Here is a 72089-nt window from a genome sequence, read left to right as displayed (position 1 = left end):
GTGCCTTAAGCCGATCTTTCTGCATTTCGTATCATTAAACCGTTCCCTCTCTACTTTAAGCCCGGTAGCGCCAGTAGGCCATGAATGAACACCAGTGGAACTGTAAAGATTAAAGCTGCGAAGTTTCGGAAATATTTTGTGCTGGACAAGTTCGGTACGGTGCGTAATTTTTTGAGATTGGTGTTTCTATGCAGGATGTGCAGAGTTTCTCGTTCGCACAAATCTTACTGAGTTTTCTCGACGACAGTCAGTGAATGGAGATGCCACGGAACGCGTAAAACAGCAGGCTAAAAGAAACTGTCGAGGAGCGTACTCTGCGTGACACACTGCTTCCGTAATTAAACACAGAAAGCCGCGAAACAAAATGCGGCAGCGGTGCGTATATTTATCAACGTATCATCGCCACTTAGGAATACCGTGCCTGTGCGGCTGGCTATCTGCACACTTTCTGTGAGCTGCAGGGCACGCCTTTCTCGGTTGCGCAATGGGTTTTACTTCCCCTTTCGGACATTACCTTCTTATTCTCCGTCAAATGCGAAGTGGGCACATATGACGCATTTTTGCACGTATACTTTCCGTTTATCAAATGCTGTAAAACAAACAAAATAGCAAGTATTTAATTTCTTACGGCATTTGTTTTTCCTTTCGAATTATATAAAATTCTGATGACAAACGGATATTGAGCGAATTCTTAAATTTTGCACTTCTATCCGCGAGTGGCCACAACGCTCGTGAGGTGAAAGTTTAAGGGCGGATACATTCTAGAGGGTCGCACGCATGAGATAGTTCATACGGTGAGCAGTCTATGCAGCTGCAGTGCTATTCTCGATAAAGTTGGTCTTGGCAATAATCTGACGATTCTCCGTTTATTACGAGAATGGGCACGAAGCGACGCGGTAAGGCTGCTTACCGGAGGCGTTTCACTGAGGCTATCAAGGCTGCCGCTTTTCGGACTGAAAACGACACTCTATTCATAGAGACGGGAGCAATGGCAGTCACTGCACAAAGGCGGTACGGTATGCTTTCAAGGGTCCGTAGTGACGCAGCACAGTGACAATGTACCAGTTTCTCTGTGTGCGCGAAGCCTCAGCGATCAACTGCGAATAACAGCATGCTGCCCAGAGGCGCAATTCATCGCCTGTTATCGCTTGCCAATTGAATGCGCTTCTGTGCGCATGTACGCAGCATTTGAGTGTGTTGTGCACTCCGAGGCGCTTCCCGATTGCCTCTGCTGGAGCTAACAGCGATCGCCGATGGCTATCGTAACGACACCGCAGCAATCGAGTTTTGGCATGCGAGGGCTCTTGTATGCAGTTATGAAATGAGTCTTCGAACGGAGGATGGTGTTCCAACTGTTGAGTTCGCAGTGCTTGTGATGAACAAATGCGTCGCAGTGGGTGTAGAAAAGCGAGCGATTTCCGACGCTGACCGTGTTTGCTATTGCGACACTGTGGCTCTTATACATCACCGATGAGAAAACAGCCATCCCAAACAACAGCTACGGTATGTTGTCACTAGGTACTCCTCAGCTTCGTCGCCCACCACGGCTCATAGACGCCTTGCAAGCAGCTGAGTTACATGTCTATTATTATTTCGTGGGCGCAATGTCGCCACAATAGAGACAATAAACCATGTTGGGGTGCCATTACAGTACGAGAAGATATGTACATAGGCCAGTGATCGTTGACGCTTTATTTTTGTTAGTGGCGCGCAGTGCATCACCGATGACAGCGCCTTTTGTATGTTTCATTTTGGCGGTCAAGCTATGTCTCCCAGCTCTGCGCCGCGTCGCTGTTGCCGAAAAAGAAGTTCGGCGTGGCCCAACCTTGTTGAGTGCACGCACAAGAGTTACATTTCTCGCGCGGGGGGTGACCCCTGGTTTTGATTTACTGGCAAACTCGTACCAAACTCGTACAATAGCGAAAACCCCCTGAGTTGAACTCGGGAATATGGTGGTGGCCGCAGCAGCCTGTCGCATTGCATCCGGCGGTACCAAACGTCAATATGACTGTCTAGACCCGTCCACCTATACATGACCGACGTAGAGTTAAGCGTCATTTTTGCCGCTCCAAAACGTTAGTGTGATCGCTGTGTGACATGTTAGGTGAAGACTTTCGTCAGCGGAGACAGCGTGGCGGGCAAATTACGCTTTTTGAGCACAGATTGATGTTACTGGGCTGCGGAGGAAGACATCGCGGGATCGCTTCCTCTTGCTCCGGCTACGAGGGCTGGGCGCCCACCGCGCCCCAGCGCTAGGCCAGGTCGGGTGCCATTATCGGTGTAGCTTGGCACCTGCAAAGACCTGCGTTTCAACCCGGACCAACCAACATGCGAGGGCGGAGTGGGCACAATAGCGAGGAAGACTGAACAAGTGCCGAAAGCAGTTGTCGCTGTTATGCGATACAACTGCCCTGCACGAGCATCAAGACGAAGGAAGCTACTTCGCCTACACGGACCACCTCGGCCGTCCGAAGGCCCACCTCTCTAGGCGGCAAGTAATTTGGCTCACGTACTGCGTTAACGAATGCGCAGACGTGTGGCTATTCAAAGAGATTACCGGCGACTTGTTTCTTCTGTCGGAGGATGCCATCGCCGACTAGAGGAACTACGCCCATGCGGTCGTGAGGGATGAGCTGTGGCACGACTTCCACTCGATGACCACGGGAAAATAGCGCAAATTTACGAGTGCCTTCTTCGTGGCAAGTGAAAGTACAATCGAGGCCACCTGATGATGGGCGACAACGTTCTGCCTAGCCGGCAATATTACGGCCATGTTGCAGATTGTGGACCATGGGTCTTCGGCAGGGTCTGCGCGATCCCAGGGCAGCTGCTACTTTTCAAAGTCGAACGAGGAGACGGGGCGATGCTAAGCCCCAATACTGCAGCCACTGTTCCACGGGGTACCAATATTCACCGTTACAAATGACCGCATCAACTGTATTCCAAATTTAGTAGATGCTAACGGGTGAGCCTAAATCTGCTTTGCGAGGCAGTCAACCGCAGCGTTATTTTTGTGGACCCCACCAGGTGCGCTCACACGCAGAAAATAGAAGTTATAGTGAAAAAGTAAAGCGCCACCTCGTGAGCGGCGCTTACAGGGAAACTGCGCTGCTACTGGAGTCCCATGAGACATTGGTGTGGTGGCAGTCAATTAATGGCCACGTGCGTCACAAATACCGTTTCTTGTGTTTCTTAGAAGCCATGGAACGAAGGGACTACCCAGTATGAAGACACTTTCCTGCTGTTAATAGAAGCCATCGCTCGAAGCTACCCGGTATGAAGGGGCAGCACAAAGTAAAAGAAAATAAAGCTTACATTTCTGTCCCTTTGATTGTAGCAGTGTTTTTTTTTTTTGCGTTCCTACGTGCTAACATCGTTAGCGCGCGGAAAACCACTTGTGCGTAAGCCGACGGCCACTTCGTCACGCAGCATTAATTTAGCGCGAGCAACGAGAAATTTGTTGGAAGCCCAGTGCAAAAACCCGGAGCACACCAATTTGTGCTCGGAAATTCGAGCAGAAGTACGTAGCGAGCCGCGCCAATCCAATCCGGAGGGGGGCGGTTCCTCGTGCTATTACTCTGCTATTACAGATTACTCTAAGGCACATTCAGTATATGTGTTGTAAACATCAAAATGCTTATAATCCACATAAAATCGAATAATAATATTGTACTAAATGCATTTGCTTTATAACCTGCTTCTGCATGTAATGCGTTCTGTGGAACGACAAATAACCGAAAAAAGGCACCGACCATGCACTGAACGTATGATCACGTGAGCTCCACTTTGTCTACCGCCCATAAGGCAATGCCCAAGGGATGACAACCACCCAGATTGAATATAGACAAACCAGTGAAACTGGTGCCCTGCCATGATACAAGCTTTATCTAGGCACCATTCACTCTTTCCTCTCGGGGCGTCCCAGATCCCGTGAATATCCTGAGTTTCGCCAAACTCGGCGCGTCCTGCATAGCACCCCGCGACCTCGCATTTGGTCATCCCTATCTGAAGTGTTGAGCTGCGTAGGGTGTACATTGAGCGATACCTGAAGTTGTAAGCAAAACTTTGGAGATCACGGCGTGAGCAAAAAATTGTAATATATTGAAGCGCATCTCCGCAGCCTGGAATTAGTTTAGTACAACGTAGGGGTAACACGCGCGTACGTAGGCGTGCGCTCTCAATTTCAGCGGAAATGCCCGAACACCAAAATCCCGGCACGTTTGGTGCCCAAACATTTGCTCGCAACTCTAAAACTAGGTCATGCGGTTTACTTGGAAATAATGTCTTAGAAGAACAGATTTTTTTCGTCAACAGCAGTGAAAGCTTGGCTTATACCCATTCTCGCGGTGCGCGGAATTTGAATTATTTCTCACCCTTTGGAGGGCTCACAGCTGTTTAGCTTAGAAGAAAACTTTGCAGGACTTCCTTGTATTTTCTTTTCTTATTTCTACGAGGCGTTAACGCACAGAAAAAGAATCAAGAGATTTTAAAAATATGCATGCAATCCGGCACCACACAGGATTTCATTTTGTTTTGTATTTCGCATTCAGCAAGTTGTTTGCTCCCAGGTTTTCTTACATTGGGCGAAAACAGACGTGGAAACCCAAGTGAAACAAAGAAAAGGTGCACAAATAGACAACTAGGGTTGTCTGGAATGGGTCATGTGGCGTTGCGTATTTTAACACACCCGATAAACTTATAGTATAGTTGTGTTTTACTAGAGAAGTGCTGAAACAGACAAGCAGAAGAGACCAAAAGAAACATACCAGAAACAAAAACAAATTGAAAAAGTTGCCTACACAGAAGTGCAGAGGTCGTCAACAAGAGCAACTAAATTTGGAGAAAGACGTTAATGGGGGCGGGGAAAATCGGAGCACAATGTGCATTGTGCGAGGATTGCTCAGATGCAGACAATTGATGAATACAGTCAATAAAACAAGTGGACCGTCGAGAAAGTGGATAAATAAACTAAATAACACCCGAGCGTGTGCTCACTCAGTACATGTGAACTTCTCAGGAGGGGGGGGGGATATGTTACGTGAAGGCAGTTCAGTAAGCAACAAAGTAAGGTGGCTTACCACTCTATGCTACATATGTGTGGTAACCGTCAATTTTCTTCATTGACGCAGCCGAGGCCTCGTAGATTCGTTTCATAGAGATAGCCAGATTCGCATGAGGTACTGATAACACTTGTGCAACTGTCCTGTTCGGAAGCAATATCTAAAGCAAGGAAATCCAAGATTGATGGACTTTTCGGCATTTTACCGTTTGATATGCGGATGTCTTAATAATGTTATGAAGATTTGAAGTAATACATGAGAACTGCTATGCATTAATCAAACTTTATTATGCCTAACTGGAGCACAACAGCCGCCTATGGATAAATAAATGACATTTATTTATTGCGCTTGTTAACGAGTAAAAGCACAACTTCGCCAAAAATTTGCGCTACTTTCTTCGCCTTGGTATATTTTTCCAGGTGCAATTCTTCCGCCAAAAATACTTGACCCCACTAGCAATCTTGCACTTCTCTCGATATACAGCGTCGCACCGCGTGCCATTAGTGTGGATATGACTTTCTGCCACCAAGTACACGCATATTGTGCCACCTGAAAGCACAAAAGAGAGCAGTTCAAACAGTCTCGACAAAAACATCTTTTAACATCATTAACAAGGAGGAGGAGGAAATGAGAAGATAAGGAAGGGATGTTAACCAGCGATGCGTCTGGTTGGCTAAGCTTCTCCGCGGGACCGGAAAGCGGGAATAGAAAGATAAGATAGAGAGAGGGAGGGGAAGGAAAGCCGCGATGAACTCGCGCCCGCACGTGGAGGGCCTGAAAAATTCAAAACCGTTCAAATAGGGCAGTCGCCCTCAAGAAAACCAAAAATGGCTTCATAGCTTTGTGGGCCGACGAGCGATAAGGACGGTCTTCAAGTAGCACCTGCACAGACAACGGCCGATCGTCCGGTCGTCACAATGCGATAGATAATATTTGTCTGTCCGACTGAAATCCATGGCAATGACAGAATAAATGTTCGATGTTCTCTTCCACGACGCAGACATCACATGCAGCACTGTTGGTCATTCTAATCAAAGTAGAGTACGCCTTCGTGAAAGCCACTCCCAACCGCAGCCGGTATAGAAGCGATGCCTCATGTCGGTGAAGCCCGGGTGAAAGGTGAAGTTGTGCCAAATGCTTTACTTCGTAAAACCCGGTGCGTCTTACATTTGGGATGTTCCACTCTGTCAAAGAGTGCTTGCATGCCAGTTGACAAAGCTGCCTTGGGGCGTCTGTCCTGGAAAGAGGAATGGGAACGCTGTGTTGTTCATGATGTGAGTGTCGAGCGGCTTCGTCTACTTGATCATTTCCACTGACGCCGCAATGGTCAGGTAGCCACTGGAAAATAATTTCAATGCCTTTCTGTTTGACGTCGTGATGAAGTTCGGCGATTTTGTATGTTAGCTGTTTGTGAGCTCCACGTCTGAGAATTGACTGCAAGCTGTGTAAAGCCGGTCTCGAGTAGCAAAATACGGCCAACGTACCGTCGCTCTCTGCGTCAATAAAATGAAGGGCACTGCCCAGAGCCGTGAGTTGTACAGCATTGGACGTCGTGACATATAACTTCTTGAATCGTAGTGTTGTTACTCCTATTGTCGGTACCCAGCAGCCCCAGAACTCGTTGAGGTGATCGATCCGTCAGTATATATGTGTACGTGGCTACTGCATTTCTCGTACAACAGGAGTAAGTTCAATTGTTTTAGTGCAAGCCTCCCTTTCGTGACTTCCCTTTCATCACTCGCATCTGTTGAATATTTTGGTTCAACGTAACTAAATAAAGCCAAACACAACACAATTTTCGGCAAAGTAAAAGGCCCACTTTCTCATATATTTCTATACAGCAGCCCAATATTCTGCATCTGGAATACCAATGTAGGCGTCAGAAAACGCTCGAAAAAGTGATATCAGAGGCCCTATAACGTAAAACTATTCCAAGGTGTTTATATTCCAATGTCATGCCGTCAAATTTGCGTAACTGCCGACACAATCATCGGGCGGTGACCCGCAGGGTTGTCGATACATACCAATCAAACGGCCTCCTCGTTCATGGGAAGTTACTTTTGTTTGTTTAAAAACAAATAACATTGCCACATTGAGCGGATTGTCTTATCTGATTGGCTGAAAAGGGACGAGGAGCACGCTCAAGTGGAGAGGGATTCGATGGGGCCGAGCCAGTGCACTGACAATCGATAACCGGATGAAGAGGGTGGTGCAGGCATCTGCTATTTGTCCGCTTTCCTTCACTTAGGTTGCTGTGGCTAGTCGAAAATGGCGGCGGCATGCAACGGAAGATTAAGATTGAGGCTAAAACGCAACCTGAGCAAAGAACAGTTTTGAGAACGAAGTCGTAAACGTGCCGAAAGTGCTCGAAAGCGTTACATGGCCACGCAAAAACCTTTAGTACACGCAAAGTAAACAATGCTCTCAGGCAGGTGCGAATAGCCAGTGCCTGAACGATCAGCGGCAGCCATCTGTTGTTCCTTTCGAAACGCGGCAGCCTGCGGCTATTTAGAAGAAATTTTAGTTTTCGCTCGGCATATTAATGCAACTTTAATGCGCACACGTCACTTTGACGCGGTCTGTTTTTGCGTTATTGTGACGTCGCGTGGCAGGCAGGTGAAGTGGGTGCAGCCCCTAAACTATTGACCAATAACCGAGGGCTAATGGTGAAAAGGCGTCGAATTAGAAATATCTATCTTTCCTTTGTTCGGTTAAATCATGCATAATGAGTGTGTATACGTCATGCCAAATGGGAAGCTCGCTGTTTTCGTGACGTCGCGTGACAGACAAACAAATTGGGGGTGGTCCAAAAAAGTTTTTGACCAATCGCGGTCGGCTGATTGCAGAATTCTAATAGAGTGTGGAATAGCTTTACGTTATAGCGCTCTAGCATTGCTACAACGTTTCAGGTTTACGGCGGATGGCTACGCAGAACGTTTCCCAGCAGGAAGCCTCAAAATGGAGAAAATGGTGATCAGTATGCTGCTAGACCATTTAGCTTACTTCAACGGTGGGTCGGACTCTCCAATGCAGGAAAGACTTTTGATTCGGTCAGCGACTTAGTTTTTGCATCGCAGTTCATGAATACCTGCCACAGCCGATTAAGGCTGTTCTTGTTTGAAATAAATGTCAAACGAGTGACGTCAATCGCAGAAACCGCTGGTCATTTCTTGGAAGCGCGGCGGTAAAACAATTTGCTGAATTTTAAGGAGAAAACGGTAGACCGCACCGTGAAGGACAACCAAACGCGCGTACAAAGAAGTCCAGTTAAGTGCGTCCTCTGTAATAAAAGTGGACACATGCATTCTCTCTGTCAGGTCGATTCGAAAAAGCCTTACTGCGACTATTGCCAATGGCCAGGAGATGACACGCGGAACTGCACGAAGAGGAAAGGCGCCGCAATACTACTTTAGCCTGCGGTATGTAGCCGGAAAACGGGGAAGAAATGAAAAAGGTCTCATGTGTCCTCCACAGTAACGCACAGATACATGGTAAGAACCCGTCCTTACAAGTCAACGGTATGCCGGTACAGAACGGTGAACTCTGTGGACATGTAATGCGCGTATTGCGGAGTACTAGCAGCAACTCCATCGTGGTGCGCCGTGCTCGCATACACGATACTGCTCTCGCAGGTTCCACGACAATAATGTTACTGGCAGATGGCCGGAGCATCGATGTCCCAGAAGCCGAAGTGGAAATTCATTCGCCATATTTTTCAGGTACCGTGGCAACCAAGTGCTTGGAAAATCCCTCGTACGATGTTATCATTGCTAATATTCCCGGTTCTTGTACACCAGCAAATCACCAATATAATGTGATATCAGGTTCCTTGATATCATGAGACCAGAACAAATATGTCGACGAGAAGAATATGCCTTGGGCAATGGCAAGGGGTGCACGGCAGTGCTGTTAAAAGACGGGACAAAAAAAGTCACACAGGGACACACAGCGCTGTGTGTGTCCCTGTGTGACTTTTTTTGTCCGTTTTTTTATCACGCTACTGTAGACCCCTTGAATCCGCATTGGTAACAAGTCCGCATTGAAACCCTCTTGGGCTACGGCTTCTTTTGTCGGGGCCATGGAAGCAAGCGTAAACCTGTGAGTAAGTCTCCATTCGTTACAAGTGTGAAAACTCACTTTCTGTGCCTGAGAGAAAAAGGACAAATCTCAAGATAGGGGTAGGAAAAAAATTGGGAAGACAGTGCCTGGAGGAAAACACACAATCCATACTTCTTTTACGACAAAGGTGTCTTGTATAGTATTTGTCAGTTTTGCCCGCGAAAATCAGTGCAGAAAACCGTGGTACCAAAGAGTCCGAGAACTGAGGTGTTACCTCTCACAGACAAACTCAATGCCACGACACCAAGGCATCAAAAAGACGACGGACCGAATCCTCGCATCGTTTTACTGGGCCGGAGTGCAGGCAGAAGCCCGCCGATATGTACGCTCATGCGATATTTGCGCAAAAACTTCTCCCGAAGGAAGAGGACGCTTGGCGCTTTGAGTCGTGCGGATGTGCTCCGTATGGGCTCCCGAGTTATTGGTCTTTTCCGAGCGACTTTCTGTACCAGCAGGCCCGGACCTGCTCCCACAAGATCACAGAGAGTGCCTGGAACCCTGCCGCTGTTTTTCGAGGCGCAAGACCCCTTTTTACCCCTTTAGGGGCACTTTCGTTCACCGGCCGCAACTAGCCGAGCTGGGCCTACTTCAGGCCTAGCGCGATTAGGGGCGCTATTGGCGTCGCCGCCGGCCCCTCGAGCCGTCACCGACGCCGTCGCTATGGAATACGCCGTAGACGGAGAAGAATTCTCCCCGGAGGAATATGAGGACCGAAGCCTATGGATACAGGCTGCCATCAAAGCCCATGATCGAGCTCGCCCCAAGCATGGGGACGCCAATGCCCAACAGGATGCAGCTATTACACCGATGGACGCCACCGGCAAGGCCGCCCAGACCAGTGGGGTGAACCCATCGATAAGACGCCGCCCATATAAAAAGAAGCCGCTCCCGCGTCTGCCAGAGAGCGACTACAAGATCGTACACCGGCCGAGAGGCGGACTTCGGCTCCGTGACCACACGGCCACTACACTACTGTACGCCCTGTGCCTGGACATCGAAGTGAACTTTGGGGAAATCAAGCAAGACGACCAAGTAAGGATCAATCCTTTTAACAACTCCTTTACCGTGAGCACCCCTTCTATGGAACGCGCAGGGAAATACGCGGAAGTACAGCATATCAAAATCCTAGACCAAGTCTATTCGACGTGTGCATACGTAGCGGCACCGGACAACAGCATCAAGGGGATTGCCTATCACGTTCTAGAAGACCAAAGCCACGCCGATATCATGGACGACATCGTGAAAGTCAACCCACAGCTAGAGAATGTGGACGCAAGAAGGATGGGAAAATCATGAAAAGCCCTGCTCATCACTTTCGCAAACACCAAGAGAGTCCCGGACTCCATTCGATTCGGCGGAGGAATCAACAACTGCTACCTCTTCGGACCCAAAGTGGAAGCATGCTACAACTGTAGAAGACCGGGACATCGCTCGGACGCGTGTCCGGAAGAATGAAGAAATCTCTGCTACAGGTGCGGCGATGAGCATCCGGTCCAAGACGAGCCCACGTGCAAGCCGAGGTGCATCCTGTGCAAGGGAGAACACTTCACGGGATCCAACCAATGCAAGATCAGATATGAGAGACCGCCCGCCAAGGGAAACAAGAAACGAAGTGGCAAGCCTCAAGTGGAATTTCAGCGACCGGAGGGACAGGGAGCGCAACCTGCGCACCCGACACAGCAGCAGCAACAGCGAGGCAGAAGCAGATCGAGAAACCGAGCCCAGGGTAACGACCGAGGAAAACGAGACCGCTCGGAGTCCTACCCGGCGCTACCGAACGCCTGGCGGGAAGGAGCACCACATCAGGTGAGCGGGACACCGCAATCCTCCACGAGAGTAATGAAATTAAGGAACTTAAAGCAATCATACAAAAACAGGAAAGAATAATTCAGGAACTAATGAAGGCAATAACGCAACAGCAGCAAGAAAGTAAAACACATATTGCTCAACAACCCGCGATCTTAACACAGGAACCGCGGAGGGCATCCCTCCCTCCGTCAAACGCATCCTCGAGGGCACCCTCACCTGCAAGAGGGCCACCGGCAAAAAATAGGTTGATGGAAGACTCAGAGAATCACGAAAAACGGAATCACGAGGAGGTAATGAGCCTATTAAGAACAGTGGCAACGATATTAGATAAAATTGAGGAAAGGCAAAACAATATTGAAGCAAACATAGAAGCACGCTTCAGAGATATCAGAAACGAGACCAGGGAACAATATAAAACCTTAGCAGAACAAGTAAGAGTCCTTACAAACGCAGCAAAGGCTACAAACGAGCTAGTACAGAAACATGACAATCAACTGCTTAAGGTGATGGGCAAACTCTTTCCGGCCCCAGGACCCATGGCCTCCACCACAGCGCAATCCATCTCCCTCCCTAAAGCCAATCATGGGGAAGGGCCAGACGGAGATAAGAATATGGCAATGGAACTGTAGGAGCTTCCGCGGAAAGCGGGAGAACCTAGAGCTCCACATTCAAAACCTTGAAACAGAAAAAATTCCCGATGTCATAGCCCCACAAGAAACCAAGAAAAAAGTAAAGGTTCGGGATTATAAAACATATGAAAATGGCAAGGAAGAAAAACCACTCACGGCCTTCTTGGTCCATAGAAATCTAACTGCAATAGAGCACGAAATTCAATCGAACGGTGCAGACTGCCTCCTGATAGAGGTCATACCCCTAAAAAGAAGCGAGGCCCCGCTCTTCATTCTAAACATATATATCACCCCCAAGGCGGAATCCTCCCCCATAATAACAGCCATGAACGAAGCCAGAAAAATCAGTAAAACGAATCCCCTCATAGTAGTCGGAGATATGAACGCACAACACACGGCATGGGGTTACAGAACAAATTTAAAGAAGGGTACTAGCCTCTGGCATTATGTTCAGGACGAAGGATACACGCTCCTGACAGATCCGCTGGTGCCAACTAGGATAGGGAACAGTGTGCAAGCTAACACATGCCCTGACCTGACCCTATGCAAAAACATAGTAGATGCACAATGGCACAACACGAACGAAAACCTACGGAGCGACCATTACATTATAGAGACCACTATACCCAGCAGTACGCTCAAGAAGGAAAGAAGAAGGGTGACACGAGTGGTAGACTGGGATAAATTCAGAGAAAAGAGACAGGGTAACGCAGATGGCAAGAAGATTGAAAACCTAAATGAATGGATTCACAAACTATTGAACGACGCAGAGCACACCACTAAGACGATAGAGACAGCAGCCGAAAACAAAGCCGCTGATAGCAGATTATTACACATGTGGCAGGCACATAATAGCTTACAAAAAAGATGGATCAAACAAAAACACAACAGAAAACTTAGAATTAGAATAGCCAAACTAGAAAGAGAAATCGAAAATCATTCTCAAAACTTAGTGAAACAACAATGGGGACAAACATGTGATCAAATGAGCGGAAAACTGGGGCTCAAAGACACATGGCACCTTCTGAGACATCTTTTAGACCCAGAAAACAGCAGAGCCGCTCACCAGAAGGATGTAGCACGCATAATTCATGCAAGCCCACTTGATGACGAAGAAATGATAACGGAATTACAAAACCGATACCTATGCACAACGAAAAACCTGACGCTTCCCAACTACAACGGCAACCCCAACCCTGAACTTGACGAAAACATAACGGTAGCAGAGGTAAAGGCGGCCATGCAGAAACTTGGAACATCCTCCGCTCCAGGAGCGGATGGGGTGACGAACAAAATACTAAGAAATCTAGACGAGGACTCTATTCAGGAAATCACGGAGTACTTTAACAAGTGCTGGAAGTATGGGTGGCTGCCAGAGACGTGGAAACACGCCAAGGTAACTCTCATACCCAAGCCAGGCAAGAAACTCGAACTAAGCAACCTCAGGCCCATATCCCTAACATCATGCTTAGGGAAGCTATTGGAGCACGTGGCGTTATCTAGATTACAAGACCACATGGACAAGCAAATCTCTTTCCGCACACGATGATAGGCTTCCGGCCCAACCTGTCTACGCAAGATATAATGCTCAGGCTTTCGGGAGAGGTAATAAACACACCGAATAACACCAACACTAAAGCAATAATGGCACTGGACCTCACCAAAGCCTTTGATAATGTCACCCAAAATGCCATCATGAATGCCCTCTCCGACTTAAACGTGGGGGAGAGAATATACTCATACATCAAGGCTTTTCTAACCGACAGAACGGCTCAAATAACATTCGGAAGCATCAAGTCGGATACACTACAATTAGGAAGAAAAGGCACACCGCAGGGGTCAGTGCTGTCACCCTTTCTGTTCAACATAACCCTCATACCCATGGCCAAGCTTCTTGCCGCCATACCAAACGTATCGTCGGCACTCTACGCAGACGACATCACCCTCTGGACAGTCAGGGGAAGCGAAGGTGATATTGAGAACACGCTACAGACGGGAGCGAATATAGTGACCGGATGCGCCAGAAGAGTCAGGCTAACGTGCTCGCCACAAAAATCCGAACTCCTAGTTATCAGACACAGACCTAAGAAAAACGATCCCCCGGCACAATTGGATGTTAGGGTTGATGGTACAAAAGTTCCAGAAGTACAAACCTTGAGAATTCTGGGAATGCACATTCAAAGCAACGGGAAAAACACAACTACACTAAACCAACTAGTCGCATGCGTTGGACAAACCAACAGGCTCATAAGACGAATAGCTAACAAACACCAGGGAATGAAAGAAACAGATTTGAGGAGGCTAGTGCAGGCTTTCGTGCTCAGCCGTATAGTATATTCTCTCCCCTATCTCAAACTTCAGGCAGCGGAAAAGAACAAGGTTGAATGCCTCATAAGACAATCGTACAAGGCAGCCCTTCATCTCCCTAAGTATACATCAACAGAAAGGCTGCTAATGTTAGGCATACACAACACGCTTCGCGAGCTAGTCGAGGCGCACAGAATCGCACAGTACGACAGGCTAACAAAAACACCCACGGGAAGACACATTCTAAGGACCTTGGATATCAGGCAAGAATGCATAGGGACGGATGCCGTGCAAATGCCTAGAGACATACACAAGTATCAGAGAATAGATCCAATACCGAAAAACATGCATCCCGAACACCACGAAGAAAGGAGGAAGGCGAGAGCCAAAGCCCTTCACAGGCAATATTCAAACCATGAGGAGGCAGTCTGTACGGACGTTGCAGAGCTCTGTAATCACGGTGCCTTTTCGATAGGCGTCGTGGGCATGGGCCTAAAACCAATCTCAGCCGCCTCTGTGCGGAGCAAAAAGGCACACGAGGCGGAGGAAGCGGCCATTGCCCTAGCCATTATAAGCACTAAAGCAAACACGATCTTTGGTGACTCGAAGACAGCCGTTTGAAACTTTGCAAAAGGGAGGGTCCACAAACCCGCCAAACAAATCCTAAAACCGCAAAATTCCAACGCCAGACCCATTAGAATCATATGGGTTCCGGCCCACGCGTCGCATCCTGGGAACGAGGTGGCCCACAACTTAGCCCGAGGTTTCGCCAACCGGGCAGTGGGCGAGCCGGTCCTGAGGTCGGCCAGAGAGTCCTTGACCACCTACCACGAGATCACATTATACTACAGAAACAACAGAAGGACGCTCCCGCCGCCGGACAAAAGCCTTAGTAAACATCAACAAGTGGCCTGGCGGAAGCTACAAACTAACACCTTCCCCAACCCCTATATATACTCCAAGGCCTACCCAGGAGTCTACACCCCCGAATGTAAGCTCTGCGGGGTCACAAAGGCAGATTTAAAAAACATTTTATTCGATTGCGACAATCTAAAACCGAAAAGAGAATGGCATCTCTCTAACGAGCAAGAGTGGGAGGATGCGGTGTCCAGCTCGGACCCAGCGGTTCAACTGCAGGCCGTCAGCTGGGCTTTGGAAGTCGCCGACAGACAGGGCCTCACTACCATAACAAGTGGCACTAGAGGAACTGATCGGATGGCCACCTCACGCACCCTGGAAGCCTACTAAAGTTAACCAAATCTTTTCTGTTGACGAAATAAAGTTGTTACCACCACCCACCCGAAGGAAACTTCGCTAAAACTGGATTATGACGCATGCCACTAATAGACACGCCTTTCGAGCGAGTGGCCGTCAACATTATTGGCCCAATGTCTCCTGGCTCAAACAAAGCAAGTAGATATATATTTACGCTGGTGGATTTTCCCACCAGATACCCGCATGCTGCGCCCCTATCTTCTGTCGACGCAGCCACCGTAGCCGAAGGATTGGTGGAAATGTTCTCTCGGATTCGCTTTCCTAAAAATCTTTTATGCGACCAGGCATATTGTTTTACGTCGAACTTGATGATATAACTGAATGAATTGCTGGTAACGAAGCACTTGAGTTCTGCGCCGTACCATCCTATGTGCGACTGAATGGTAGAACGCTTTAATGGCACTGTCAAGCAGATGCTGCACAAGTTACGCAAGGAATAGCCTACGTCCTGGGATCGTTTCCTTGCGTCACTTGTTTTTGCATATGGAGAAGTGCCTCAAACAAACCTGGCATTTCCGCCATTTGAATTGATATATGGAAGGAACGTGCAGGTACAACTGGCTGTTCTAAAGGAGCTTTGGACTAAACAACACCTTACTGACAAGAGCTAGACTACATACTCTTACGTTGTTGATCTTAGGCCGTGTCTCGAACGAACCTTGGAACAAGCAATAAAAATCTGCTGCGAGTTCAAAGGCTGAGAAGAAATATTTTGACAGGAGTTCCAAGTGCCGGCAACTGATGGTCGGAGATCGAGTGTTGATGCTGCTCCCAACAGATAACAACAAATTGCTTATGCAATGGAAGGGACCAAATACCGGTGACTGGAAAGGAGAATGGGTATGATTATTGGGTGGATTTAGGCCAGTACAAGAAGCTATTACACCTAAATATGTTACAACGCTACGGGAAACGCTCTATCCCACCTTGTCAAGCTTCAGCGTTTGTCGTCGTCGAAGAGGAAGAGAGCGAAACACCATTTCCGAGTTTCGAAATTGAACCGACCAAGAGAATTGAGGCGAATAATATCTCCGGTCAACTATACAAGAGTCACTGCGCCGCGTCTTTGAGCAGACGGACCATCAGCCGTTGCAATATCTTTCGGAGTCTTAACATTTAAAAGAGTAGGGTACCTCGATGGAGCTTGGTCTTGCAGGAACACTCCTTCCGTTTGAAACACAAGAAGGTAAACAGAAATCTTGGTGCCGACTACGTGAGCCGGTGTGAAAGTATGGGGCGATAACCTTCGCCCTATCTCGCTCACGTCGTGCGTGGGTAGGTGGCCGAGCATGTCGTACTCAACAGAGTCGGCCGGTATCTCGAAGACCAGGACTCTTACAGACACCATATGATCGGCTTCCGACCCGGGCTCTCGACTCAGGATACGATGCTTCTCCTGAAACACCACATCATAGACGCCGGGGCTACTTGGGGCACCGCCGCCATACTCGGCCTTGACCTGGAGAAGGCTTTCGATAACATCCAGCATTCGGCAATACTAAAGGCGATCACGGCCTTAGGGCTCGGGCGCCGGTTCTACGAGTGCGTCCACTCCTTCCTAACCCGTCGCAAGGCCGTACTCCGTGCCGGAGACCTCACGTCGGATGAAGTCGAGCTCGGACAGCGTGGCACCCCCCCAGGGCTCCGTCCTCTCGCCGACGCTGTTCAACCTGGTGATGATTGGGCTCTTCGAACGCCTGTCGAAGATACAAGGCCTCAACCATACGGTATACGCGGATGACATCACCATCTGGCGCTCCGCGGTGTCGGACGGCTTCATCGAAACCGCTCTGCAGGAGGTAGCCGAAACTGCCGAATCCTACCTCGACCACACGGGCCTCAAGTGCTCCTCCGCCAAATCGGAGCTGTTGTTGTACAGCCCGAAACGACGAGGCAAAATGCCTAAGAGATGGAAACCACCGACCGAGCGCAACATCACTGTCCGCACCAGAGACGGTCGCCCAATCCCCAGGGTCGAGTCCATCCGAATACTGGGAATGATTATCGAGGCAGGCGGATCCAACATCTAAACGGTCCACGAGCTGACGACAAAGACGGACAACGCAATACGACTTGTGCGCAGGATCATATAAAAGCTCAAAGAAGACAATCTGCTGCGTCTCGTACACGCGTTCGTCCTATGTCACTTCACCTACATTGCAGCAATGCATAAGTGGAAACAATCGGAGCGTGACAAGCTCAATACACTCATGCGAAAGGTAGTGAAGTGGGCCCTTGGGCTCCCGATCACGACCTCGACGTATCGACTCCTCGATCTCGGGGTGCACAATACCCTCGAAGAGATCGCTGAGGCTCAGGAGAGAGCGCAGATTATACGACTGACGATGACGAAGACCGGCCGTCACATTTTGCGCGAGCTCGGGCACTTCCCACCGAACACCTAGGATCCACCGGACCTTACGCCGGTTCCCTGGTAGCTCCGCGACCTGATCACGATCGCACCCATTCCGCGAAACGTCCATCCGGAACACAATCGAGGCAGGCGCCAAGCGCGGGTCACCGCGTTCCTCAAAAGAATAAACAAGAAAGCGGACGACGTCGCTTTCGTGGACGCCGCCGCCTACCGATGCAACCGAGCCTTCGCCGCGGTAGTGATCTTGTCCTCGCAACGGACTTTAACGCCGCCACGGTACGCACACGTGATCCCGAGGTGGCGGAACAAATGGCCATAGCCCTGGCAATGCTCGACGATAAGCGAACGACAATATTCAGCGACTCGAGACCAGCCATCAAAGCGTTCGAGAGAGGAGTCGTCTCCGTCAAGGCGTTACGCGTCCTCCGCGGCGCTGATCCAAGCACCCTCCAACATCACACCGTCATCTGGTTTCCCGCCCACCTAGGTCGGATACCGGGCGCCCCACCCAACCTCAACGAGACACCCACGACGCTGCGCGCGCGCTTACGGACCGCGCCGTCACCCCCGGTCAACTACGTCTCGATGAGTTGGAGGCGAACGGGGATGCCCCAGTAACCTACAATGAAATAACCAAACACTTTTACTTGGAACGATGTCTCTTTCTGCCCCCGCACCCCAAACTAAACAAGCCGCAGGCGCTAACGCTATGCTTATTACAGACATATACCTATCCAAACCCCGCCACCTTACACATCCTCTTCCCGGACGCCTACCCAGACGATGCGTGCCTCTCGTGCGGGGTCATGGCGACACTCGCACACGTGCTCTGTGAGTGCAGAAACGCTCCACCCAACTCTACCTCCGACATGTGGGAGAAGACCCTAAGAAGCCCGCTCCTACAAGACCAGCAATGGGCCGTCCAGCAGGCTCGCGCAGCGGCCGCCAGGTATTCCCTGTCCGTTCCTGCGTGGGAGACGCCCACTGCGCGCTGACGTGCGTCCTGCAGGACTTTTATCATAGTTTTATCCAATCCAATCATTATAAATGCATGTACGCTGGTCAGAGCAGTTTTCCACTGTGGACAGTGTGGATCTACTTGAATCCTGAACACACTTTTTTTTTCTCGCGTATGTCTGTACCGGCAGGATTTTTTTAACAAACAAAAAACCTTTATATGATGCGCGCGACGTCAGACTTGTGTTGCGACGTTGCGTCGATGACTGCAACGCCAACCCTTGGAGAAACAGGCAACAGCCCGGAAAAAGAGAATTGCAGACAGGTGGCGGAAATCTGAAGAGGGAGAAAGAAGAAAAAAAGAAGTGGGAGGCACGAGGCGAGAGAGCGCGCACTAGTGGTGCTCGGAAGGCTGGCGACAAGCAGGCCGTGCTGGTTCGTGGAGTGGAAAAAAAGGCCTGCCTAGACAAAGCCAGGAGGCAGCCGTGAAATTCCAAGGGACCAAACTTTTTCGCGGATGGCCACAAACGACGGTCCGCGGTCGAGTTGAGCCTGGTGGATGGAGCTGGCTGGCCGGTAAGGCGAGAGGGCCCGGGCCTGCCGCACAACCTGGGCCCCGCTGACCGTTGGTCAACGCTGCTCCTGCGCCACGGCCCGACCAACGCTTCCCGAAGAGCACGGCTACGAATCGTGCGCCAAATGTTCCTAAGTGCTGATCGAACACCCGGCCCTACTGACATCTCCCGGAGAATGCAGCTGGGACCCGTTCATGGACCGTGCTGTTCGCGACTACCAAGCGCCGCGAAGAGGCCAGCGTCGGCAGAGACCCTGCGGTTTATCCACGGCCGCATCCTCGGAAACGACCCCGCATCTGGGCCGAAGCAATTTTTCTCAGTGAACTTGCGTTGATACGATCATTGTTACACTTATCGCGTCGTTAATGGGCGAAGTAGTGAAGCGTGCAGAGCAACTCTATAGCTGTGATCGCACTCTGCTTGTTGATTGTTGCCAGCTATAAGAACATTTTACTCTGTGTGCCCCTGCATGTGGTGTATAGATATGTTATTCAATCTTATGAAATCTTAGTGAGAAAAGATCGTATTTCTTCTGCAAACGTCCCTGTCCAATATTCGCACCAAGGGTGCCCTTGCGTGAACGATATCGTCCCGAGAACATTACATTACAGTGCCTAATTGCGAAGACATGAGCCCTATTTTATTGCCCCGTTAGGCCCGTTCTTCACCGATACCATCGCCCAACTTAGTAGCGCACACGTAAGTGCATGCACACCTAATTCAACTGAAGATGGACTGTTAGCCGGGCGTACCATTGGCGCAAACGGACATGTTTGTCGCCGGCGCGTTTCTTTAACGACTGCCAACAACATCCAAATGCTATTATTTAGGTACGGCTCCCAGTTGCAAAATGGTGACGTCGCCTTGCCCACCCGTAACCTTAGCGGTCGCCGCCACCGCTGGGTCTTTGTTGTCGCTCCCCGCTTCTTCGTTGGAGCCAGTCGCTCAGTTGGTCTGGATGACTCTCATCGGCAAACTAAATGATGCCCGCAGGAACCACTGTCTTGCATTCCCATGCCGAAAATCATCTCTTCAGTGTGCTTACATTAAAACCAGTTTAGCCTTTCAATTACACGTTGTGAATATATCAGCGCTAATAGACACAGGCAAATTTATATCGGTAAAATGTGCCAACCTTCGTAATTCTCCTCGCAATTTCGTCACACTTACTACTTCGTTTAAAATCAAGAAAGAGGCTGACAGATGGAATAGCACACTGCGGTATAGTTTGTAAACAGGAATAAGGTGCCTCAGAAAGGCTGCCCAACGTTTCGAAAGGAGGACCGATCTTCGTCAAAGGCGGGCTCGTCATCCTCGGCATGTTAGTTTTAAAGGGTTAGTCCAGTGACGTGACGTGCGTTTGTTGTCGTTGGCGGTTCGTTATAAAGGGAGAGACTTCAGAGGTAATGAGCGCTGTCGCCTGACGTCTTTGAGCATCGTTCCCAAGACCACTGGACAAGAGTGGGAGCGTGGGAAAGCGGAGAGAAAATGAAACAAAGAAAAAGATAGAAAGAAAACGGGGGGGGGGGGACGCCAAGAGGAAGAAAAATAAGAGAGAAATAAGAAAAAAAAGAAGGGGGCATGGACTACGTTGGGGAAGCGAGAGGTTAGGAGCATTCAGGGGTGTCCTTGGCAGCATGTTTTTGTGTCATTAGAAGAGCCGGTCGGGCGGTCAGTGCGCGAGTGACACAAAACACAAAACAAAAACACGAGTTGAAAGAGTGACTTGAGTAGCATAGCAACAATGCGTCGAGTAACATTGAAGTAGTAATGATGGCGACAAGGAGTCTGTGGTGCAATGCATGGGGTAACTGCTAGGCAGTGGCATTGTCTTTCAAGGGACGTTAGCCCCAGTAGCTCAACGTAGGTGTCCTTACGGCGGAATACAGAAATGGCGATACGCTGTCTGACTGAGGCGCCGAAAAAGGTATGCTGACGTCTGGGACTTCGGAATGTGTTGGTGAGGGTGTTTCAAAAAAACATAATAAAACACAGACAAAAAAAAGAAAACACAGGTGGGAACCGTAACCGAAATAACAAATAGGAGCGTGACGTATGCAGAAGCGGCCGGGGGAAGGTGTGCTGGGGAGAGGAGATCGTGCAGTTGAAATAAACGTAAACACATGAAAGATTACATTAAATTGAGTAGTACGCAGGAAAAAATTTTCAAAAAAGAGGCATAGGGGAGGTTAAGGATTAAGGATAGCTGGTGGCAAAATTGGTTTTGTGTCTTGGTTGATGATATGAGAATTTCAGATTTAAGTTACCGCTTTTAATTATTCTAAGCGGCCACGTGCCAAATTAATTCCCGTCGGGTGTAGGCAGTTAAAGATGTGTATGAGTTATGATTCTTCATATTTCCTTTGGCGAGGTGAACGCAAATTTGTTTGTTGTATATAGAGCCTTGCTCTGTCAAATATATGACCGCGTTAATTAAAGTGGCGGGCTACTGCTTTAGGTAAATTGTGTTTCGAGTCCGCGCGGTGACCGTTGAGTCTTGATTGAATTTGTTGTCCTGTCTCACCTCTGTATTTCTTGCTAGAAGCGGCACATTCTAGACAGTAGACTACTTTCCTTGATGTGGAGGTGAAAGCCGAAGTTAATTTGTGTGCGTAATTCCACGGTGTACTTTTTACTGCAGTGGTAGATTGAATATGTTTGCATGTGGAGCACCTAGGGCGGCCACAGGGACCGGTCTCAACTTCGTCTGTGTTCTTAGTTTGGCATGCAAAAGAATATCTTTAAATATAGTGTAGCATCTGTAGGCTACTCTGGGCGGGTCAGGAAAAATCTTGTTAAGTTTCTGGTTGCTAGTGAGAATTGGGTAGTATTTACTTAGGGTGTTATTCACCTTTGGGAGTGCGTTTGAGAATTCAGTCCTGAGAATAGGCGTTGTTGTTCTTGTGATCGTCGGGTGGGGCTTGAGGACCTCGGCTCAATCAAGTTTGGTTGCAGCGGTGTAGGCGTTTTGAAGGTTACTGTTTGGGTGGTTCTTGTTTTTTAGGGTTTCTTTAAGGTGATCGAGTCTATCTATGTAGTCTTGGTTTTCAACGCAAATGCGACGTAATCGTGTGTCTTGGCCTTTAAAGATGCCTTGCTTGCAATGTCTGGGATGGTGGCTCCTATGTTGTAGGTACTGTTGTTTGTCGGGAAGGTTTGCTATGCAACGTTGCCTTCAGCGCCCCATTGTCAATGTATATTGTTGTGTCGAGAAAGTTCGTGCGCTCAGTTGAGGATTCTGGTGTGAGTTTTGTTCTTGGATGAAAACAGTTTAGAAATGCTACATATTTATCTAGACTGTCTTGACCATGTCCTCATGTTATGAATACGTCGTCTATGTATCGTAGGTATGTATGGAGCTTGTCAGTGCAGCGCGATAGGAAATCTGTCTTAAGAAATCGCACAAGTATACTCGCGTAGGTTGGTGCAGAAGGCGTACCCATGCTTGTACCATGTATCTGTAGGTATTACCTCTCCTCAAACTTGAAGTAGTTTGTGTTAGAGCTGTTTCAAGGAGACAGAAGTAGACTTCAGCAGAGTGTTGTGCATTGTGTTTATACAGGGTTTGTTTTTTCAAAGATAAACCAAACTTTATCGAGCCGAGGTTCTTATGCCCCACCCGAGGATCACAAGAACAATCGCCTCTTCTTACTGCTGAATTCTGAAACGCACTCCCAAACGTGAATAACATCCGCAGTAAATACGAGCCAATTCTCACCAGCAACCAGAAACTTACTAAGATTTTTCCCGACCCACCCAGAGTAGCCTACCGACGCAACACATACTTTAAGATATCCTTGTGAATGCTAAACTCAGAACAAAGACGAAGTTGGGAACTGGTCTCTGTGGCCGCTCGAGGCGCTCTGCCTGCAAACATATATAATCTACTACTAAAGTAAAACGTTCAGCGTCGAATTACGCACACAAGGTAACTTCGGCTTTCACCTGCACAACAAGCAACGCAGTCTGTCTAGAAAGTGCCGCTTGTAGCAAACAATGCATAGGTGAGATTGGAAAACAAATTCATACAACACTCAACGGTCACCGGCGGACGCAAAACACAATTTAACTAAAGCAGTAGCCAGCCGCTTTAATGAACATGGTCATATATTTTACAAAGCAAGGCTCTATATACTACATACAAATTTCTGTTCACCTCGCAAAAGAAAATACGCGGAATCATACCTCATGCACATGCTTAATTGCCTACACCCGACGGGAATTAATTTGGCGCGGGCCAACTTAGAATTTTTAAAAGCGGTAACTTAAATCTGATATTCTCTTATCATCAACCAAGAAACAAAACTCCTCATGCCATCAGCTAACCTTAATTCTTAACCTCACCTATTCCTCCATTTCGAAAATTTGTTTCCTGCATACTACTCTATTTAATATTCTCCTTGATGTTTTTTTTGCGTTCATATCAACTGTACGACCTCCTTTTCTCATGTGCATCTGCCCCCGCACGCTCGCGCACACGTCACCCTCCTATTTGTTATTCCGGTTTTGGTGCCCCGCTGTCTTTCCTTTTTGGTGTCTGTTTTTTATTATATGTTTTTTGAAACACCCTCACTACACATTCCAAAGTCCCAGACGTCAGCACACCTTTTTCGTCGCCTCCGCCACACAGGGTATCGCCATTTCTCTATACCGCCGTGACGCCTTGGTCGAACTATTAGGGTTAACGTCCCTTGAAAGACCATGCCGCTGCCTTCCAGTGACCCTATATATTGCACCCCAGACTCCTTGTCGCCATCTTAACAACTTGAATATTACTCGACGCATTGCTGCCATGCTACTCAAGTCACCCTTTCGACTCATGTTTCTTTTTGTCTTTTGTCTTACTCGTGCTCTGACCGCCTGACCGGCTCTTCTAAAGCCAAAAAATATGCCGCCAACGACACCCCTGAATCCTCAGTAACCTCTTGCTTACCCAAAGCCCTACCAAGCCCACCTTCTCTACTTTTTTCTTGTCATTTCTCTCTTTTTTTCCCTCTTGGCGTCCTCCACTCCATTTTTTCTATCATTTCTTTGTTTTCTTTTCTCCCCGTTTTCGCACTCTACCGCTCTTGTCCCCTCGTCTTGGGAACGACGCTCAAAGACGTCAGGCGACAGCGCTCATTGCCCCTGTAGTCTCTCCCTTTAGAACCAACTGCCACCGACAACAAACGCGCCTGACGTCACTGCACTAACCCTTTAAAACTAACATGCCGAGGATGACGAGGCTGCCTTTGACGAAGATAGGTCCTCCTATCGAAATGTCGGCCAGCGTTTCTGAGCCACGTTATTACTGTTTACAAACTTTTTACTACTTCGTTTGTCATACAAGTCGTCTACAGCAATACACTTCTGATTATGCATACAGCCAGCGTGAGCATCACTGGATGATACACTAGAGTTCTCTTAAACATTTCCATCAGTTTTTTTATAAGGTAATTGTTGGCGATTACTTTCTAACGTCTCATTCTGATCTAATGGATTATGCCACGGGCCTCCATGAGTTGGAACATCCTAATTTATCCGCTGCCACCAATAAATTCCTCGTACATTTGTGTCCCTTTGACTGTGTTCTGATGCTGAAAGGCTCAAGTGATGTAACCCTGTCGTTCTTTCCTCCGCTTTCCGATCGTCACTACCTGTTATAGCTGTCTAGGCGTTGTCAAGGCGTGCAACGCCGTTCTTCTCCACACATTTGTGGCGGTCACTGAGAACCGCATGTTCATCCCTCTTCTGAACTAGCTGACCATGTCACAAACCTTATATCGCAGTATCTGACTGTCCAGGCGCATCTACTTTTAAAGAAAACACTTATTTCGCTATAGATGTCATTGCGGCCTTGCCATTTTCTTGCTAGAAGACGTCGCCTAAGTGGGCAGCTAACTTTGATAAAATTATAGCATCTCACCTTCCTTCTTGTTGAAATCTGAAATCTGTGCCGGTAATGTCATAACACCCCAGCCTGTTATATTCATATTAGGCTAGTGGCGCAAACCTTTGTTAAGGTGAAAGCCCTTATTGGCTTATGGGTCCAAAAATTGTTTGTCTCGCGCTATCGAAAAATTGACCGTCCGGCGTTATGGCACCAAAATTCAATTGCACCAAAATTGATCGGAGTCTCGCTCACGACCATTGATTGGAGTCGAACCCAATACTGTTGGTTTTAATTAGGGCAAAGTTAAGTAGGACACACGAACAGACGACCTTTGTCAGGAGTACAAGCCTCGACATTTGGGGGGACGAAAATTCAATGGCACCAAAATTGATGGTGGAGGCCACTGCCATTGGTAGAAGCTGAGACGAACATCGTTGGTGTTAACACCAAGGTCATTAGGGCACGGGTAATTAGGGTTTAGGTAATTTATGTACTCGTAGCGATGACCATTGGAGGAACCGTATACCTGCCGTAGAACAAAACTCAATGACACCAAAATTGATGATGCCACCATTTATTATCAAGTCCACGGCCATTGGTGGGAGTCGAAATCACGATCTTTGGTATTAACTAAGGAATTCGAACCCACGACCTTTGGTAGAAGTCGAATGCTCGAACATTATTGGAACGAAAATTCAATGAGAACAAAGTTGATGGTCCCACCATTGATGGTACAGCCCATGACCATGGGTGGGAGCCGAACTCACTACCTTTGCTACTATTACGTCGAAGTTAATTAGGGCGCCGTTATTTAAGAGGAAGTTAAATAATGCGCTCGAACCCATGGCGGTTGGTGGGAGATGGGTGGTGGAGAAACAAAACCACCTCTGTATTCAGAGACCACAAGAGCTAACGCGCCATCTTCGTCTTCTTTTCAAAAAGGGGCTGTGGTTGCTGCTCGTGTCCCTTAATTCGTTTTCTTCTGTTCCTTTGCGATCCGTTAGTTCTGACATTAGCCTCTCTTCGTAAAAAGCATCGTCCCGACGCTTTGTCGTCAAAAGAACAGGACTGGGACACGCTTACGGTGTGGTGAATTCACTCGGACGAATACGGCTTCATCCGGACTACGTGCACAACCTCCTGTAGGTGCCATCGACGCCTTGACCAATGCGGATTATCAGGAGCAACCTCAAAGTTGGCATCAGTGATCCGCGGAAGAACTTCATTCGGAATGAAGTATCGCTTTGACAGTTTCTCCGAAACTCCGCGAGGGCGAATGGGAGTCCCAACCCAAACTCCCTCTCCGGGCTCGTAGAAGACTGATGGTTGTATAAGCTTATGGCCTCTCGAGTCGTAATCCTGCTGCCTATGAATACATATGCGAACAAGTTGTCGCGCGTCTTCAACACGTTAAGTAAAGTCTTCAGCATCCGTTTCGATGTCATCGCATTCATGTGGCCGCATCACATCTAACATATTTGGGACTTCACAACCGTGTAGGAGATGAAACGGTGTCATTCGTGTTGTATCTTGCAGAGCCGTGTTGTGTGCGAAGGTGACATGCGGTAAGATTTCATCCCACTTCTTGTACTCCACATCCACGTACATCGAGAGCATATCCGCGAGCTTTTATTCAAGCGTTCTGTCAGTCCGTTCATTTGCGGATGGTACACCAATGTTCGCCGTTGAGCTGTTACACTGAGTCTTAATACTGTGTCCAATACCTCGGGTGTATATGCACTTCCCCTGTCCGTTAAAAGTACTGCTGGAGCGCCACGCATCAGTAGCACATTCTCTATACGAATCGGGCTGCTTCGTTTGCCGTGCTATGCTCTAGAGCCTTGGTTTTGGCGTAGCGAGTGGGGTAGTCTGTGGCTATGATAAACAATCTGTGACCCGCAGTTGAAGTTGGGAATGGGCCTTGAAGATGCATTCCGACTTGAGCAAATGTAGTTTCGGGCACGTCAACAGGGTGGAGGAAGCCTGCTGGTCTGACTGCTGGCACTTTTCGCCGCTGGCATTCAAGGCACGTCCGAACGCATTGTTTAACGGTCGCCGTGAGTCTTGGCCAATAATATTTTTGCCTCACACTAGACAGGGTTCTTGTGTAGCCCAAATGACCGAATGTTGCTTCATCGTGACATGCCTGTAATACTTTACCCCTGAGAGGTGTTGGGCCGATGTGTAAACAGGTATTTCCGTTCGCCGAGAAGTTTCCCTTTTGCAGGACGTCGTTACGCAAGCAAAATGATAGTAGTCCTCTTGCAAAACGCCTTGGGGCAACGGAAGTGGGACCCTCTAAGAAACTTATAATGGGTTGAAATTCCAGGTCGTCGCGTTGCTGATGTGCGATTGTAGCGGTGTTGACAACTCGGACAAAGGCTGTATCGTTGACATCATCCATATTAGAAGATTCGAATTGGGCGCGAGAAAGGCAATCTACATCCGCATCCCGCTTTCCTGATTTCTAAACAATAACCATGTCGAATTCTTCAAAATTAAGGCTCCCGTGCGCCAGTCATCCTGATAGATACTTCATCAGCCAACAAAGGCAGTGGTGGTCACTGACAACATCGAAGGAGCGGCCGTACAAATACGGGCGAAATTTCATAACGGCCCATACCAGCTCGAGGCACTCTTTTTCCGTGATGGAATAATTGGCTTCCGTACGGGAATGGGTTCTGCTTCCAAAAGCTATTACTCGTACAGCACCGTCTTGTCACTGCACGAGTGCTGCTTCTAAGCCGACATCGGTGGCAGCGGTCTGAACTGCTGTCAGGGCGTCTAAGTCAAAGTGTTCGAGGACTAGAGGATTTTGGAGTAGTTGCCTCAGCTTGTTGAACGCTCGTTGCTGTTCTTCACCCCAAATGAATGCGACGTCTTCTCTGGTGAGGCGTGTCAACCGTGACGCAGTTCCTGAAAAGTTCCGAATGAAGCGTGGGTAGTATGCGCACACTCCTAAAAATCGTCTAACTGCCTTTTTGTCAGATGGTGCTAGAAAATTTGCAACGGCAGCAATTTTGTCATGTCAGGCCGTATACTTGCATTGCTGACCACATCACCGAGGAACGGAAACTCTTCAAAGCAAAAGTGGCATTTTCCGGCTTTAGCGTGAGACTGGCATATCGGATGGCTTGAAAAACCGCATGCAGTCACCTCAGGAGCTCGAGAAAAGTTGCAGAAAGTAAAATAACATCCTCCAAGTATACTAAACACATTTGCCACTCGTGGCCTGAGAGTACTGTGTCTATTAGCGGCTAAAATGTTGCCGGCGTGAAAAACAAGCCGAAGGAAAGTTCCTTAAATTCAAAGAGGTCATTAGGTGTCACGAATGCAGTGTTGACTCGGTCTCTCTCTTCCACGTCAATTTGCCAGTACGTACTCCTTAAATCCACCGACGAGAAATATCGGGCATGCCGCAGTCTATCGAAGGAATCGTCTATACGAGGTAGCGGGTAAACGCTTTTCTGGGCGATCTGATTCCGCTTGCGGTAATGAACGCAGAAACGTAAGCTGCCACCTTTTTTTTATTAACACCACTGGCGACGTCCAAGGATTCTTCGACGGCTGAATAACGGTTGCTTCCAGCATTCTTTTCACCTGACATTCTATGGCTTCGCGTACCCGTGGGGCCACCCGATACGAGTTCTGCCACATAGGCCTGGCTGCATCATCAGTGATAATTCGATGTTTTGTCCACGGCGTTTGACTAACCCTCGACGTCGACAAGCAGCAGTCCTGAAACTGATGCACAAGCTCCAGGAGGCCTTGTTTCTGCGCAGGGAGTACGCTTGGGGCAATGATGGGTCAATCTGGAGGCAAAGGAGGCAGGCTGGTGGAACCCCCTTCCTCTACAATGAAACAGCTGCTGACCTGAGTGAACTCTTCGACGTTCGCGAATGTCATACCTCTTGGATGATGCCGGCGCTCATGGCTAATCTTTGTTGGAAGAATTTCTGCGTGTGCACAGTTAATGTTGACGACGCCTCTTGCAATGGATATGCCATGCCTGAACAGCAGCGCAGGAATTTGTTTTGCGACAGCGTCGGAGTTGCTCGGTGTGTCGCATGTCATGGACAGAAGGGAACTTGTGCGTGGTAGGATAGCCACGTCATCATCGGCGACGCGTAAAGGTCTACGTCGTTGCTCTGTACAGAGTACGACTGAAACTTGGCCCATGCTAAACGTGACTGACCTGTCCAGTATGTTTACAACGGTGCCGTATTCAGGCCGGAAATCTATACCCAAGATAAGGTCTTTGCAGCACTCCCGCAAAATGAGAAAAGCAGCAACGAAGGCTGAAAGACCAATATTAATTCGAGCGGTAACTTTGCATCTGAGCGTCATGAACTGCCCTCCTTCACTTCTTATGTGGGGACCCGTCCATCGGCGTCTTTTGGCGTATTATAGAGACATCCGCGCCAGTATTTACTAGCGCTGTCGCTGGGCGCCCATATATCTAAACGGCGAGGTCGGCACTAACAATTTTCAGTGGAGTCAGTGACGTCGAATCGTGCGGTTGTAGTGATGACGTTGGGGGTGTTGGAGCATCTCGACGGGCGACAACCTTCCCCATACAGGTCGCTGCTTTTAGTTTCCTCGACGAAGACTAGGGGACGTACCCCGGACTACATCGGCTTAACAGGACGGTGCGGTGAAGTGCTCGGTGAAGGTGAGCGAGAGCGGGGTCGATGATACGGTGTAGTGAAAGGCTATGCTAGCGTGGAGACGCTAGTCTCATGTCGATTGCCCCAGCGAGCGCGAGGGAAGGTGTTTGGAAAGGTCCGGCATTCGGAGTTACGATACGGGCGAAAACTAAATATTTCCGGTTTCCCCGCAATGGAAACAAAGTGGATATCGGCCGATGGAGCGCCAAAAGTCCGTCTTGCGAACAAGTAGTCGATTGATGGGCGGCTATGCGACGAAGTATGGGTAATCGGCGTAGTGTAGTAGGACGGCATTTCCACGGGAACCTTAAGCTGTAGGGTCGGTTACGGCGGCGTAGGGTATGGAGGTGTTAACGACTGGTTGTAAGGAAGAGGCAGAGACGACGAGCAGAGCGGGCGCGAGGGTTGGATAACGGACGACAGAGGCGTAGTTTATAGACCGCTGGTCTGGTCGCGATTCGGGAAGTGAAAACGCTTGCCTGATTTCTTGTCCTACAACCTCTGCGACACCGGCCAGCACAGGTCCTTGCGGAGTCTACACAAGGTTGGGAAGCTCCTCTGGAACGACCTCGCAGATGAGCTCACGCAGGGAACACTCACTGCCGGCAGTCAGTGCAGAGGCGCTGATCGAGGCGTTCCTCGGTCGATGGTACCGGCGGCGCCGTTGTTGAAGTGCTTGCTCGATCGCAGTATCCTCCTTGATGAACTCCGCAACAGTTGTCGGTGGGTCGCGAAGAATACCGGCAAACAGTTGCTCCTTCAGGCCTGGCATCAAATGTCTGATTTTCTTCGTTTCAGGCATCGCGGGGTCAGCTCGTTGAAAGAGGCGGGTCCAGTCCTCCGAAAACATGACGACGCTTTCATTCAGCTTTTGTATACGCGATTCTATGAGTTGCTAAGCCGAATCGCGAAGATCGTTGTTGACGAAGGTATCCAAAGTTGCTGCCGAAATTCATCCCAGAAAGACAGTGTGCCTTCCCGGTTCCCGTACCATGTACAAGCGCTCTACGCCAGGGTGAAGTACACGGGCGAGAGTTTCTGTTCCGAGGACCAACGATTCGCCTTGGCGACTCTCTCATATTGTTTGAGCCGATCGTCGATGCCCTCAAGAACATCACCATGGAAGGTCTCGGGAATCCAATTGTGCTCAACAGTCACTTGTGAAGCGCCTGCCATTGCCATTGTTTCAAACTGTGGACTCCTTGGCTGGGGGAGTTCCGAGCGAATTTCCTCGGGGCTAAGACCTCGCTGTCGGCGACCGTAGCGGTGGACAGCAGTATTCATGGCCTGAACTGGTTGTGAGTTCCGAGTGGTAGTCCCCTTCCACAGAGGAGTCCCGGGCATGATGTGTTGAAGCCCAGCAGCCCCACCAGTGTACCGACGTCAAAAACACGGGACGCAGGACGAGGATGTGAAAAACAAAACCACCTCTGCATTCAGAGACCGCAAGAGCTAACGCGCCAACTTCGTCTTTTTTCCAAAAAGGAGCGTGGTTACTGCCCGTGTCCCTCAATTCGTTTTCTTGTGTTTCTTTGCTATCCTTTAGTCGTGACAATATTGAATGATGAGACACGTCAGAAAGCAACAGGATTAAAGCTAGAGAAGTTATGAGAAGATACACAAAGCATAATTAAAAAGTCCGAACAATTTCTTACATAAACATGCAGGGTGTTGGAAAACAGGACATATCGCTAGAAATTCAAACTCGAACTAGTGAAGGAACTATTTCTGTGTACGTCTTGGCTGAAACGCATCGACGAGATTGGGATCAGCGGCTTTATACTGGTAAATTTATATGGCAGGGGTGCAGGATAAAGACTTGACCAAGGAAACGGTGAGAAATAGGCATGGTGATTAGGCGATGTATGAATTGGCAAACAGGGTAAAAGAGATTGTTTGAGCACCTATGAATTATCTACACTTGGAGAGGAAAAAGGCTTGGCTGAGAGTAGCTTACTTGTACATAGATAGTGATAGTAGGGATCAAACCAAGGGATGGATGGATGGATGGATGGGTGAAAAACTTTATTAGGGTCCTTTAGGGCGCGCCCTAGCGCGCAGCGGGCCACTCCCACGTCGGGACAGAGAGACCGAGCCCCTCCGCTGCGTCGCGGGCCCGTTGGACAGCCCATAACTGCTCTTCGAGGTCGGGGCTGTGTAGGACAGCATCCCAGCGTGAATAAGTGTTACTTTCATTGCCGTGTAATGCGGGGCATCGCCAGAGCATGTGAGGTAAGATCGCTAAGTCGTTGCATAGTGCACATGCATTTGTCGTCTGAATTTCGGGGTACATCTTGTGAAGAAGTAGGGGTTTGGGTATGCCCCCGTCTGTAGAAGCCTTAGTGTCAAAGCCTGAGATCTATTGAGTTTGCAATGTGGGACGCGGTTGATCCTCCGAGCCAAGTAAAAGTGCTTAGTAATTTTGGTGTACGAGGAAGGATAGTCCCGATTGTCAGTACCCCCGGCGTCACGCTGCCCGGTAGCTACGCGGTTGATGATCCCTCGCGCAGCTCCGTGTGCCGACTCATTGAGGTTGGGCGGGGCACCCTCGATTTGTCCCATGTGGGCTGGAAACCAGATTAATGTGTGCGGCTTGATCTCTTTGCTTCCTAATATCCCCAGGGCCGGCTCGGATATGGTTCTTTTGGTAAATGCCCTAACAGCTGCTATCGAGTCACTGCAGATTGATGTCCTCTTGTCGTCCAATAAGGCCATCGCTATTGCAGCCTGCTCTGAGATTTCAGAGGACGTCGTCCGAATCGAGATTGCGTTCGTTATTTGCCTTTCATGATTTACGCTAACTACAGCGAAGGCCTGTTCGTTGGCGTAGCGCGCTGCTTCTACGAAACTGTTCTCCGAAGCCCGTTCGCGAGCGTTTTCCAGGAGAGCCTTCGCGCGCGCCCGACGTGTTCCCACGTTGTGTTCTGGATGGACGTTTCGTGGGATCGGCGCGACAGTGATGCGGTCCCGCTGCTCTCGGGGGATGCTGCCGAACTTTGTTTTGATTACTCTGCAAGGAATGCCCAGCTCCTGTAAGATGTGTCTTCCAGCTTGTGTGGTAGATAGCCTGATGAACTGGGCCCTCTCCTGTGCTTCCGCTATTTCCTCTAGCGTGTTATGCATGTCAAGTTGAAGTAAGCGTTCCGTGGGAGTGTATATGGGGAGGCCGAGAGCTCTCTTGATTGCCTTCCTGTATAATGCATTGAGCTTATCCCTCTCCGATCTTTGCCAGTTGTGTATGGCCGCGACCTAAGTGAAATGACACATTACGAACGCATGTACCAATCTCACGAGGTTATCTTCTCCGAGGCCTTGCTGCCGGTTGGCCACTCTTCTCATTCGTCTGATGGCATTGTCCGTCTTCTTAGATAGTCGCAGCACTGTCTGGTTGTTTGAACCACTCGACTCTACCATCATGCCGAGAATCCGGATTAGATTCAACCTCAGAATATAGCCTCCGTCTTTTGTGCGCAGTTTTATGTCGCAATCGGCGAGTGGCTTCCATCCCTTTGATTTCGGGCCTCTGCGCTTGGGTCGATAAAGTAGCAGTTCCGACTTGTGCGGTGGGCACCGAAGGCCCGTGGTATCGAGGTATCTCTCGGTAGCATCAATCGCCTCTTGCAGGGCCGTCTCTACCTGTGCGTCATTACCTCCCGTACACCAGATGGTAACGTCGTCTGCGTATATGGTATGACTGATACCATCAATAGCAGAGAGTGTCCGGGATAGACCAACCATGACGAGGTTAAAGAGGGTTGGGGACATGACTGACCCTTGTGGCGTCCCCTTAGACTTGATCATGTCTGAAGTCAGGTCCCCGATCTTAAGGTTGGCTTCTCTGTCTGACAGGAAAGATCTCGTGTAGGAATGAAAGTGTTTCCCCAGGTTTAGGCTAGAGATTGTGTTTAAAACGCACGAGTGAAGAATGTTAGCAAATGCCTTTTCCAGATCTAGACGTAGTATGGCTCTCGTGTCCCGCGTATTACAGTCAATAATGTGATGCTTGATGAGTTTCATCGCGTCCTGCGTCGAGAGTCCGACCCTGAAGCCGATCATGTTGTGTGGGTAAATGTCGTGGTCTTCCAGGTAGCGTGAAAGTCTGTTTAGGATTGCGTGCTCAGCAACTTTCCCCACGCACGATGTAAGCGAAATTGGGCGGAGGTTATCGAGGCTGGGCGGCTTGCCTGGCTTGGGGATGAGAATGGTGTTGGCCGATTTCCACATTTCCGTGACTTTACCACTGCTCCATGCTTGGTTAATGATGTCCGTTAGGTATTCGATGGACTTCTCGTCCAGATTCCGTAGAGCTTTGTGATCTTGTCCGGACCCGGAGCCGATCTGCCGTTGAGTGCGTGGAGCGCCTGCCTGATCTCCTCAATCCCGAATTCTGCGTCGAGCTCAGGATTCTCGTAGTCTCCCTAGTCAGGGGAAGGTGGTGTAGGGCACGATGCGACTGATAGGTACTTCTGTGCGAGTTTCGATAAAATTTTCTTGCTCGAATATTCTCGCTTGGCTGTGTGTAGCGTGCGCGCCAGTGTGTTGCATTGGTTGGTTTTAGTGTTCGTCTCGTCGAGGAGATGCTTTAGGAGGTTCCAGGTGCCCCCTTTGCGCATCTGCCCGTCGATCGAGTTGCACACCTCATTCCATTGCTGTTTACAGAGGGCTCTGCAGTGTTCCTCTATAGTTCTGTTGATTTCCGATATCTTTTTTCTGAGCCTGCGGTTGAGCCGTTGTCCTTCCCACCTGGCGAGGAGGGATCGCTTGGCCTCCAACAGGTGAGCGGGACGGCTGTCCATCTTTTCCACCGGGAGGTCGGCACAAACCTCTTTGGTGGTAGCTTTGATGTCGTGTCTAACCTGTGCAACCCATTGTTCGAGGCTAGGCTTGTCCTAACTCTCCGTTCGCTCTTCCCTAATTTTGCGAAATTTGTCCCAGTCTGTGTACTGGAACATGCGCTGTCTCTTCTGGTCGACTTGGAGGCGCGCGGCCAAGATATATTGGTCTCTACCAAAGTCTACCCCGAAATTCGTCCGCTTGACCGCTGCAATGCTCCTGACAAAGGTGAGATCCGGTGTCGTGTCACGGCTCGACGATGTTTCCGCATCTGGTGGGGAACGCTGGGTCCGTGACTAGCATCACGTTTAGGTTTAGAGCCTCACGCCAGAGGTCCTCCCCCTTTTTAGTGTTATATGGGTTGTCCTAGGTGTGGTACGGCGCGTTGAAGTCACCAGCTATGATCAAAGAGGGGTCGCGCGCTAGTTGCGTGGCCTTGGTCATTACGGCTTTGAAGCATTGTCTTTGAGCTTTGGGACTACTGTAGACATTCAGGATGAATATACTTTCGCGGTTCGTTGGGCTAGGGATGACCTCTATCATCATGTATTCGACTTTAGTTGCGGTCATCTTAATGTCGTGAGTGATGCGTGTCAGCTTGTTGCTAACCAGTACGGCGATCCCCCGTCCTTCTTCGTGCTTTGCTACGGGCCTGTAGCCAGACAGTGTGACGGTAGATGTTAATGTTTCTTGTAAAATGATAACATTTGGCTTCTCTGCGTGCGGGCGAATATATTGTTGCAGGCGAGCCCTCTCGTGAAGGAAACCCCTGCAATTCCATTGCCACATCTTGAATGAGCTAGTTTGGTTGGTCATCGTATTGCTGTTGAGTTGCTGTGCTAACCATCGGAGAGCCGATCGACCCCGAGCTGTTACTAGTCGATGCTTTTGTTGGGGGTGTAGGAGCTTTAGGAACCAGCGCAGGTGCTACAACGTTTCCTAAGAAGGATTCAATTTTGCTAATCCGCTGACTAGTGCGCTCCTCCATGGAAACCATGTTGCTTTGGAAGAGCGAGAACTTTTCATTTATCTGCTTAATGCTGTCACTGAGAGCGGAGAGCAACTCGCGAATCTCCGATTTGGCCCTGCCTGGTGCTCTTTTTTGCTCGTTAGTGATTGCCCTCTTTTTATCGGGCCTCTCTGTATCGATCTTCTCAACCATGGGGACTTCCATTGACTGGGGAGTGGCTGGCTGCTTGTCAGCCATAACGAGTTTACCGCCCTTCTTAATCTCGGCAATTTCTGTCATCAGTCGAGCTACTGTGTTCTTCATCATCTCGTTTTCGCGCTCAAGTTGTGCTAGTCTGTTGTTACTTCTATCATGCTCTGGCGGTGAGCTCCGCGTTGCCTTTCCCGGCGTTCCTCGAACTCGGTCAGCCCAGGTCGGGCAGAACTCGGGTCGGCGATCCCTGGAGCAGGACCTCGAGCAGGACTTGAACCAGACTTGACTGCCTCGCCACCGGGATCTGGAGCGACCCCTGGAGCCTGATCTGGTCCTGGTTCTGGACCAAGAGCCCTCTCTGGATCGAGAGCGACTCCGGGGGCTCCCTTTGGAGCGAGAGTGTCCCCTGGATCTGGAGCGCCCCCTAGGCTCTTGCGGTGGAGGTTGCTCGAAGAGTTTCTCGCTGTCGCTGCTATGTGGTGTTGACGAAGCACCATTTGTCGAAGCTTCCACCGTTATCACTCTCCCATCGTCTCCTTCTGACGACATACGGGATCTGGAATCTCTCCTTGCACGTTTTGTCCGCAGTAGGGTATGGGCCCCCGCACAACCCACACTTTGGCGTGCACTGGTGTTGATCGTCCGGGTTGACTGCCCCACATCTTCTGCAGGTAGACTCTTCGGGAGTCGGGCAAGCGTCGGCACAATAGCCGAGCTTGCCGCACGCGTAGCAAATATCGACTTGTTTGCGATAAAGAAAGCAATTCACAAGGACTGGGCCATAGCGTACGAAGTTTGGAACCTTGAGTCCGTCGAAAGCAAAGACGATTGTGCCTGTGTTCTTAATTCTCTTTACCGCCAAGGTCAGCGGGTTTCTCTCGTTGACGATGTTACGTTCCAGGTCCGATGGGCTCTCGTTGAGGTCGATGTTTCTGATTACCCCTTTACACGTGGTGTGGGGGGCGGCCTCTTATGCACGGACTTGAAACATTCTTCCAGCCACATGAATTGCTCTGATTCTTGTGTATTTTGAAGCGTTGTCGCGGTTGGGCGTGCCGGCCACCAGAATGTTTTGTTGTATGTTATGACAAATGATGTCCGAGCTTATCTTCGTAGGGGTAAGACCCGCCACTTCCACGATCGCCTTACCGATCACGGTCGGTCCTGTCTTGACAATATTCAGCCCTCCGCGGGGTCGTATGATAATTTTGGCATGTTCCTTGGGCATGGGAGGCATCCGTGATGCCCTGATGATTTTGCTCTTGAGCTTATTTCCATTTTCCTGTGTGGTGAATGAGGCGCCGGCGTTAGGCTTATTCCCCCATATGCCGCCGCTAGGGCGCTTGGCAGAGTCCTCCTTGGCGGACATACGCTTCGAAACTGCCGACTGCCATCCAAATTCCGCTGAAAATTCTTCAGGAGGAAGATCCTCCCCTTCAACCGTCATCTGCATAGTCACTGAGATCTCAGAATTGTTGGTCCAGCTACACTTGATGGCGCCGATCGGCGCTACGCCGGGCTAGGCTTGCCGTTAGGGCCAGAAAGGCGGCGGCCTGGTCCGAGCACAAAAACGTTCATAAAATGGAAAAGAGGCCGTCGACCGGAAAAAATCCGATATCGATGTGATCCCCTTCCCTTTAGACGTGCGTTGGTAACATCATCATGGAGATTAGAGGCGAAAATCTTGCCGAGATCATTCAAGAGAGCAGGAGCCGAGATGGAACCCTAGCGCTTGCGTCCGTGTTCTTCTTCTCCAGAAAGGGATTCATAATACATTTTGAAATATTATTGCAAGAGATAATGTTAACTATAGTAAATAGGGCGGTAAGTATTGATACATTAGAATGTGACATAGGAAGAACAAGGAACGTGCACAAATTGCTCAGCTCCAGTGACAACGTTAGGTGCTCAGACACCAGCCTTAGATATGTCTTGGGATGCGGGCTATCAGACATGAATTTACGAAAGACGGTACTGAAGTCGGAGCTACTTTAAGAACTGCGACCGTCGTGTCATTGACAACAACCTTTTAAAGACATTGTTGCAGTCCTTGCACAATCCACAGTAGGGACCTTTTATTTAAATACCCTTCATTCAGTGCATTGTGGCAATAATCTATATTATCTCCGCTAAGAACGCAAAAAGAAATATGAAGGGGCATATATAAAATCAGGATGGATATAAAGCTTACAATCGTTTTATAGAGGTGGATCTGTGTGAGGAAGCAAATATTGCACTAGGTAACAGGGAGATTAGGTGTCATGAACCGATAACGTAGCAACGCGGTCATAGGAAGCTATGTATAGAGTACGCCTTAGGCTCAGGAACGGCTTGGGAGTGACTAAATGAAATGAAGATTCAAGAAGAAGGAAAAGCCTGGGGAGCAGTCATGAGCACGTTATCTTAAGCTTCCGTAGCAATACCGACGCGAGATAGGCAGCGACAGCAGCAGAATACTTAAAACTTAATGAAAACCGAGCAGCAGAGATAGTGAAACATAGAAGACCAAATGAAAGCCTTTTATAAAGTAGTCTCACCTTACCAGGTGGACATCCTGCTTCATATGATAAGAAAAACACAAGTAAAATTGTTTAACTCTAGAAAGGAAGCCAGCTGAATGGATGAAGAAGCAAATAAAACCAGCTACAGAAGAGCGTGGCGTCCAGGGATCCCAGGTTACCTCAAAAGATTGGGCGATAAGATGAGATACTGCTTATCAAAACGGAGAGCTGGGTGAATTGGTGTAGTTACATCTTGACGAAAACGTGTACGAAAAAGACGTAGACGAGAATGAGAGAAACGACAAACATGGGTGGATACTCGCTAGCCCTGTTTATTGTATCTCTCTTTCTGGTCTACGTCTATTTCGCGCACTTATTCGTTAAAATAGATACTGCTTAGGCTGAAGAATTGCGGGAAAAAGGAAAGACTCGCGAGTGAACAAGTGCAAGAAAAAGTAAATGTACTATATATCGTGAGCAATACCAGTGGCAACACGCGAACGCGTGGCAAACAGCCTCGAAACCGAGTTACAGCGACACGCGGGGAAAGGGGGGCGCTCATCCGCTAGCTGTTGGCACTCGCAGCGCGCCGGCGTTTGTCGAAAAGGGCCGGTCACGGCGTTTCACTGGCCGCCGATAGCCGATAAGATGGTTAGGTGCACAGTAACTTACAGCGAGTCATTTTGTTTTCAGTCATGCTTGCTTTCTTTTTTTGGGAACGGCGCTCTTATCTGCCCTTTCCTGCGTTTGGCATAATATATTTTCAGATATAGCCCCATAGGACCTTATGTACGCATATATATTAGGGAGCGAATCGTACCACGCGTTCCAGACCGACGGCCAGATTTCCCAGGGAAGTAGCTCTCGAATGATTGCGCTTCAAAACAGTGCTATTGGCCTCGGTGCACAAAGTTATCAGTAGCCGCAATATCAAGCAGCCTTATCAATGTGCGCTGGCGATGCGAAGTTCCGCGCCTTGTATGAAGAGACGCATGGTGGAAGTGCCAGCAGTTGTTAGAACAGCGTCCTCCTTTCCACTTTATTTCCAATGGCGGCCGTCACGTATCACCCCTAGCAGGGTTCCAGGCTATTTGGCACGCGCTCCTGTGTTCCCGCTCATGTTGACCACGATAGTACAAGTGAATGTTTGGTGCATCATGTTTGCAAAATTGTAACAGGTGCACAAAAAAAAATTGTGCGACCATGAAATTCCCCTAGACGCACAATTCAGAATTCAGAAACGTTTTAAGTCATGAATACCGCAATACCTTAGGAGTAAATGATGCACTGCCGTAAGTGAGGTACGTTAATAGTGACAAACCGTGCAAGAAATGGGTCTTACTCCAGAGTGACACAGATCCAGCAACAGCGAAGTCTAGCTACGGCTTAGATTTCAACGCAAACACTTTTTACTAAAAAAAGCACAAGAAAATCTAATGAATAGCACGGTAGCAGGGAAATATTAAATCCTAATGTGGCTAACCAAGCAGCTAGGACCAAAAGAAAGGCACACGCTTACTAGTGTTTTAGAATGAGCCAATAAAAACAACACGAAAAATATGATTGGGTGGTGTTCAAGCAGAATGGACCCTGCATATTAAGGCAAAGGTTATAAGGATAAGATGCGCTGGTACGAGACATGAACGTTGGCGATATACAGAATTGCAATACCAGTAATAAATTTAGAGCTGTCAAAGTGTGTGGAGCAAAGGGATATATTGGGTGAACTACATGAAGCGTTCAGACCAAACAGACACTTACATAAGAACGTTTGTGTACTAACTGAGTGTGCAAGGCCTTCAAAAACTCATAATTAGCTTTTATGGACCACATTTCGACAAAGCGGACCTGGAATAACCGTGAGATATTCTCATACACGAGGCTAGTCATTGCGGTTTTGGAGAGCCTCTGAGAATAATCAAGTGCAATTGGTATCGGAAAGCCAGAAATGCGAATAGCTAGTGGAAATTCACCAATCTCTGGGGTAAGCATGTCCTCCGTCTGTTGTTGTTCACGCCTTACGCTAACGGCATAGAAATGAGACTGGAAAGTAGTGAATTAGATATTTAAGTGTCTTAAATCTGTAATGGAGGGCAAAGTGTGAAACACATCGTCCCTGGGCTGATGTGTTAGAGAAGACATAGTACTACTAACCGACAGTGCAACTGATTCCCAGGGACTTGCGTATACACGTGGCCATAAAAAAAATTATCCGGGATCCATTTTACTAGAGAGAAATCGGAAATGTTGCTTTTAGTGAAGTGACAACTAACAGCCTGTAATCAATGTGACATCAAGACACATCCATAGTGAAGTAGTATGACTAACTCGGCATATGAGTGACTGAAGGAAAGGCCTATTCAAACATTCACCAAGACTTTCCGAGGGTTAAAGGGAGGCGAGATACAGAAAAAATTAAACATAGAGTCCTTTGGGACTATATTTAATCGGAGGGGTTGCAAGGAATCTAGAAAGAACTAATGGTTCCAGCCCGAATGTCCCCAAATGCCGATTTAGGGTTTAAATTAAGGGATCTTGTAGCACTTCGAAGTTAATCGAATGTCGCTGGACCGATTGGCATTGGGGGTTGTCGGTAAAAGAACAAATGAGACACTGCTGGGTAAAATGGCATGCGCGTTTTCTTTTCTTTTTTGAAGTCAGTGAATTACAAATAAAAATATAAAATCACGAGCCACCAGAAGAAAAGTAGGTAAAATATACTCTGTAAATTGAATGCAAAGGAGAAAACAAACACGGAAAATTACAAATATGTACAGAAAGAAATCAGGAGGGAAGATCTGTACAATAAAACAAGGGCTGTGTCTGGGTATTTGAGGCCCGAGATGACTGCGTCAGGACAAAAACATACTGAAAGAATTACTTCCTGCAGACTGAGGCCCGTGTCTGCTACGGCACGAGTCCGAAAGCCACACAGCATATTGTAATAAAATGCAAAGATATGCAGCCGGCAAGACCAGTCGGGAACGACCTCTCTTGAGGAGCGCTGTGATTCAAAGCGGATGGAAAAGTTAACCGATCAGCAATCCTGATCACCAGTAGACTTTTGGAGTGCAGATAGGGCCCCTGGTTATTGGGCAAAACCAGATATTTCCCACATTGCTCCCTGAACTACTTTTGCGAAAATCGCGTTAATCTCAATTTCTCTCTGAAGTTTGTCCTTTCGTAAGGATTACATTAGGTACAGGTCGCACAAAACTATTGAACGTTGCCAACGTTTTGAGAACAAGTGGTCATTGATATATGATACTATGAATACAATCTTACGAATATGGTATATGCCTTGTTGTCACCTACCCAGCAGTCAAACAAAAACGGAATATGTAAGAATACGTCCAGCGCCGTCCAATCCGAGGTGAACCAAAGCTTCTTCCTTTTTAGCAACCTTAAAGGAATACAACAATACCGTTTTCCCTCGCCTTTCCCCCACATCGCGAACACGTAAACAGCGTCAATGCACTGAAAAGCCAATTAACGCATTCGGGACCAATAACCCAGAATGGCAACAAACAAGGGCTAAAGGTTCAAAATGTCTAGGATGGACACAGAAATGTTTACACTGCATATTGTAACGTGCTTGTACACTTGTATATCACTGTAATATAATGCCATGCACCAAATTACCTGCGAAGCACGCCCTCGTGCACGTCATTTGCTACTTATTTAGGAGTGTTAGAAAAATTAGAGATTACATTGAAAAAGGCTTTGCCACAATAGTCTATTATTCTTGCTCTTGTTATGTCTTTTTAAATGTAATAGTGATGCCGGGCAACGAGAATTTGTGGAGGTGAATTTGTGACACGGTATGCGAACAGCTCTAGTACCAATTACACAGCAAATAGATCTCGTAAATAAACCAATGGAGATCCCACCGCTCACTGCCAAAAGTGTACCTGCACTTTCAAAGTTGATAGGTGTGCTGTTATTGCTTCCAATCGCAATCAAAGACGAAGACTTACTTTCGCGAGGAAGATGATATGGCAAGAAAAAAAATGTTTCAGTGTTGCTTCTATTAAGTTGACCGAAAATAAGCTTGACTTTTCATAGGCCATATGAGAGCAGTAGCTTGCTCAACTGTCACATCTATGAGCATATACACATACCGGATGTTTCATCGAACACTTTCAAAATTTTCGAAGGTGGCCTGTGGCAGTTAGCAGAATTCTAGTTCATGGGCTGGTCTACTCGAAGAGGCATTCACTACTTGCACAAAAAATTCAAATGAATAATCGACTATTTAACAAGAATCACTAATTAAGTTTTATATGTAATTATCTTATGGCCAATACTGCACTTTTTGAAGTTGTGACCTTGGAGTTTGCTAGGCGGATCCACCTGGAAAGAATTCTCAGGATGACACCAGATTCCAGATAATTCCCGAACATTACGTAGAAATGCATTAGCATTCCAGTTATTTCATTGCTTCAATGCAGAAAACGACGTTTTATAAAGAAGGTAACTGGAACTGGTAGTAAGCTAACTGAAAGAAACTGGCGCTTATTAGCCCTGCCAGGGTTAGTTCTAGTAGCCACACAAATACCCTAGAACGTGTATGGGAAAATAACACCGTGGCAGCTCACTTGGTAAGAGCATCGGAAGCACAATGCGAAAACGTGGGTTCGTAACCCAGCTCTGGGTAATTGTTCGTTATCAGCTTTTAATTACAGTTCTTTATCATTTTATAACTGAATTATGAACTGCAAATACTTTACCTTATGCTCTCTTTGGTGCCATTATTATTATAGCGTATTGTTGCTATAATTACGCGTCGCGAAAATCGTCTGCCGACGCTGCGTAGACATCAGAACCTCACTCAGGTGGACGCGCATGGTGTACTTATTCCAAATGGACAATCCTGATTTATCCTACTGCGCACGAATCAGTGATGCGTGTTAAGTTTTGCACCCGTCTGAGGGACCGGCTCATTACTGCTCCCTCGCTTGTGGTCTTAGTCACTGACGGCGGAGCACCAGCCGTAATTGCCTCCTGTGTGGCTGCTATGTGCGCACCGGACGCATGTTTTAGCAAGACGGGTTATCAGCACTGAAAGTCGGCTGTGTTACAAAAATAGTCCGAATGATGAACGAACCTCTGTTCTGTGTAGTGAAACAATACACGTTAACCTGAATGCAATATGCACATATATTATGGGCTCATAAGAACCTCTAATGCATAAATACCATTAAACAGATTTATATATAATTTGGGACGTCCTTGATTTCTGTGAATATCTTATATCTGGAACAATGTAACATCTGACACCTCCTAAGTACATCCTCGAACACTTAAATTATGCTAAAGGAGCAAATTTTCTCTGCTGCTCAACAATCTAAAGAGCATATTGCCCTTTGTGTGCCACGCAAGCGAAGCAGAATTCTTCGAAATCACCTGCGTTATGCACGATACTATACTTCGTTCAGGGCGGAATCGTTTTTTTTTTCTTTTTTTCCCCAGCCTAGAATACCGTGGCAGCACCCAAACACTTTTGCCGCTTAGGAGGAGCGCTTCGCTGATGTGCTGGAGAAAGGCAGGCGTGACACCACGGCGAATACGTCGTAGGGTGAGAGAAAAAGTACGAGTGACACCTAGTCCAAACATTCGCATTGGTGAACTGCTTTAAGTTTTTATACATTGCTGTAAATAGAACATGTGTGTTTTAACACCGCAGCCAACGACACTAACCTTTACGCCGCAATTGCCCCTGTAAATAGAAGTGTTTATAGAGAAAGAAGTGTAAATATAAAACGTCCTCCTTCCATGGACGAGAAGAATCGACGGCAATTAAGGCTTTCCACCTGCAGCACCATCTGTTTGGCGAACATTATTTCAAGGTTAGATTATTTTAATGTAAATGCAACTTCACAGTGAACACTACTTTTCAAAAATACTGTCCAGTCTGAACTAAAGTAATAGAGGGAACCGAAATAATTGTTGAGAAGGCGAAATAGTTGCCTTCGTAGTAAACATAAGACTAGACCATTACTAGGGTACCTGAACTAAAATAAAGGAAGTCCACCCGAGCAATATACTTTAATCGCTGGATGTAGGAAGGTCCTACTTTTTCAGAACAACGTTACATTGAGCTGCAGAATATAGGGCCGTGTAAATTTGGTGTACCGCTTCAAGAAATAAGCAATACGCGCAACTCTTCGTGGTCATGACATAAGGTTTCAGAATGAAACACTTCCCGGCAAGTACAATACACGGCTTGGCGATCGCTGAGGCAAAGTTCATAACTTGTGAAGGGTTCAAAATTCATGAAGCCACTATCAATAATAGCTTGAATTGAAAAAAGAGGATGCCCAAATTTGTTGACAAGCTATTTGAAGAGTAGTATATTCATTTCTGTTTCATTCGATGAAGAAAAGCGTGACAATTGTAAAACATGGATTACCTTAAAACGCTAAAAATATTACTTTCATCTTTAAGTGCATGCAAATTAGGCAGCGACATTCTACTTACTTGGTTGCTGCCTAATAAGTCCGATCAGAAGACAAGTAGACTCAGCCTCCAGAAGATCATAATCCTTACGTATTTTGGGTATTTCTGTATCTGGAAGTATCAGTCGCATAAGGTAAGGCAATACATCTGGCATGGGAGGCTATGCTACTAACAATAATGAATATTCAAATCTTAGTAATCCTCATGTAGATGCACAGTGCACACCTAGAAATTCTTTTATAGCATTCGAAGCACTTGTTGTGTCAATGCATGCACGTTTAACGCATTGTCTTAATTCTTGTAAAAGGTCCTTACCTATTGCGAAAAGCCTGCAAAACACAAATGTTGCTTCATTGCATTGCATAAATGTAGCTTTAGTAATCTATTGCTAAGGTTTGTCCTGTCATTACGGAATATGTGCTAAATAAAAAACCTTACTTGCAAGATTTCAAGATGTGAGAGGGAAAACGGAAAATTTGATTTGCAACATAAACAAGCAGTTCTACCTGTCCTGACAAAAGAAAGAAACGCTACGGCGCAAACTGATAGAGGCACGACTCTTGTCTGAAAGTCTAGATATTGGTTGGCGCAGTAAAAACCATAGGAGCTTACATGCCATTCGACTGCGGCAATCTAGCAGTTCAATAGAAACAAATCCAGAACTTTAACAAGAACAATTTTGTGTCCCTAAACATCGTTAGCAGGAATATGCAAGACTATTCTGCATAGTTTTTATGAAGAAAAGAGCGCGCACAAAATACACCAGCATATGAATATCCAAAGCCCCATTAAATGGAGGTTCACCATTGTAAAATAAGCATAACCACGCGGTTGGCGCTCTAGGGGTCACCATCACATTCCATGATGTATCCGAATCATCATCATCATCATCATCAGCCTGGTTACGCCCACTGCAGAGCAAAGGCCTCTCCCATACTTCTCCAACAACCCCGGTCATGTACTAATATTGGCCATGCCGTCCCTGCAAACTTCGTAATCTCATCCGCCCACCTAACTTTCTGCCGCCCCCTGCTACGCTTCCCTTCCCTTGGGATCCAGTCCGTGACCCTTAATGACCATCGGTTATCTTCCCTCCTCATTACATGTCCTGCCCATGCCCATTTCTTTTTTTTTTGATTTCAACTAAGATGTCATTACCTCGCGTTTGTTCCCTCAGCCAATCTGCTCTTTTCTTATCCCTTAACGTTACACCTATCATTCTTCTTTCCATAGCTCGTTGTGTCGTCCTCAATTTGAGTAGAACCCTTTTCGTAAGCCTCCAGGTTTCTGCCCCGTAGGTGAGTACTGCTAAGACGCAGCTATTATATACTTTCCTCTTGAGGGATAACGGCAACCTGCTGTTCATGATTTGGGAATGCCTGCCAAACGCACTCCAGCTCATTCTTATTCTTCTGATTATTTCCGTCTCATGATCCGGATCCGCCGTCACTACCTAACCTAAGTAGATGCATTCCCTTACGACTTCCAGTGCCTCGCTGCCTATTGTAAATTGCTGTTCTCTCCCGAGACTGTTAAGCATTACTTTAGTTTTCTGCATATTAATTTTTAGACCCACTCTTCTGCTTTGCCTCTCCAGGTCAGTGAGCATGCATTGCAATTGGTCCCCTGAGTTACTAAGCAAGGCAATATCATCAGCGAATCGCAAGTTACTAAGGTATTCTCCATTAACTTTTATCCCCAATTCTTCCCAATCCAGGTCTCTGAATACCTCCTGTAAACACGCTGTGAATAGTATTGGAGATATCGTAACTCCCTGCCTGACGCCTTTCTTTATAGAGATTTTGTTGCTTGCTTTATGGAGGACTACGGTGGCTGTGGAGCCGCTATAGATATCTTCCAGTATTTTTACATATGGCTCATCTACACCCTGATTCCGTAATGCCTCCATGACTGCTGAGGTTTCCACTGAATCAAACGCTTTCTCGTAATCAATGAAAGCTATATATAAGGGTTGGTTATATTCTGCACATTTCTCTATCACTTGATTGATAGTGTGAATATGGTCTAATGTTGAGTAGCCTTTACGGAATCCTGCCTGGTCCTTTGGTTGACGGAAGTCTAAGGTGTTCCTGATTCTATTTGCAATTACCTTAGTAAATACTTTGTAGGCAACGGACAGTAAGCTGATTGGTCTATTATTTTTCAAGTCTTTGGCGTAACCTTTCTTATGGATTAGGATTATGTTAGCGTTCTTCCAAGATTCGGGTACGCTCGAGGTCATGAGGCATTGCGTATACAGGGTGGCCAGTTTCTCTAGAACAATCTGTCCACCATCCTTCAACAAATCTGCTGTTACCTGATCCTCCCCAGCTGCCTTCCCCCTTTGCATATCTCCTGAGGCTTTCTTTACTTCTTCCGGATTTACCTTCGGGATTTAGAATTCCTCTAGACTATTTTCTCTTCCATTATCCTCGTGGGTGCCACTGGTACTGTATAAATCTCTATAGAACTCTTCAGCCACTTGAACTATCTCATCCATATTAGTAATGATATTGCCGGCTTTGTCTCTTAACGCATACATCTGATTCTTGCCAATTCCTAGTTTCTTCTTCACTGTTTTTAGGCTTCCTCCGCTCCTGAGAGCATGTTCAATTCTATCCATATTACACTTCCTTATGTCAGCTGTCTTACGCTTGTTGATTAACTTCGAAAGTTCTGCCAGTTCTATTCTAGCTGTAGGGTTAGATGCTTTCATACATTGGCGTTTCTTGATCACATCTTTCGTCTCCTGCGATAGTTTGCTGGTATCCTGCCTAACGGAGTTACCACCGACTTCCATTGCACACTCCTTAATGATGCCCACAAGATTGTCGTTCATTGCTTCAACACTAAGGTCCTCTTCCTGAGTTAAAGCTGAATACCTGTTCTGTAGCTTGATCTGGAATTCCTCTATTTTCCCTCTTACCGCTAACTCATTGATAGGCTTCTTATGTACCAGTTTCTTCCGTTCCCTCCTCAGGTCAAGGCTAATTCGAGTTCTTACCATCCTGTGGTCACTGCAGCGCACCTTGCCGAGCACGTCCACATCTTGTATGATGCCAGGGTTAGCGCAGAGTATGAAGTCTATTTCATTTCTAGTCTCGCCACTCGGGCTCCTCCACGTCCACTTTCGGCTATCCCGCTTGCGGAAGAAGGTATTCATTATCCTCATATTATTCTGTTCCGCAAACTCTACTAATAACTCTTCTCTCCCCTGCTATTCCTAGTGCCTATGCCATATTCCCCCACTGCCTTGTCTCCAGCCTGCTTCTTGCCTACCTTGGCATTAAAGTCGCCCATTAGTATAGTGTATTTAGTTTTCACTCTCCCCACCGCCGATTCCACGTCTTCATAGAAGCTTTCGACTTCCTGGTCATCATGACTGGATGTAGGGGCGTAGACCTGTACAATCTTCATTTTGTACCTCTTATTATGTTTCACAACAAGACCTGCCACCCTCTCGTTAATGCTATAGAGTTCCTGTATGTTACCAGCTGTATTCTTATTAATCACGAATCCGACTCCTAGTTCTCTTCTATCCGCTAAGCCCCGGTAGCACAGGACGTGCCCGCTATTTAGCACTGTATATGCTTCTTTCGGCCTCCTAACTTCTCTGAGCCCTATTATATCCCATTTACTGCCCTCTAATTCATCCAATAGCACTGCTAGACTCGCCTCACTAGATAACGTTCTAGCGTTAAACGTTGCCAGGTTCATATTCCAATGGCGGCCTGTCCGGAGCCAGTGATTCTTAGCACCCTCTGCTGCGTCGCAGGTCTGACCGCCGCCGTGGTCAGTTGCTTCGCAGCTGCTGGGGACTGAGGGCCGGGGTTTGATTGTTGTGTTGATAGGAGGTTGTGGCCAAGTACTGCACCAGGGTGGCCAATCCTGCTCTGGTGAGGGAGTGCGTTACCGGTTCTGGTCACCGGGATCAGGCCACACTCCAGGCCTGTTTGTGCAATTTTATGAACACGCGGGTATTTTTTTTCTAATCTGGTGGAAAATTGCCGGCACCGGGATTCGAACCACGGACCTCTTGCACGCGAGGCGGTATCCGAATACCAGAATCTTAAAACAAGAACATGGTGAGTTGATTTGGCGGTAAACTGCAGCTCACCGACAATATTCAATGTTCCGAAGTCTTACGACAAGCCTCTCGGCAAAAAAAAAAAAAAAATTAAGGTCGTAATACCAAACAGGCTTTGGAGGCACGATGGGGCGTGAACAGTGAAAAAAGCATAACGCACATATGAACAGAAATCTAGTGCAGCTTGGGTTTGGCTACGGCAGACTTTTCTAACGCTAAGTCTGTCAAACATGTTCGACGCTTTACGGGGTTATGTTCCCAGTTGTGAGGCTTCGTAAAAAATTTCGCGTTCACTGCGAAACTCACCATTCATTAATTCAAACACTGAAACAAGACACCATTTTTTTCGTGTATTCCTCATCAAGCTACTCATTCCACCCCATCACCAGCCGTCTTCATCCTTCACCCATGTTAGCACTTTCCAACCTAACAACTCTCTCTAAAATCAATACGATGAGAATACGTACAGCAAAGGCGCTGTTTTAACCCTATGCCAGCGTGGACTGAACCGCGTTATGGCTGGCGCAATCGTGTTTCCGACAAGATTACACGTCAGCTACTCAAGCGCTCGTCACGACTGCGTCCGTTAGGTTTGTGCTGTTCCGAAACAATGAAGATATATACCTTCAAGGCCGTCTGTTTGGAGCACATTGACTACCCAGCATGATGTTTCTTGAATGGCTTTTCAAAAACAAGTACACCGCTACCAATTCTCTCCACCCAGCATCTGCAAGAATCATTCTATCTGTTATCCACAAGACAGGGCGTTTGCACCATGACGCGAATTCTCAAAGTCTTGGTACCGTATGGTGGTAGGCGACTGCGGATGGAGAAGCGGTTGAATATAGCATTTCAATATTTCAGATGCTGCACATGTGGAACATGCTGCGCTGGGATACTTAAGTGCATCAACAATATAGCAGCTTGAGTCATTTTCTACTGAATGTTTTGTGAGCATCGTCAACCAGAAGTATGGCACCATATGCATTCATAATGTTCGCCGACGCTAACGAATTCCCTCTAGTTGTACCAACAAAACTGTGCTCCAACTTGCACCGCAAGTTTCAGGACGTAGCACTTAAAAAGTCGCCGTGAGACTTCTCGTGCACATGACCACATGCTCGGCCGCTTTTTTTGGCTTGCCCTAACTTGATTGCGGCCACGTACCGTGAATGGCTGCTATCTCAGTGCAGAAAGACCCATCGAGACTCTCTGCCGGGCCCCAGAGCTCTTCTTACGTTTTGTTGCGGCCCTTATCTGCTTCCTAAACACACCGCTATGGTCGCTACGAATCACGTCATGCACTATGCAGTTACACCAAGGTTTCCGACAAGCTGAGTTGCAGAAGTCGCGCACCTTATTTTTATTGTGCGGTGCCCCATGGCAATCCTGCGTCGCGACTCCACAAAGCACACGATGGCCACATTTGATGATGCTCAGAACCCGCTCACCGAGCGATCAAACAGGTCCATAGCGGACGTGCTTTCCAAGTGGGTACACGTAAAACCCTTGTCTCCCGCCCACCTCACTGCCATACGTGACACCTATCCATAATTATTCAAGTCCCAATAGAACTCTGTAATTTTCCTTCTACTTGTTGCGCGTGTTCAAAACTGCTTCAACGTTGCATACTTTCCTTACGCTACCCCATCGGCAAAGTAATCGCCCCCACGACGCAATCGCCCCGAAACACCACGTGCAGCGGCATGCTCTTATTTCGTATGCTGCTTTCCAAGACGCGCAGAAAAGACATATTTTTCACCACGACGCACACTTTGAACTGGGTGCTCAACAATGGCCAATCCAGAGAGTGGGGTGTGGTGCTACCCCAATCTCCGATAATGTCCGCACTTTGGTGCTCACTGTAGAAAGCATGAAGCAAGCCCCTCCCCCACACTTTCTTTTCATGATATCTTGATAATGACTGCTCCTCCTCTCCTGGTAGAGGCTGACCACGATCCGAACCTCTTGTTAGAGCGCTCCCGTGGTCCTCGCCAAACCATGGTGGCTTTGCTGAAAAGCCCCTTTCACATTACATGGCCAAATACAGTGTGCTTAGACATGTGACTCGCATTAAGTACGACATCGTTGTCACCAGTCCTAGTACGTCATTCGCGTCTTCAGAGCCAAGCTCCTCCGCCGTTCCTCTGCAACAGCTGCTTATACAAGCCGGGCGGGCATTTATGCGTGTGCGAGCCGTTTTGCGGTATGCTTGACGAAGACAGTGGCTGCTGAATGGGTGACGAGGAGGGGCTGTTTTACTGACCGCCATGTTGCACGCTCGCTGAGGCCCAGAGATAGATGAGCGCCTACTTCCACGTAAGAATAATCCTGAATGGCCTGGATATGAGTCGTTGCCTCACAATAGTAACACACCAACGGAAAAACAGGTGAAATATGCGTTGCTCCTGGGTGACCTACTGGGAAGAATGAAGATAGGGCTGCATATCACAACAAATATGCCTGTTCATCCTATGTAGTGATTTTTTAGGCAGAAATATTTAGCTGGTAAGGTAGAAAGCGTCTGATAATGAATAAGCAAGTGCAGAGAACGATACTTCCTGTACATATACGGACAGCAATGAAATCAGCTAAAATTCTTACTGCTATCCTGGAGAGTGACTATTGGATAATTGCCCACCCTGGAAGTACTCCAAATGGCGAACCTGAAATATAGCAGAACAAAGGATGGTTTATGCAGGATACCTTAAGTCACAGGTCAACACAATTCTGGTATCACTCTAAATGAGCTAGATCGAGTGGGAAGCATAAGTTCTTATTTTGTTTAACAGTATAGATGAAGTATATTAAGCGATATCCTGGGCCTTCTAACGTAAAATTTTTCCAATATGTTTTTATTCCATTCTCTTTACGTCAAATTTGCGTAATCGCCGACGCAAACATCGGGCGGTCACCCGAAAGGTTGTCAAGCAGACCAATCAAACGATCTCCTCGTTCATGGGAGGTCACTTTTGTTTGCTTGAAGAACGAATAACATCGCCTACACTGAGTGGCTTGTCTTATCTAATTGGCTGACAAGAGGCAAGGGGCATGCTCAACTAGAGGGAGATTTGGTGGGGCTGAGCCAATGCCCTGAAAATGGTTAACCGGATGGAGGGGGTGGTGAAGGCGTCTGCGAATGGTTCGCTTTCCCTTACTCAGCTTGCGGTGACTGGTCGAAAATCGCGGCCGCGTAAAATGGACGCTTAAGAGTGACGCTTAAACGGATCCTCAGCAAAGAAGAGTTGGCAGATCAAGGTTGGAAACGTGCCTAAAGTGCTCGAAAACGTTACACGGCCAAGCAAAATATGTTTATTGTACGCAAATAAACCCCTGCTCCCCGGTAGGTGCGAGTAGCTAGAGCATGAGCAGTCGGCGGCATCACTCTTTTTCGCAGCAATCCAATAGCCGGGGGCTAATGGCGAAAAGGCATCAAATAAGATATAACAATTCTTCTTTTGTTTGGTCAAATCATGCATAATCAGTGTGTACACGTCATATTAGATTGAGGGCTATCGTGGTTTTTGTGACGTCGCATGACAGGCAGGTGAAAAGGGGGTGTTTTAAAAAGGTTTTTGACCAATCGCGCAGGGCTGATTGCAGAATTGGAATAGTTTTACGTTATAGTGCCCCTGCTGCTTTACAAGTCAGATTGCGTTTTTCCGGTACACGAGTCACAAGAAGATGCAAAAAAGTACAAGACGACAATAATGTAGCAACTAAACCTTGGGTTCCCTTCTTTTGTGCAGGGACGAGGATAAAATGTCGGTGATTAGACAAAATCACGAAAAATAAAAAAAGGAGTTAAATAACCCAAGATGAATGGGAGAACACGTATGTTAGTCTCGGCGCCGTGCGATTTTAGGGCCCTATTGCAGCAACGAAAACGTGCTGTAGCCAATTTGTCCTTATACCAAAGTAATATTCCTAAAATATTTACGGAGGTCTTTTCAATAAATTATCGTAGTTTTTCTGCTATCTTAAATTTGTGTGAGAGCCGTGAAAACGCTCACAACAAGGGGTAGCTGGAAACGATTTCTAGTTAAGCATTGTCCGGAATTATCACACTCGTTTGCTTGGCCTGTTCTGCAGATGATCGTACATGCTCCCGTCAAACGCAGTGCATCTTTCATGGACACGCAGTCGTTAAAATTTGATTGAGGAATCTAAATGAAAATGCCGCATGTAATCGAATTTTATAGGTGTTGCTTCTCACTTAAATAAAAAATAACAGAACTGGCAACTCAGAAAGCAAGTTGACATTTGACAATTGCTATAAAAAATTAAGGGCACTTAGCTATTCCTACATGAATGGATGCGAAAACATTGCGGTGCGTCTCCAACGATGCCTGAGCCTCTTTCTCATGCTTGCCTGGACGAACAAAGGAGCCGGATGCAGCTGGTACTTCAGAAGTTGAATTGGAACGTTCGTCCATCACAGCTTACGACAGATCTCACCGAAATCCCTACATCTACTGGATGCGCCGCGTCTCAGGGCGCCAATGTAGAACAGCCACACCGTTGCCAATTCCCGGCAACTGCAGCTCATGCAACCGTAACCTTTACCGGGAAACGCTTGCGGTGAACGCTCTGCTGCGAGACGAGCTTTCTGTTTGTTATTTTTGTTCCCTCGCACGGCCGGCGCCGCCGCTGCCGAAGTAAGGATGGATGGATGTTATGAGCGTCCCCTTAGGAACGAGGCGGTGGGTTGCGTCACCAAGCTCTTGCTATTGTACTGCACAATGTCCTACCTTGGTTAAGCAATAAAAAAAGACAAAAAAAAACACTATGAGCTCCCACAACCAAATTTTCTGATCCCCTATTGCGAACTATGCTTTTGTACGTCTCCGTTTTTTGTCGTTTCCCTACTTCCACCAATCCTCCAATCGCCTCTTACTGATCTATATTGCGGACATGTTTACTTTTCGACTGTTCTCGCTGAACCCAATGGCTTCAAGAAGGCCAGTGGTGCCTAAATCAAGTGCTGGGCGGATAACTTCTCATTCTAATAAAACATGCTCTATATATTCCCTAGCATTAGCACCACAAGCGCAGGCTTCTTCTTCATTCTTATATCTCGCTTTATAGATGCGTTCTCTAAGGCATCCCGCTCTCACTTCAAAAAGTAATGAGCTTCCTTTTTAGTTATTATAAATTGTTTTTTTCCTGATTTCGTTGTTTCCTCCTAAGTTGTTACTCACGGCAGGTTTCCTTTCCTTTGCCGCCACCCATGAGATTATTTCAGCCTCCCTGACTTTTCGCTTGACGTCCATTGTTGTTGTGTTGCCCACCCTACAGTATAACACCATAACACCTGATTTTATGACACTAAATTTCAGACCTAAATTGTGGCCTTCCTGTCCACAGATATTAGCCACACGTTGCAAATCACTTTGCTTGTTAGCTATCAACACAATGTAGTCCGCATAAAATAAACCTGAGAGCTGCTGCTCCACTATTATACCCGCCGGTTTGTATGAGAAATTATACCCAATATAACTTCCTTCTAGCGCCCTCTTCATCCTCACCTTGTACATCATAAACAGCAGTGGGGATAAAGGGCTCCCCCGCCTTAGTCCCTTGTTGATGTGAACTTTCTCCTCGCTCCTCATCCATTCCCATTTAACGCAAACGGTATTTTCTATGTAAATTTCCCTCAAGAGCTGTAGACAACCGTCACCTAGCCCTTCCCCTTCCATACTGGACCACAAATTTTGCGCTCTACCTTGTCATAGACTCCTGAGTTGTCTAAAAAGGCAAGATATAACGGTCTGGTTTCTATTTTTGATACTTCAATACACTGAGTAAGAACAAATAAGTTATCATCTACCTATTCTGAAGCCATTCTGATGTTCTCCCAAAATGCCATTATTCTCTGCCCATGTTTGTAGCTTTAATTTAATTGCCTGCATTGCAAGCCTGTATATTACCGATGTAATGGTCAACGGTCTATAGGAGTGAATTCTATCTTTCTCCCCCTTACCTTTATGAATTAAATTAATTCTACATTGTCGCCAACTGACTGGTATTCGTCTATCTTTTAAATTTTTTACAGCGCTTTCACCAGAGCTTCGTTAGCTCTTGGTCCTAGTTCATTAATCAGCCCGGGAACCTCGCCTAGCCTTGTGGCTGTGCGCTTATGAATTTTCCCTTCGGCTTTCTTCCAGTTGAAATTTGTCAGCACCAACTCCTTTTCCACCTGGGTCTCTTCCATGCTCTTTTTTTTCCTCAAATACATCCTCATCATTGCCTTGCAAAGATTCGGCTGTTATTTTTCGGATGTAATTTATTGCCTCTTCTCCTTCAACTCGGTTTTCATCTTTGTCTAGGTTATGTTGTTGTATTGTTGACTTCCTGCCTTGTAGTTTTATTTGGTTCCAAACCTTCTAGGTTCGGCCTTCTTTTTATCACGTATTTCTCACAACCAACGTTCACTTTCCCCTTTTAATTGTGCTTCCACCAGTATTTGAACTATAGACTTTTTCTCTCGGTATATTTCCCATTGACTGGTTACTTCATCCTGCGGCAACTGCGCCTTCTTTGCCAGCTTGTGCTCTCGGTATGCTTTCTGTCGTTGCGCTGATGGGAGCGGCATCTGGTGACGCTTCAAGTAACTCAGCAGTCCACCCAGCGCGCGCCTCCCGTTGATTGGCTGTGGCCACTTGCCTTCTTGCAGCATCTTCGGCCAAGTCACCAGTTTTACCGCTTCTTGAGCCATATAATGCTTTTGTATGAAAAGCCTGCATGCCTAGTAATTTGCGGAAATGCACACATGATATCATGTATTTAGCAGACGTTGTTGCTGAGCTAGTTGTTTCACGATTTAAAAACAAAGATTACGGTGGTTAGCAGATGAAGACGAAGTGAGACGTGCTTGGCGTCCCGATATGTCATTTATGTCTCACTTCGTCCTCGTCTGCTTAGTGCCGTAACCTTTGTTTTGGATATGGTTCCATTGCAGAAGTCAGATATAAAGACGCATTAGGAATATTTACAGGAGAGACAGCGATGCATAAAACAAGACGGCTGTCGAGACTGACTCCCTTTCTACACGTCAAATTGTCTTCTTCTGACTGGCGCCACTCTTGATTTTGCCGTGACATAACCCCCGCCTAGAAAGGCGACGTCTCGGCACTAACTATAAGGGAAGTGAACTCGCAGCAAAGTAAGGCTTCATCCATGATACATGCGCAACGTGCGTGGAGACGTGGGAGTTCAGCGGAGCGATCTCATAGCTAACATCGCCAAGCGGACGCAATATCGTTTAGGTCCCTGTGTAGCGCGGCAGCAGCTTTTCAAACAAGCCGACGTGGCGACATGGTCTCCATAGGAGGACAACGACTCTAGGAGGAAACTGAACCTCCCGACGTCGGCTGTTCTACGGGATCATCATGACAGGAGACTCGGTGAGGCCGGAGCCGGCAATCTCGCGTGCCGTCCAAACCCAGGCGAAGACGTCTTCAGCCTAATCAGTGGGAGTGTTCGTAGAGGAAGGAAGCAGTGTGTCAAAGGGCAAAGAAGGCTGGCGGCCGAACAGAAGATAAGCCAGTGGTATCGTTGCGGGATGATGTATAGCGAAGGTCACTAAGGGTAACTTGCTGTCCCATTCGCTGTGGGCGTGGAAAACGTATTATACAGCGTTTCTCTCAACGTCTGAGTCAGCCGCTCCGTCAATTCGCTTGTCTGCTGCGGGTAGGCGGTGAAAAGAGTGCGTTCCGTAGAGCAGGAGCGAAGCAGGTCTTAAACTGGTCGGGCCTAGAAAGTGCGGAGGCGATGAGTGAGGAGCTGCCGTTGTGCACGTGACGGAGGAGGAGGTTAGGTAGAAGAAAATTTGCCACCTCAGACGCATAGTGAGTGAGTTAGTGAGCGAAAACTTTTGAGTCTTTCAAGAGTTTCACGGTTACGAGGTCTCCGTCGTCTTCATCTTCTTGGCCCTGGTGACTTGAGACTTCTCTTCAGCAAGGGTGGGCCCCTATTCCAAGGCTCCACTGAGTCGTGCTGCATCGCTCGCGTGCTGCACTAGGGCCCTTTGGGCCATGAGCTCGCTGCTGGTGAGCCGACTCTCCCATTGCTCCGCACTCGCGTGTTCGTGTTTGTGGAATGCTTTGTTGCATTCGCACTCCCAGGTGATGTGGTAGAGTGTAGGTTTCGCACCGCACCAAGGGCAGGTGGCCCTGTATTGTGTCGGAAACATCTTATTGAGCACGTGTAATTTGGGGAAGGAGTTTGTTTGTAGTCTGCACCAGCTGGTCGCTTCCTCCTTTGTTAGGTCTTTGTGTGGTGGCGGATATCTAATTCTAGTTCCTCTAAGTAAGTTCAGGGTCTCGGCGTATCCCCCCTCGCAAGCCTGTAAGCGGGTCTCCGGGGTATTCGACCGCCCAGCTCGGAACGCTTCGCCTCGAGCTAGGCTATCTGCCCTTTCGGTCCCCCCTATGCCTACGTGACCCGTGATCCAGATTAGTTTGTGCCTGGGCTTTTCTTTCTCGGCGGAGGTGGCTCCGCTGAGTATTCTGAGGGCAGTTTTGCTGATTCTGCCTCTGGTGTAGTTCCTGCACACCTCTTTTGAGTCCGTCAGTATGTTGAGAGACCGGCCTGTTCTATAACCTTCCGCTGCCGCCAGCGCTATGGCAATCTCCTCGGCCTCCGCTGTGCCAGCGACCTTTGCCGTGGCATACGTGATCGGGTTTCCTTCCTTGTTAACCACTACCGTCGCGGCCACGCGTTCTCTGCCGTGTGGATATACGGCGGCGTCCGTGTACGCTGTATTGTCCAGCTGGGCTAGCGTTCTCTCAACGTATTCGGCCCCGACTTTTCGCCTGTTTTCGTGTAGGTTGGGATCCATATTTTTTGGCAGTTGTCCCACATTAATGGTTTTCCTGAGGTGGTCCGGTACGTCCGCGTATCTGTCTGTCAGTCCTCTCGTATCCCTACCCAACCTCCTCAGGAGCGCTCGTCCCGTAGGGGTGCCTCTGAGTCGCGCGGTTTGCGTACCCAGCAGAGCCTCGGCGAGCTCGCTGAAGGTGTTGCTGATGCCCAGCTGGAGCAACTTCTCGTTCGACGTGTTTCTCGGTAGACGCAGAGCCGTCTTGTACGCCTTCCTGAGGATGGTGTCTGCTTGCTCTCTTTCTGCCTTGGTCGTCACGTGGTACGGCAGGGAGCACGTGACTCGCCTGACAATTAGGCTGTTGACTAGCTTGAGAGAGTCTTCTTCATTCATTCCGTATCTCTTTTGGGATAACCTATTGATCATGCGGCCCACCTGTTCCGCCGCCTTGCTCAGCAGGCTAATGGTGTGGCTGCACTTCCGGCTGCCTTGTAGCCACATGCCCAGGATCCTAATCATGTTCTTCTCCGGGGTGTTGTGTCCCTCGAGGGTCACCCCCAGTGTCGCTTGCGTTGGGTGCTTGCCGACCCTGAGGAGCTCCGACTTCTCCGTGGAGCATCGTAGTCTCCTTTCTCTGGTGTAGTTTTCCACGCAGGTCGCCGCTTCCTGCAGTTATTCTTGCTTCTCTCCGAGGGATCCTTGGGTGACCCAGATCGTGACGTCGTCGGCGTATATCGCGTGCTGGATGCCTCGGATCTCTTTAAGTTTTCTTGCCAGGCCAATCATTGCCACGTTGAAGAGGACGGGCGATATGACGGATCCTTGGGGTGTGTCCTTGCATGGCGCAGGGAAGACGTTGCTTCTCAGCTCGCCCAGCCCCACCGTCGCCGTTCTGTTGCTCATGAAGTCCCTGACGTAATTGTGCACTCTCTTCCCGCAATTGGTGTTTTTGATTCCCTCCATGATGGCCGCGTGGCTCACGTTGTCGAAGGTCCCCTTTATGTCGAGGGCCATGATAGCTTGTGCGCAAAGCTCGCGTGATCGCGTACCGGGTCACGTAATCAGTCACGACAACGATTCACTTATTGCCAGATTTCGACGTCGAAAAAGGCCGAAAGGTTGGAGACCCATGCGAAGTAATGGTTGTGAGGGCACATTGATGGTGCTTAGGCGTCCAGCAGGCTACGCAAGGGATTTTCGGCAGCACATAGTGAGCGTACATTTTGCAACGAAGCGGTTCATAGAGCGGTACAAGCCTGGCCAGTAGAATCAGCGCCGTACGCAAATGTAAGTACGTGGAACGCCGCAAAGCGAGGAGTCCATCATTCTTTCGACGGTTGCCGGGCCATTACAAAGGCTGAGGTTTTCTCATGGTCATTGTCGCCTACCGATATTTTCCAATATCCTCATCCAAGGTCTTTCGATTAAAATACTTGCCTCCCTGCAAGCAATCCAAGGCGTTATCAATATGCGGCAAGGGGTAGACATCGTTGCATGTGTTTTTGTTCAGGTTTTTGTAATCTTAACAAAAGCGCCAACTGTCGTTCTTGACAATGACAACAGGGGATGCCCACGGACTGCAAGGTAGCTCGATAACGCTTTTATTCAACATCTTATTGACTTCTCGTTGTATCACTTGTCTTTCAGCATATGAAAGACGATACGGCTAACAGCGTATCGGATTGGTGTCTGCAGTATAAATACGATTGGTGGCCACAGATGTCTGGGCTAAAGGGCAACCGCCCAGGTCAAAAACGTCGCGGCAATTTACCAAGAGACGGTGAAGGTCAGCAGCTTGTGCCGAAAGATCAGGTGCAATCATCTTGCTTAATTCGTCTGTGAGAGTCGGACAATCCGTGGTTCCTTTAGAGGGCGACGGAATTTCGGAGTCAAGATCTGCTACCCCGCAATCGTTCACAGGCGAGATGTCGCCCAAGGGAGAATTTCAGTCGAGCAGTTAAAATTCGGGAGTGGGTGTGAAGACTGATTGCTCATAACAGTGAGAACAGTATAGGGAAAGGTCAAATTTCTTTGAAGCAGTATGTGAGGTGTGGGACATAATATAGAGATGCCATCAAGAGCAGGTGGGAACGATAGTAGAGTGACGTACGTAATGGCATGAGGCGACATGCGGATGTCTTCGGGAGAGCGTAAGTGTGGTTGTGTGACTGGTGGACTATAGCAGCCGTGGGGCAGTACAAGCTGAATGACATTAGACGCGCATCAAAGAGTGCTGAATTAGACGATAACAAGCCTAAACCAAGTACAGCGTCGTAAAGGCATTGTTCCAAGACGGCGAACCAAACAGTGGTTAGGCGCTCCGCGATACCAATGCGTGCGGTGCACATACCGAGCATGGTGGGCGTTCCTCCGTCGGCGACGCGGAGGGTGAGTGACGCAGCGGGGGTGAGAACCTTTTTCAGGTGTCGGCGTAATTGGGCACTCATTTCGGATACGTCCACGCCAGTGTCAATGAGCGTTGGGACACTGACGCCATCGACTAAAACGTCCACGATGTTCTGTTTGGTTGCCAAAAGGATCAGATGGTATTGGAGTGGAGTCTTAAAAGCAGCATCAGCTCCGGGAGCTGCATCACCTAGTGTTCGTGAGACGGGCGTCGGGGCTGTATTGGGGATGGTGGAAGACGAGCCTGCGGCGATAGGGACAATTGTCGACGATCTGGTTGCGAAATGGAGTGGTGGCAGCGGAATGATTACGAGGGACTGTTCCAAAGCAGCACGAACGTTGTTGTATCGCTGTCGCAGTGCCAATGCAGGCTGGTAACGACGCTCACTCTGTTTAAGACGATAATAACTGATTAATGGCAGTGGCAGAATGGAGGGAGTACGGTTGTTACAATGGCGAGCAACAGGACCAATACGCCGGCAGGCAAAACAGGTAGGCCGATCGTCTGCGGCTCGCCACTCGGCTTGATTTCGGCAGCGTGCAGAATAGCGCGGACCAGTTGAACGACTTGGAGCATGACACAGCTGTGAAGCAGCAACGGCACATACAGAATGAACTCCAAGCTTAACGAGTCCTTCGCGGTTTATTGTCTGTTCAATTAGCGCTGTAGGCAAGTCGTTGCGTTCACTGGGACGAGAGAAATGGACTACAGAAGCCATGGCTTCAAGTTCTCACCGCACTACACGTCTCAGGTCATCTCGTGATGATAGATGCTGCGCTCCTAGCATGTCTTCACAAGAGGATGTTCCACATTTGTTCAGCAGACATGCGAACGGCGTTCCAATGCGGCGGCTATCGGCTTGCTCAAAGTGTTGGCGCTCTTTCATGTTCCGCAATTCTTGCACATTACCAGGTTGAAAACATCGTCAGCGATCCCCCTGCAGCAAATGTCATACCACCATATTGCTGTCATCCTTATGGCGCAGAGTCAGCACGTCGAGGTATGATACTGTAGACGTCTGGGCGCGGGTTGCTAGCTCTTTCTTAGTGGTGCTCTTCTACCCAGAGGGACGGCCCAATAAGTCCCTCAGCTTTTGTTTGCAAGTCTTCCAATCGCTAAGCTCGTCCTCGTGGTTGTTATAGCACACACTCGCCGCGCCTTGAAGGTAGCAGACCAAATTACCCCACATAACTGTCGGATTCCTTTTGTGGCGGGCACTTACGCGCTTATACGTGTCGATCCAGTCTTCCACGTTGAAGTTGTCAGTGCTACAGAATGTTCCTAGATCCCGCGCCGGAGCCAGCACAAGCATCGGGGTTCTAGGCATTCATATGGGCCGATCCATGTTAGGTCCTGTTTCACACGTCCTGTTGTAGAGTCCGGGTGACGACCACTGCAGAGCTTCGTTGTTGTTGTACTGGGTACCCCACACCTCCACCAATTTTTACGCTGCAGAAGTCACATATAAAGCTCTATTTACATTATTTAGAAGGGAGACAACGATGCATAAATAAGATGGCTGTCGAGACCGATTCCACCTCTACATGTCAAATCATCTTCTCCTGACTGGAGCCACTCTTGGTTGCGCCATAACATTATCATGGAGAGCGCGCTTCCATGTCATGTTCAAACGGTAGCTGAAGTTACATTTCTTGATGTTGGGCTGTAGACCGGCCGTGCGAAAAACGGCAAGTATAGCTGAAAGGCGTTCGATGTGTGCTGAATGAGGGCGAGAACACAATAACATCATTTAGGTAGCAGAGACAGAGACAAGTCGACCAATTGAGTCCTTGGAGTAATGAGTCCATCATATACTCAGATGTAGCGTGGGCGTTGACCATCAGACGTTATAAAGGCGGTCTTTTCACGGTCTAGATCATCCACATTGATGTGCCAATATCCGGACCATTGGTCGGTGGATGAAAAATAGTGTGTCTCATATAGGCAATCGAGGGCGTCATCGATACGAGGTAGTAGGTAGACGTCATCCTTCGTGATGCGGTTGAGGTGGGGGTATTAAATTCGACGCAGAATCTACAGGCGCCGTCCATCTTTTTGAGCAGCAGGACAGTTGACGCCCAGAGACTTGACGATGGCTCAATGATGTCTTACGCTAACATCTTTTCTACTTCCGTTTTGATGATGTGGCTCTCGGAACCTGAAATCCGGTAGGGTCACCGTTGGATGGGTGCATTATTGCCTGTATGTATATGTTGTTTGGTAAGTGACGTCTGGCCTATAAGAGTCTGTTGTACAGGACGAATACATCCTTGAAGGAAAGCAATAGACTGCAGAGAGCTTTTCAGCCTCGGCAGCAGTGAGATTCGGGGCGATCATTTTCCTAATATCATTGCGAGAATATTTGGCCGAGCGAAAAGGCTCACAGGAAGCGTCGATGGTAAAAGTCCTAACGCAGCTAACGTCTAAAGCAGTGAATATGTGGAAGCTTCTACAACGAAAAGGCGAGCGGCATGGTTAGCGGACACTCATCTCCGGCGGCGAATACGGCAAGTCCAAACCTAAAATTCGCAGTTCCGCCCGAAAGGTGAAGCACTAATTGCGATAGCAAATTAGTAGATAGCTGCACAAAGTAAGGAGAGTAGTTTTATTGGCCTTAAAAACTTGTAAACATTCACCTACTGAATAAATTAGCAACAATAGAACATGTAAGTTTGACTCAATGAGGACGTAGAAAGAAACAGACACGCAGCGAAGAGCGTTGTCTTCGCGTGTCTTCTTCTTTCTACGTCCTTGTTCCGTAGTGCTTATCCATGCTATCATGGATTCAAAGCAACTAGCCCGTCAACGTGTTGTAACTAAACTGACCAGCACGGTGTCGCGCGCGCACAGGTGAACATGAACACATTCCGCTCAATTACAGCGGAAACTGTCTGTGAAAAGAAGCTAGGAGTCGCGGCAGCAGCCACGATCCAATTGACATCCGTGCATCTGTCGCTGCAACTCGAACGAAACACCATAAGCACAGTCCATACCAAACTACCAGCGCTACGCGGAATCTGCAAACATCGCAAATCGTTTTGAAGATGAGGCCGTGCGGATGCGCACTTTGGCCACGTCGCAGATTGCTTTCAAGACACACTAGCGGCGGCAACGCGTCCCTACGGCGTACGCCAAACGCCTCTACTAAGGCATCCGCGATTCGCATGGCCAGCGCCGTAGTAGACGCCAGAATGTCTCAAGTCTATACGGAGCAGCGGGAGAAGATGACATTGAAACATCCTGGCAGCCGCCGGAGAAGAACGTCTTAAGTTCCTCGCCTGACCCCCGTTTGCCTCGCGCGCCACAGGAGGGGTCACGCATCCGGGCCACGTTCCTCGCTCGCGCACGCGAGATTGAATTGGGTTCGCGCGCTCACCCTCACAAGCTATCACTGATACGGAACCTCACGTGGACGGTGACGGTGGCGTCGACGGCGATGGCAGGAATGCGCCTGGAGTGTCCATATAATTGCTATTGCAATAAAATTGTCGGTATTTGTGCCTCAGGGAAAACCAACAAACATACTTATTTTTCCCTCTTAACTCTAACTCACGGGGGCTTAAAACAGCATTTGTCTCGGCGCCTACAAGAGGAGCAGCGGGTGCCACTTGCGGGCGAAGCACGCTTTTAGGAACAGTGCCTCAAGGGCGATTTCACCTATCTTGTGGACTAAGAAATGTTTACCCTCGATGCAGCAATGTGGGGCTTCCGCCCACATGTAGTATGGATGCCTGAGAAAAGATTATTTTTCGGGGACTGCGATCACAAAACGCGAATATGACCGCGAGAGCGGCAGTTTGGTCTACTTGGTATTCCATGGAGTTATAACTTTAAAGCGCGAATGAATACTGTACGACAAGAAACAATAACATGCCGGTTTTCTGCATTAAACACAGTTGGAAGTAAGTGCTCGCCTGTTTTTTTTTGTACTGACGTTTATATTTAGGATTTAAACTGATTATATTCTTACCACTAACCCTAGGAGAGATCTAAGAAACAAGCTGCGAATGAGGCCTGCAGTAATTGCGGTGTCAAGATTTCTGTGCCGGCATTTGCAGACGTTGTCGTCGAGTACGCGTTGTAACATGCTCGGTCACTGGATGTGGAAGTGGAAGGTTCGATGGCTGCTGCATTTTCTCTGTAAGCGAAATTAGTTTTATTGCGCTAGCAATTATTCGACACACCAGGCGCTTTTCTGCCGTCGCCGTCGGTGTCGTTGAGAGGTGCTGTTTGGGTGAAACCATGTTAGTAGGGTGAGCCAGCGAACGCGGTTCAGTCTGGCGTGCGTGGGCGATGAACATGGCCCGGATGCGTGTTTTCTCCTGTGGCATGTGAGGCCGGGGGGTGACGCGAGGGAGGAGGGGCGTTCTTCTCCGGCGGCTGATACGGTGCCTCGATGCCTCGGCGATGATACGGTGCCTGCCGCTCCATCCAGAGTGGACACAACTGCGGCGTCAACCACGACATTGGCCACGCGAATCGCAAATGCGGGAGCAGACGCCTTTGGCGGACGCATTTGGGACGCGTGGCCGGCGTTTGCGTGTCTTGAAAGCGATCTGCAAAGTGGCGGAAGTGCGCGCCCGCCGGGCCTCCTCTTCAAAGTGATCTGCGATGTTTTCGCAGTTCTTGTAGTGCCGATAGTTCAGTATGCGCTGTGCTTTCGACGTTTCATTCGCGCTGAAGCGAAACATGCATGAAGGTCAAATCGGCTGCTCCGGTCGCGATTCCTCATTCCAGAATTTTCACAGGGAGTTTCCGCGCTCATGGAGTGCGATGTGTTCATGTTTACCTGTGCGCTCGTGACACCGTGCCGGTAAATTTAGTTAAAACACGTTCATGGATTAGTTTGTTCGAATCCATGGTAGTATTTCTAAGCAGGACTGACCAAGGACGTAGAAAGAAGCAGACACAGAAGGACAGCGATGTCTCTGTGTGTCTGTTTCTTTCTACGTCCTCGTGGAATCACGCTTTCGCATTATATCATTGCTAATGCAGTTAGTAAGGCAATGTTTAGAAGTTTATACGCCCGATAAAGCTACAATCCTTAATTTTTACAGCTGTGTGTACTAATTTGCTAGCGCAATCGGTGCTTTGCCTTTCGGCGGGAGTGAGAATTTTTTTACGTCAGGCTCAATAAAGGTTCCTTCCATATGCGTTCCCGTAGGTTAGACCAAAGAACTTGAGGGTTCTCACACTAAAACGTTCGGCAAAGGTGCTTGCTTTTTTTGTACGTAAGGTGACAAAGGCAATTATAAAACTGTCTATCTTCTTCAGACAAATATCGGTGTACTGAAACCCGTGAATTTTCTACTCTAATATATTCTTCAAAATTTTCTGATTTAGTTTGAATTTCGTTCCCCGTCGTCTTGGTGATTTCAGTAACTCAACCTTTAAGGAAACTTATGTTTCCATGAAGTATTAATTCGGAAACCCGCTAATTTTGTACTACACTATGTTTTTCTATTTGTTCCTGTTTAGTTTTAAACTTAGTCGCAGTCGTCGCAGTGATTTATACTTAATTCTAATTCTTCCAGACACTTCAGTTACACAACTTGTAAGTAAACCTATGCTCATTTACCATATGTATAAGTAAACCCATGAATTTTGTACTGTACTATTTCTTTCTATTTTTTCTGCTTTATTTTTCATTTTCTCCCCGGTCATCTCAGAAGATGAAGCAGAAGTGCTGCGCAAGAAACAAGAGTGTCACTCGATGCTTGTGCCTCTAATAAACGACATTTAAATGTGCCTCAAACCGCTTCTGCGCCCTACGAGTGAGACCACGAAGGACTGTTATAGGGTAGTGAATGTTTCCTGTGTATGATAAAGCATGCCTATGTTGAACCACTTTATCCCTGAGATTTGGTGATGAGTGTCGATGTAAGAGAATTTACGACCTTTGCATCCAAACCGGAAAAACATGCAGAATATTTTTAACGCGATCAGATCAATAGGCTGAAAATAAAAACTGCATCGCCCTTCAGTAAACGTCAAATGATACACAAAATATAGTACATCGTGCCACATTCAAATCAAATCAAGTTAACACACCGTTATTAGGGGTCGTCTAGGACACATCAAGGGTTTCGCCGAAAATATTCAGGCGGCGGCGTTCATTCGTTAGTTTTGCTTGTTGGATGTATACATGTTGCACATTACACGAACGAAAATATTAGAAGAAACCTCTGTCACGCATAAGTGGGACACTCACGATTATATCTCGAAGACAAAGTAACCGTTAGGGTACCAAAGTTGTACCGATGAAAGAGGCGTCTCAAATATTTGTATGAATGTATGAATGTGCTACCTTTTGCCTCTATTTAAGTGCACTGTAAATCAGGCAGAATATAATGTGTGCTTTCGACATTTCGTTGCATGTAAATTTGCTTTGTGCCTGCGTTCAAGGTAACATCCATCATTATGACACCTGCTTGTGCAAGCGATGGCGAAACGCAGGAAATTTCATCATAATATCTTTTATTGCGAGAATATTGTTTGCGTCATTGCGCGATCCAGCCGTCATCAGAAAACCGTGGCAGAAATTGGTGGCAGAAACACCGTGGCAGGAAAATGGCACACAAATTACGTCGTGTGCGTGTAACTAAAGAAAACGTGGCCGAGGTGAGGATTGGATCCACATCCACACCAGAAACTCCATGGCAGAGCGCGCTATGCACTGCGCCACCGTTTCATTGCGCCGCCGTTGCACCAGGCAACAGTGATGAATATTCTCACGCAGTTGTGATGGTGAAGTAGCGAGCAAAACCGTGAATGACGAAACATCCGTTTTGTTGGAAGAATCTGTGCCCTCAAAAGAACAGGCTACACTCAAAGAACAGCGATTGCTGCGAACACACTCGGCGATCGTCGAAATTCTGATCAGCGGGTTAAGCACGTCGGCTGGTATAGATGAGTCGTCGAAGGTTCCAGGATATTTGACCGGTGCCTGCGTGTCTTCCAGAAAGTAGTACACAATTACGACAGGAAAATACGCCAGGGTCGGTGACAACAGACACCGAATAGAACCATGAATAAGATCGGAGAAACTTCCGATACATGCAGGCGCGTCCTGCGCAGAGCGATAACACTTATAAAACAGAGAAACACTGTCACCCCATAAAAATAAACAAGTACACGTGTCAATATATTCTAGGCTGTGTACGTGGTTGGGCTTCACGTGGCGGGCGATTCACTGCGCATGACAGGACTGGTGCCACTGTCGCGCTATGGAATTTTCATGGTCCTAAGTTGAATCGCTGGCGTATTTATATAATCAGGCGAGACGGCAAAGTGGGGGCGAAGGCGCCATCTAACCGCCGGCGAACTACGAGGCCATCGAAACGCAGCGAACCGTGCGAGCCAACAGTGCTGCAGTGAGCTAACAGATATCCCCCCCCCCCCCAATTTTCCGACAACGCGAAAGGCAAGGAGAGCGGCATCGGAGCGCGCTCGAGGAGCTGCAGCGGCTGCATCGAGGCAACGTGCACTCCGAAAGCTCCCGATGAGCTGTGAAGCGGTGAATATGGTGGTGCAGCAAGCAAGGCGGCAGCAGAGGCAGCGAGAGCCGGAACAGCGGCGACAACAGCGATGGGAACTGTGCGAATTCAGGTACGCCAAGTACGCAGCGACAAGTAATGCATTTCCCGTTGACACGTAAGAACGGTTGCTTAGATACATCCGTATTAAGGAATGTAAGGACAACTAGTTCGGTAAAGACATGGCATGCCTGCCAATATACAAATCTGGAAGAAACCAAAATCTATCCTGCTAAGGGTTGCTTTGAGCAAATTACGTTTTCATTACAGTGCAAAAAATATAAAAGATTCAAACTCCGAACTACGTTATCATCTACAAATGTTATAAAATATAGTACACCATTCAGTACAAACAAATTAGCAAATACAAATTCATGCAAGAGCGTTGACACTTACCTTGACAATAACTGAGGCTGGCTTGTCTAGAATGACAAGAAATTGAGAAGTGCATTGAGAAGTGTTTCGCATTTGGTGCTAGATTAGGTCAAGTGCTCGTCCTAATGGTTTAAAGCTGCTATAGAAGAATATTTCAATCTCGTTCTCGAAAGAAAGAAGAGTGAGTACTGCGAATGTCAAGGAACCAACTAGCCTATTGTTTCTGGGAGTCTTTCACTGAACCAGTATCAATGTTAATAACAATTACTTTTGGTGCGGACTTCGCAAAAGGAATGGCCTAAAACAAATATATCTGTCATTGGGGATTCCTTTGTCCCAAAAAGAGTACTCCTCATAAATTCCGTGCATTTTCTTTAACATTTATTTTCAGCTGAGAATGGAGGAAAAAAAACGATCTACAAAGGAACACTATGTCAGGCATCCAGCGTTCGTAGGGCAACCTCCTCCGACTCACTTCTCCGTATTCGTAATCAGTAGCATTGCGCACATCACGCATTATATCCCAGGCTAGCTTCAGCGCCGATCGGTTCCGAGATTGTCGCCAATTTTGATCTTTAATTTGTCGCCAGTTTCTGATCGCTGCATTTTTGCCTTTGTTACTGGTCCAGGAAATGCCGCTGGCATTATAAGGGAAACACTGGTTCCAGAGTATCCGCCTAATTATCAGCGCTTTACACCATCAAACCGGTCGCACCAGTTGCATAGGAGCGAAGTAAACGACTAAACGACAGCAGCAGTGCGGAGCGACAAGAACACGCCACTTTCTCCGCCATTCCGCCTGATTATTTTATAGCAAAGCTGCTGGCCTCTAGTTCGAGATTTTTCATGGCCTGCTCATAAAAAAAAGTGTCGTTGAACCGAAGACGTGTTCAGTTCAGCGAAATGCACCACTCAATGTTGTTGTTTTTTTCTGTTACGTTTGTTCCCGCTCGCACGGTATATATTTATCGATGCGTGCGAAAATAAAATCTATAGTTCAAAGTGAAGCGCTGTGTCTGTGTATCTGTTTCTTTCTACGTCCTCGTGCAGTCGCGCTTATACACTCTACTATGGATTCTAACCAACTAGCCCGCCAACATGTTTAAACCTGATTTGATGGACCACTTGAGTGCTTACCGGATCGGTGACATTGTAGTAGGTTATATTATGTGCAAATCCACCTCTTCTATTGTCTATTTTGCTAGAAGACCAGCAGATATAACGACCTTCGTACCAGGTATTTGCTGAGAAAACTAGAAATAGTGTGTCATTGCCGCCCAGAAGCTGCGAAGAAAAGAGGATCCTATGGTCAAGATTTAGGCGAGAGGAAGAACAGCGAGTTACTTCTCAAAACTTCATCACCCACGCTAATTTTATAGCTTGTGAACAGCCCCAGTCATTGATCTGCCCAAACTATCATATTAACGCTTGCGTAATATAAATGCTGCCCCTCTTAGTGCATTCAATATACCATGACTCCTTAAAAAAGATCGTCTATTAAAAGATTTTACAGCTAGTTACCTAGCGAAATCATTTATTGAAAAGTTGAATTGATTCGTACTCTAACATTATATTTTTTCATGAATAAATATTTACATATAAATTATTATTGCTTCTCAGTTGGGTTATTGTGACCCTCAGGTATTGTGCCCAAATGGATCCCTTTGTAAGGTCTCGAATTGCGTGTAAAACAAAATACAAGAAGTAAGGCATTCATACGAAACTTCTGCAACTTATAATTTAAAGTCAGAATGCCGACGGTATAGTAATATTATTTTGCGTTTGACTCACCCAGTCGGACGAACGCTGCTTGAAACCATAGCTCAACTTACGTTCACGTAGCGGAAATTGTCACCTCATTGTGACTTCTCTACTAGAAGCCACAGTCACACTTTTCGACGGCAACCTTTAGAATGAATATGTGCAAGCTAGAGCGGAGCTAATAAATGCAGCTTGTTAGTCATTGTTTTGCAACAACAACTGAGAAATGTTGTGTTTCCGTCACTGTTTTCGAAGACGGACAAGCCGTAGAATGAACGCTGCATGCTCTACACTCGTGCGTCGTCTGCTACGGTGCGATATCGACAGCCGCACGCGTCGGTTCTAAAGTGGAGTCGCTGGTTTAATCCACACGTTTATTCTCGCAGGCGCACAGTTCTATGAATATGAAACTTAAATGTTCGATTTTATTGCAGAAAAAAAGGAAATTATGTAGGATATAGCTTCCTTGCATGCTGAGCATGAGATTGTGGTTTCCGATCCCGGCTGGGTCGGCCGCGTTTCGATGGAGGCGACGCGCAAGAAACGCCCCTTTTGTTGCGTTGAGGCGCACGTTAATTATCACCGTGTAGTCAAATCCAATCTGGTGCCATCCACTGTGGCGTCCTTCAAAATAAGAAAGTAGCTTTGGGACGTTAAGCCTCATCCAATAATTATATTTAACTTCGATGCAAGGGACAAAAGTAAAATGAGCAGCGCTGAATGATTTTGGCGTTAGTTTGCACGTACACAGAACATTTATTACTCGTCTTCCCAACTTAAGATGAATCAGTTGCTATTTAGCAAGTGCTGAAAAAGAAAAACGTATGCATTTCTCGAAAACATTGCAAACCTGGGGCGAAAGGACGAGGCAGGAACCCTGGAAACAATCGTTTTCGTTGTTTTAAATAAATGCGCGAATGTATGTCTCTTGGTATTAAACACCATAAGATTTGTATATATACATATATATTTTACAGCGAAGTTGCTTATCGCTAGGTTCTTGAAAAAAATTTTGTGCATCTATCGAGCCATGTAGGTCGAGAATTTCTCCCCTTACGTCGGCCGATCCCGAACATAGTGCAATACCGGGCCCACCCGCTCGCGGAGCTGAAGCAGGTTTTAAGCATTCCGCCAACTTCCAAACATAAGTTTAATATCCTAGATCCCCGAGAGAGTGCAATGCAGGGCCGACCCGTGGCAGACGTGAAGCAGGCGTTAAGCACTCTCCATACGTGGGCCGACTCCGAAAATAGTGCAATGCCGTGCTGACCCCTGGCGGAGGTGATTCAGGCGTTAAGCACTCCCCATACGTGGGCCGATCCCGAAGAAAACGCAATGCCGAGGCAACCCGCGGCGTAGGTGAAGCAGGCGTTAAGCAATCCCCATACGTGGGCCTATCCCGAAGATAGTGCAGTGTCGGGCCGACCCGCGGCGGAGGTGAAGCAAGTGTTAAACACTCCCTATACGTGGGCCGTTCCCAAATATAGTGCAATGACGGGCCAATTTGCGGCGCAGGTGAAGCAGGCATTAAGCACTCCCCATACGTGGTCAAATTCCGAAGATAATGCAACGCCGGGCCGACCCGCGGCGGAGGTGAAGCACGCGTTAAGCACCCCTCATACGTGGGCAGATCCCAAAGATAGTGCAATGACGTGCCAACCCGCGGCGTAGGTGAAGCACGCGTTAAGTCCTCCCCATACTTGGGCAGATTCTGAAGATAGTGCAATGCCGGGCCGTTCCCCGGCGGAGGTGTGAGCCGGCGTTAAGCACTGCCCACACGTGGGCGTGATGACATCGAGCGTACCGGAATCTTGGAAGAACGCCAACATAATCTTAATCCGTAAGAAAGGGGACGCCAAAGCCTTGAGGAATTATAGACCGAACAGCTTACTGACCGTTGCCTACAAAGTGTTTACTAAGGTAATCGCAAATACAATCATGAACACCTTAGACTTCTGTTTAAGGCCAGACAAGATTTCGTAAAGGCTACTTAAAGAGAGGCCATATTCACACTATCGATTAGGTGATAGAGAAATGTGCGCAATATAACCAACCCTTATATATAGCTTTCATTTATTATGAGGCAGCGTTTAAAGCAGTCGAAATCTCAGCAGTCTTGCGGGAATCACGGAATCAGGATGTAGGCAATGTGTATGTAAAAATATTAAAAAATATCTATGGCGGCTCCACAGCCACCATAGTCCTCCATAAAGAAAGCAACAAAACCCCAATAAAGAAGGGCGTCAGGCAGGGAAATACGATCGCTCCAATGCTATTCACAGCCTGTTTCCAGGATGTAGTCAGAGATCTGGATTGGGAAGAACGTGGGATGAGAGTTAATGTAGAATACCTATGTAACTTGCGATTCGCTCATGTTATTGCCTTGCTTAGTAACTGAGGGGAGCAATTGCAGTGCATGCTCATTGATCTCGACGGGCAAAGTAGAAGGATGGGTTTAAAAATTGATCTGCAGAGAACTATAGCAATGTTTACGCATCTAG

This window comes from Dermacentor variabilis, chromosome 8, assembly GCF_050947875.1.
Source record: "Dermacentor variabilis isolate Ectoservices chromosome 8, ASM5094787v1, whole genome shotgun sequence".
Lineage (NCBI taxonomy): Eukaryota > Metazoa > Arthropoda > Arachnida > Ixodida > Ixodidae > Dermacentor > Dermacentor variabilis.
The sequence above is the reverse complement of the archived record's forward strand: the minus strand, read 5'-3'. Positions refer to the sequence as shown.